The 63,550-nt window shown below is 45.2% G+C and overlaps 6 protein-coding genes and 1 pseudogene across 7 annotated transcripts; 4 read left to right on the top strand and 3 right to left on the bottom strand.

Moving 5' to 3' along the window:
* Positions 1–3,856: 3,856 nt before the first annotated feature.
* rps24 (ribosomal protein S24) lies at positions 3,857–7,255 on the bottom strand. 2 transcript variants are annotated; one of them, XM_076018457.1, is made up of 7 exons: positions 7,216–7,255; positions 6,718–6,821; positions 5,988–6,053; positions 5,703–5,912; positions 5,195–5,308; positions 4,420–4,440; positions 3,857–3,944 (listed from the first exon to the last, which is right to left on the bottom strand). In XM_076018457.1, the coding sequence occupies exons 1-6, from the start codon at positions 7,238–7,240 to the stop codon at positions 4,435–4,437; spliced, it is 525 nt and encodes a 174-aa protein (XP_075874572.1). In that variant the 5' UTR covers positions 7,241–7,255; the 3' UTR covers positions 3,857–3,944; positions 4,420–4,434. The 2 variants fall into 2 exon arrangements, with proteins under 2 accessions (XP_075874572.1, XP_075874573.1); XM_076018458.1 differs by lacking the exon at positions 4,420–4,440.
* A 231-nt stretch (positions 7,256–7,486) lies between these two features.
* eif4ebp2 (eukaryotic translation initiation factor 4E binding protein 2) lies at positions 7,487–11,398 on the bottom strand. Its single transcript, XM_076018460.1, has 3 exons — positions 11,064–11,398; positions 9,367–9,546; positions 7,487–9,284 (listed from the first exon to the last, which is right to left on the bottom strand). The coding sequence occupies exons 1-3, from the start codon at positions 11,191–11,193 to the stop codon at positions 9,253–9,255; spliced, it is 342 nt and encodes a 113-aa protein (XP_075874575.1). The 5' UTR covers positions 11,194–11,398; the 3' UTR covers positions 7,487–9,252.
* A 579-nt stretch (positions 11,399–11,977) lies between these two features.
* On the top strand, positions 11,978–16,953 carry ppa1b (inorganic pyrophosphatase 1b). The gene is made up of 11 exons (XM_076018453.1): positions 11,978–12,127; positions 13,623–13,687; positions 14,531–14,584; positions 14,678–14,797; positions 14,896–14,982; positions 15,123–15,249; positions 15,342–15,469; positions 15,713–15,798; positions 15,927–16,002; positions 16,097–16,136; positions 16,602–16,953. The coding sequence occupies exons 1-11, from the start codon at positions 12,067–12,069 to the stop codon at positions 16,625–16,627; spliced, it is 870 nt and encodes a 289-aa protein (XP_075874568.1). The 5' UTR covers positions 11,978–12,066; the 3' UTR covers positions 16,628–16,953.
* Positions 16,954–17,733: 780 nt separating this feature from the next.
* On the top strand, positions 17,734–22,129 carry sar1ab (secretion associated, Ras related GTPase 1Ab). The gene is made up of 7 exons (XM_076018456.1): positions 17,734–17,910; positions 19,270–19,340; positions 19,706–19,825; positions 19,912–19,977; positions 20,069–20,172; positions 20,279–20,410; positions 20,732–22,129. Exons 2-7 carry the CDS (start codon positions 19,283–19,285, stop codon positions 20,846–20,848), a joined length of 597 nt encoding a protein of 198 aa, XP_075874571.1. The 5' UTR covers positions 17,734–17,910; positions 19,270–19,282; the 3' UTR covers positions 20,849–22,129.
* Positions 22,130–22,400: 271 nt separating this feature from the next.
* Positions 22,401–25,242, top strand: LOC142883520 (NAD-dependent malic enzyme, mitochondrial pseudogene; annotated as a pseudogene).
* Positions 25,243–26,348: 1,106 nt separating this feature from the next.
* Positions 26,349–29,132, top strand: tysnd1 (trypsin like peroxisomal matrix peptidase 1). Its single transcript, XM_076018436.1, has 4 exons — positions 26,349–27,654; positions 28,011–28,141; positions 28,230–28,415; positions 28,583–29,132. The coding sequence occupies exons 1-4, from the start codon at positions 26,600–26,602 to the stop codon at positions 28,783–28,785; spliced, it is 1,575 nt and encodes a 524-aa protein (XP_075874551.1). The 5' UTR covers positions 26,349–26,599; the 3' UTR covers positions 28,786–29,132.
* Positions 29,133–32,039: 2,907 nt separating this feature from the next.
* On the bottom strand, positions 32,040–60,068 carry spock2 (SPARC (osteonectin), cwcv and kazal like domains proteoglycan 2). Its single transcript, XM_076018438.1, has 10 exons — positions 59,701–60,068; positions 47,407–47,452; positions 38,807–38,921; positions 38,369–38,474; positions 36,943–37,051; positions 36,258–36,395; positions 35,077–35,295; positions 34,272–34,334; positions 33,447–33,578; positions 32,040–32,933 (listed from the first exon to the last, which is right to left on the bottom strand). The coding sequence occupies exons 1-10, from the start codon at positions 59,890–59,892 to the stop codon at positions 32,788–32,790; spliced, it is 1,266 nt and encodes a 421-aa protein (XP_075874553.1). The 5' UTR covers positions 59,893–60,068; the 3' UTR covers positions 32,040–32,787.
* Between the last annotated feature and the right edge of the window lie 3,482 nt (positions 60,069–63,550).

A 63,550-nucleotide genomic window follows, 5' to 3' on the forward strand; every position in this document is an offset into this window, starting at 1 on the left:
TCGCCCCCCCGCCCACCACCAAGGCCGTTTCCATTCCTACTGTAAGCTTCTTCTTCTTCTTCTTCTTCTCCCTCCTCCTCCTCCTCCTCCTCCTCCTCTTCTTCTTCCCTCTTACTAAAACATTCAAAGCCAGACACAAAAATAAACCCGGTTCCTGCGGATGCAGGTGGGCTAACACGCTCTCGCGCACCTCAGCATGTGTCCTGAGAGCCTCCGATTGCGTGTCGTGAAAAAAAAAAAAAGAAAAAAAAAAAAGAATGTTACACGATTGGAAGTGACGAAAAATTCCACCGTCGTTTGGGGTTTTTTTCTTCTTTTTTTTGTTCACGCTCTTCATGAATTTTTAAAAATGGATTCATAAAAAAAAAAAAAAAAAGTGGTGGAGCGGCATCACCAGAGCAGTTTCCACGCTGGAGCTCTCCGTGGCCAGATGCAGCTTGCTGCAGTCCCTGCCAGCTTTCCCCGCCTCCCTCCCCGACACTTCCAGAGAGGAACATATGACAGAGAAGCACGTCGTGCGGCTGATGCAAAGGGGATAATTAGGATTCACGAAACACAGTTTGTCCTCAAAAAAGCAAATCACTTCCCCGGTGCTCGGGGAGCCGCCGAGGCGCGGATCATTTTATATATCAGCACCTAGCAACTGGCAGATTTAGTGAAGTTAGCGCGAGGCTGCCAAAGCCGATAGGACACCGCAGGACTGCGAAATGAGCTGTGATGCCTTCCCCCCGCTGAGGCCAACAAGAGAGACATACCTCATTAAGATGCATTGGCATCCTCGGATGCCCGGGCCTCACTTTACAGCGCCGAGCGAGTCGGCCCTCGCCAGCAGCAGGCGCGCCGTTGCGAGATGACGGCTGCAAAACAAACAAAGGCGAGCCGTTAATTACAAATGCATACAGAGAAATAGGAGATGAAACGCTGTAACGCAGTATCAGGAGCGGGGCGACGCTGCTGCAGATAACCAGACTGGGGGAGGGAGGTGGGGGAGCAATATTTTGAGGTGGAAAACAGCCGCTGATATCTGGCAGCAGCACCCTGAGTATTTATTTTTTTTTTTTCTGGAATTCTCTTCATTTTCTCGGTTTAGTGCTTAAATCTGTGCTCTCCGTGTGCTGAGAGCGCCCGGCCATGAAAACCCTCGCCTGTTGCGAGGGTGTAAACATGCGTTCGCTGTGAACCCGATTTCACAAAAACACCTTCCAGTGGTTAACGACGAGCAGAGGAATCTTTACGCTGTCTTGTCAGAGGTTAACTGACTGAGGGGATTTTGTGCAGCTACTGTGTAACAGCACAATAGCAAAATGCAATAGGAATTTGTACATTGTCTTTAACCAATCAAGAACCTCTGTAGAGGTTAGAAAAATCCATCTCTGATTTCTTTCTTAGGGACTGGAAAAGGTCCCTTTGTGATGTCACACAGGGACATACATCACTAATTCCTCTTGATTTTAGATTAGTAACAACTCCAACAACCAGGTGAGACCACCCTCTGCACACGCCCCTGACCCTTTAGTGGGGAACAAAAAGTGAGCTTTTTGGGTTTTGTTTTACAGGAGGCAGCAAACAGAGGGCTAAATATTTTGTTTTCTGTAATCCGGTTTTCGGAGACGGCAAGGCTCCACCACGTCAATCTGAGATGAAAAATAAAGATCTGGAAAAACGTTGACCTTTAACTGAAAGGAAAATGCGTTCAGCGGAACATGATTTCCACCCAGTGACTGAAGGCCGCGGGATGAGAGACAAGAGCGGGGCGAAGGAAGAAGAAACACTTGAAAAAAAAGGAGGAAGGGTATGAAGAGAGGGAGGGGACAGAGACGGAGCGGCGGAGGGACTCCTGGGATGGACCAACAGGGCTGCGGAGTGAGGAGCTTATTTCCCAACACCATCTGTTTCTACTCCCTGGGACCAACGCTCCACTTCTGCCAACCCTCCCGCAAACCACACGCATGCACACGCATGCACACACACACACACACTAACCAGAGCGATGTGGGGAAGCCCCGCCTCTTCCCCGTGTCCGTCTCAACATCCCTAACAGCAGTAGAAACAAACTTCTCCTGGCGTAAACACGACATTGGCAGCGTGAGATGCTGTCGAGACAAAAGTCCAAAAAGTGATGGTGGCATCAGGAGGTTGAATCAGCTCGGAGGGATCATTATTTTTGGATGAATGCTCCAAGTATGCAACAACGTGCACACCAGAATAATTGATCGCTGGTGCTTTTATGTCATGTTGCTTCTCCCTTTGCTTCACGCATTCTGCTTTTTAAATCTGTGATCAAAATTGGGATCACACAATCCTAAATTTGCAGGGGGGGGGGGGTTTCTGCCATGGAAAAGGCAACAAAGAGATGATTTATTATATGATGTCCACTGTTATATGTTGGTTTAGCAGTGTGGATGAAATACAGCTGTTTTATGACTTACTTACTATTAATATCATTTCCTCAAGTTCAGCGGGCCAGATTACAAAGTTTAATGGACCGCATATGGCCCCCGAGCCGTAGTTTGCCCACGCCTGGTCTATACTGTTTCTGTAGTCATGAGGGTATATCAGATATCTACAATACATAAGAGAAATACACAATAGTAAACGGCAGGAACCGCTAAAATGCTTTTCTGTACACAAGAAAACATTGAGCCTCGTAAGGTTCAAAATAACCTTAGTGCTGGTGGGAAACCTGAAGGAAGCCTGGGAGGGCAGGCCCGGTCCTGGGTGATGAAACACCAGCACCTTTTAAAAACAATGTGAAACACTGGCAGGCGGCATGCGAGAGGACGGGCCGCTCCTTGCCATTTGGTCACTTCATTTCCACAGTCGCAGGGTATTTCTATGCAAATGATCTTAAAAGGTCAGAGCTGTAAAAGGAAGGCTTCTATGCACAGGGAAGCCCACACACACTCACTGGGATACGTGCGTATGAGGAAAATTTCCTCATCACAGGGTCATCGATGGGAGAAACGGAGGTAAACAGATCCAACAGGTGAACGCCCCCGTGGTAAAAATGCAAAGGTCCCACATTACGCTATTACGTTGTTCAACAATACATGAACCTGGGGCCACTCAGTAAACTTCCCAGGAAATGAAAATTCATCCTCAACCATACTGCACAATGTTACACAAACCAGTCCCTTTTGTCTCAAAGGGGACAGCTTGATTTCCCTATAGCTGGTTAACAGCCCTATGCAGGTGTTGACTCTGCCCTCTGAGGCTGCCGCCGCACGATCAGCTTCATTTTTCTCGCTAACATATGGAAGGTCCAATGAGCCATTCTTCAAGGGAGAAACACTTTTCAATAAAGGGAGCCCTCGTGTGGCACTTTACGTTACTGCATGCGATCACTCCGCCGCTCTTTTTTTTTTTTTTTTTTTTTTTAACAGGGAAAATAATCTACCAGCATTTTCACAAACTTGGACTTCAAAACTCTGTATAGACATGCACTGGAGGAAAAAAATATTCGGATTCATCTTATAGAGTAGCATTTTCTGTAAACCCTTTGAATTGACACCGTCTGCTTTTCGACTCAATACGAGGTATGGAGTAATGCTACGGCAACTCCACAAGGTGTCACCGTTACGGCTTTAGGAAATGAAGACGGAAAGAATCGAGCCAATTTATCTGGAAGAAAATGTTAAACGTGACTAGAACTATGGACTCAGCGTTGTCATGATCACATGCCTTTCTGGAATTGAGATTAAACTACATTGCCTGAGTAACGAATCCTTGATTTAGACAGTAAAACAGAACAGCAACCAAGACTAAGAGTTGACCTTTAAAATGTTTTTCATCCATCATTCAAGAAACACGTTTCTATAACTGATGAATGTTCAGAACAAAACACTGGCACACAGACTTTTCCAATTTTTTTTTTCCAAAGTTTATTTGGCGACAATATACAAGAACATCTTGAGCACGAAGACCTCCCAGGCAGTCCAGGCTCACTGCAAAGAGAAAGCACAAAAATGAACACAAGAAATTGAATAAGTCAGTTATAAGTCATTCGCAAACAAGACAACTGAAGTCTCAACAGGCAACGACAGGATTAATTTAGACAACGATATTTTCAGGGGGATCACACCGTGGCAACCAACAAAGTTATTAAAAAAAATAATCAATTAACTCTCATAAGAAATCCACAGTTGTAGCTCTTACATTTCACACACTCAAGGGTCCACATGCTACACTTAACTCTACGACTAATGAACTATCCTAAGCTCTGCTTAAGCACAAGTGCCCTGTGGCAGAGTGACAAGGGGGAAGGGTAGTAAGAGGAGAGGAAACTAGTAGGAACGACTTTTAACCACGAGGACGGGTTGAATGGGGAGGAACTGCAGGAAAGCGTGACATGCACAGCGTAGCTTTATTGGCATTTGATGTGCAACACAACAGCACACCATGCCTGTTCCAGTTCTATACCTGCACACTGACACTTTATTTCTGTGCGAGAAATCCATGGGTGGCAAAATCAAGAACAAAACATGAACAAAAGATCGTTAACATGTTGAGAAATGAAATGTGAAAAGAAATGATGTCAAACTAATCTTTGGGTTGGTGGAGTTATGACAAATGAAGGAAAATCAAGTATATTGAAGGATTTTCTCTTTGGTCAAGTAAAGGTGGGAACAAACAATATTTATTTCGAAATACAAATCAATGTTCCTGGTTAGTGCTGGATTTTTTTTTTAAACTAGATTTGACTTAATTCAAGTTGCCAAAGAATCTGACAGCACCAGTTTGGGTCAAATCTTTGTCAAGTACTAAGTCACGTTAGATACATTTAGTGGGAAATGTATCAAGGTTTAAACTCTGAAGTGGGTGAGGGTTTAAAAAGGAGGAGTTAGCCTCTATCCATCACTCCTGGATTATCTGCACACTGCAGTTAGTCTATTTGCTCACAACATTTACCTTCTACAGGTCCAGAAGCGCATTTGATACGATTGGAAAAATGACAAAGGAAATCAAAACAGGGGTGAAACAAGCAATGTAATGAAGGAAGAAAAGGAATGATTACAAAATGAACTTAGACAGCACTAAATTCAGCGATGTCTTGTGTCTTTGCAATTTTTTTTTTTTCTTCATTATCCAATCCGATATCATCCTACCTCAAAAGACATTTTGACCAAGAAAACTTGACTATGAATGGTTTGGTGACAGCACGCTGTCACTAAATATGAAATAACGGTCACAATACCTTTTTGCCAGCAGCGCCCACACTGGCCTTCTTGGTTCCTCGTACTTTCTTCATTCTGTTCTTGCGTTCTTTGCGCTGTTTCCTAGAGGTCTTCTTCTTCTCATAGAGACCATGCTGCAGAACACAAGTTAAACACCAATGAATTTTTTTTTAATCCCACATTAACAGACAAAACCTTCACATTTAGGCCAGTGAATTGCAATTCAAATCACAACTCTCTAAAACAGTGAATCTATGATTTAAAAAAAACAACAAGATAACTGTAAGACTAGACAGATGTGTTGAGCCACATTCAACCTGCTCCCTTCATAAGAAACATAGTTAATCATTGCAAATAAGTAAAGTACCATAAACTAAACCAGTCATTTAACTACTTCATCTATCATGCATCATTCAATAATGCGCAAGCTTTAAGGTCCATAAAATATTAGCAACACAACTATGCACTTCAAAATCAATTAGCAGGTTTGGTTGGGGACGAACAGGCTCATGCAGCAGCAACACTCACTCTGGCCAGTCTGTGTTTGGGCTCGTTCTTCTTGGCATAGTCTAGGGAGTCGTACACCATGGCAAAGCCGGTTGTCTTGCCACCGCCAAACTGAGTTCTGAAGCCGAACACGAACACGACATCAGGGGTGGTCTTGTACATTTTTGCAAGCTTCTCCCTGATTTCGGTCTTGGGGACTGTCGCCTTGCCGGGATGCAGGACGTCGACGACCTACAAAGACAAAGTTTTGGTATGAGATTCTGATCAAAATCACAGAAACATTGTAATAGGTGGAAGGACTTTTACCATTTGCTTCCTCTGAAGCAGCCGGTTCGTCATAAACTTGCGGGTCCTGACTGTCACTGTGTCATTCTGAAAATTTTAGAGACAAACACGGTTATATCAAGAGGCTTGCAGAAATACGGATGTTAGTCAGAATACCACACTGACGTTTTCTATCACAGCCATACAGTAGTGCCCACGTTAGCTTGACGCATGCTTTCCTCGCCGAAAACTTAATGTTTCTCTGCCTTCAAGTTTTCTATAACAGCAACTGAACCACGTTATGGGAGGGTGTGTGTGTGAAAAGAAGCTTTTTGTCAGAAGTAAAATAGAACATTACTTTCTCTGATAAGGAGGGCCGCTATGCTACTTTACAAGAGCTACATGCTAACGTTAGCAGATGGAGGCTAGGACCGGGTTTTCGTGCGATTTTTAGTTTTAAACGAAAATTCTGTTAGGAAGCAAGGTCCAGACGTCTATGTAATGATGAAGAAATAATTCCAGCACGCAAAGGCTGCCAAGGAGGTTACATTGCATTTGGTTGGTGTATACAGTGCGGGAGAACTGCACTCGGGTTAGCAACATGATATGGTCGCTTAAGTTTGCTATTGTATATTTATATATTTGATCCATATTGACATTTTTGGCACATCTGGGGCATCAACGATCGCACACAAAGCGATAGAAGTGTCTAAATTAAAGGATGAACAGGATGATGGACGGATTTTATTTGTATTTTAGCCCCAACACTCACCATCTTGACGCCGGCCTCACTCAGGGACGTAGAAAAGGAGGAAGGACCGGTAGGCGCCCGGATTAATGCCTGCAGAAAATTCAGCGGGCAAGCACTTAGCGTGCCTGATTTAAAAACAAGGTTAAAATAATATACACTTAAGTATTTATTTATTTGCTAACACTCTTACTTCTTACCCATTTCAGAAAGCATTTAACAAATCGTTTTTAGAATTAGTTACATTGAAAATAGGCATAAAGTATATTTAGGGCAGACTGCGAAATGTTGTTATCTTCTTTTGATGAGTATTCATGTTTACAACTCGGGTACAACGTAAGAACAAATAACATTTCGGAAACACTTTAGAAGGTCTCAGCGCTTCGAGTCTCAATGGGGAAACATTAACAACAAAATAATACGAAGAAAAAACGCCGCACTGTCTCTTGAGTCCGCCAGGGGTCAGCTAATGCAACTTTTAAATATCTTTTACACTTTTAAATAGGGTTCAAAGCTGCTTACAAAACACGATGTTGTCTTGATCCATGAACAGCTTCTAATGTGAAAAAATCTTATGAAAAATGACTTAGCCACAGAATTAGCAAAAAACAAACAAACAAACGACATGCCATGACAGTTTTTTGTTACAGAACTTTATTGATCTTGCAGCAACAGTGTCCACTGGCATTTGACTTTCATGTAAAATAGTTATTCCAAAGTTCTCATAATTTTGTTTCAAATGTCACACAATGTTAAGCCCTCACTGTCAAACCAAGTCAATATGCAAAATAATTTTTGTGTAATATGAAGTTATGACACTGCAATATTCTATCCTCAAAGATGTGCAATGCAAACTGTACTGAAGCAACCCTTCCACCAGATGTGTTCTAATATGGCCAGAACTGTAAAGCCATGAGGAAAAAGTAAAATAAAATATTCTACACAATTTCAGCCCATTCAGTGGTTCCAATCATACAGACAGACAAACTCATGTTGTGAATAAATTTGGTACATCCTGGTATTTGTTATGCCAAGTAAGGAGCTGCTCTGCTAAGACAGATAACTTCTATTAAGTGGGACATGACTTTGAGTTCCTTCTGTGTCAATGCATTTGAATGTTTGTGGAAAAAAATAAACCGTACAAGTACAGAGTTACTTGTTCTGTGTTACAGTGAAAAAATAAACCTCTATTGGAAAGGACACATCAGCAATGTGGAACTGAGTGTCAGTTACTGCATTTGATGTCAAGTAAGGCATGGGCTGACATGATACATTAAAACAATAAAGTTTTGTAAATTATATTAAGGACACTGGGAGCAGATCTGTGAATGAATAGACACCATATCCATCAAGCCTTGTGCAGACAGTGTAGTCTGGTTCCTAGACACTGGACAAAAATTAAAGGCTTAACAGTATTCATTCCCAAAACAAAAAGCATCAATACTTAGAAACTGTTTTAAAAAATAAAATGTATATATATATAAAAAATCTGGATTTCAAGTTTCATCTTTTTCTATGTCATTGTATTTTACCCTGAAATTGCAAATTTGGAAATGAACCATGAATTTTAGAGACTGGGTATCTGGTCTTACAATAATTGTTGAATGTATTCCCGTACTACCCCTTCTTATTTCTGACAAATAAAAATCAAAAATCAAAAAAAAGAAATCACTGAACCATACTGAAAATTAATACAAATGGATAACTTGAGCCAAGAAGGAGGACAAAGCATCAATAATTTGTTCCACAGTCACAATAATGACATCCCATTGTCATTGAAAGCTTCTTTCCCATTGCCAGACTCACAGTTTCACATATTAGCAGGAAATACAATCATTTGAATTTAATAAAACTAAATATTTCAGAAGAGAGAGATTTCTTTTCTCTTTAAAATTTTTAAAAACTTAAACTGGCATCTGTGCTAGAAATGGAAACTAAAATCTTGGAATGACATGAAATTGTCACCAAATAGCCAAGGAAAAAGGAGAGTATCCCTTTACATATTATCACAAGAAGTGAAAATAACCAGCGCTTCAAGTCACTCAATCCTGAACTGAGAGAAAATTAAATAAAATGTTTAGCCGAAGAGCTTTGACACCAAAGACTGTGATAAATATCAAAGCCTTTGGCTGAATCTAAGGCCAAAATGACTGGTCAATGCCTGGGGTTGAATATGGCCAGTTGTATAATGTGCAATGTTAAGGATTCTGGCTCACATGAAACTTTCAGGCAAACGGAGAGGTTGACTAGCTGCTGTGGGTGAGTGACATTTTAGACCTGCACCCCGCTGTGCGGTCTTTCATTTGCACAGCGACGAGTAAACACGGGAATTGATGCAAAACAACCCTTTTGCTTCCAGGTTGGTAACACACTGTGGCTGTATTTATGATACACTGAATCCTCAAGGTTCATTCAAACACACACAGCACATCCAGCAGCAGGACAGAGAGCTAAAGAAGATGGCTGCCATGAGGGCTCACAACATTGGTTTCTACAAGCCAAGCCACTGGCACGTGTCGTGCCAGGTCATTTTGCTTCTGCTGGTGCGGTTCCAGTTTGTTAGATGTCCATTTCAAACTGAGCATCCTCACCTGGAAACAAAAAAGGAACAAGGGGAAACGGTGAAGAGGCTGTGCGAGGAGGGGATGCGCTCATTCTTCCACACTTCCTCACCTTTAGCGGGCTTGCCGTCGTGGTTCTTGACGTGGTTGTTGGCTTCGTTCTTCTGGTTCTCTCTCAGGACATTCTGGCTGGTCACTCCGGGGATGACAGGCAGGTGCGCTGGTGGCGTCTGGGCCAGGGGGGAATTGCGCTGGTCCAGCAGGAACTTGCGGTCATAGATGATCCGGGTTCCTGTGGCAGAGAAACACAGACGCACTCAGTTTATTTGTGTACATACCAGGAAATGTGATTCAGCTCAAATGTCTGGACTTCACCCAGCCATTGCAGATGGAGTCATTTCTGACTCAGCATCATACTTTTTACAGAATGTTATTGTGAAAATTTGTAGGTAATGTGACCTATCGCACACTGTTCACTGTGTTTATTGTGACAAATGTCTGGTGCTATACAAATAGACAGTAAAGGTTCCTATCTGATTATTTTGGGTCCTCACAAACCAGACAACATCTCGTACATTTGAATCCATTTCAATATTATACATCGTGGCAACAGAAGAAGCTCTAATTAGATCCTGCAACAAAGCATCAAATGAATAATAAGATCCATTGTATGATTTATTGCACTTCCTGACTTTAAAAATCATTCTATAAATTGTTTATTCCAACCTGAATGCTCTTCAAACACGATTATCTTGTCCTTTTGGCGTCTCCCTTCAGGGCGCGCCATTGCCAATTGAGTGCCTCCATCTATCAGTCTCTTTTGCATCCTCTTCTCCCGCACCAGCTGACTTCATATCCTCTTTCATTATGTCCATAAATCTCTTTGCTCTTCCTCTAGGCCTCCTGCTTGGCAGTTCCAACCTCAACATCCTTCTACTCTGTCCATGTGCTTTAACTCCCACATATCCTACATGCACTGTTCCCCTGACAGAACTCCTTCTTGATCCTGTCCATCCTGGTCAACCCCAAATAGAAGCTCAACATTCCATTGTTTGCCACCTCCAACTCTGTTTCATGCCTTTTCCTCAGCGCCAGCAGTTCCCAACACTGCGTTTTTCCACTTCTTGCTGATACTCTTATCACAAATCAAACCTCTAACACTTTCCTCCACTTGCTCTGCATTTTTCCACATTCTCTGTTGCGCTAGACTCTGACCCCGAGTACTTTAAATCCTCCACCTTCTTTATCTCTACTCCTTGCAACCTCTCTCTCTCACTCTGTCTCTCTCTCTTACACAAGTATTCAATCCTGCTGCGGCAGACCTTCATTCCTCTCCTTTCCTGGGCAAACCTCCACCTGCTCCATATCGTCATACGTCACAGACTCCAGCCTAACCTCATCTGTCAGCCTGCCCTTCACCAGGGCTGACAAGAAGGCGTTCGCCATGGTGATGCACGTGCTGACGAACGGCTATGGGGGGGCTTGATGTAAAAAAAAAAAATAAAAAAAAATGCATTTGCAAGAATCTCTGCGCTGCAAAGCAGCCAATCGGGCATCGGCGTGGGGGGGACAGTAGGCGGGGCTTTGTTTTGTTATTGTTTTGATCGAGATGACAAGGCAAGCCTAGGCCACAGCGACGCGAGCAGCTATCACGGTGGCTGCAGAATAGCAACAAAGGGAAGAAAAATTAAGAGAGAGAGAGAGAGAGAGAGAGAGAGAGAGAGAGAGAGAGAGAGAGAGAGAGGAACCGCGCCATCACATCGACCCTCATCCAAAAGAACCTGCCGTGTTGACAAGGCGACCACATACCTCCGGGAGTGGTAGAAAATAAAGTGCCTCCAGGGGTGGTGCAATAGTCATGAGGTAGCTGCGTTGTGTCGTTGATCAACACCCTCCTGGTCGGGATCGCCCTGCTCTCGCTCAGCTGACGACTGGACATGTTGGTATTTTTTGTGGGGAGGTTGGGAGGGCGACGATAGGATGACAAATATAACAGCTGCAAAAATAAGAAGGGCGTTCACTTCCTGACGGACGCTGGAATCCCGGGCCTTTCCCCCTACTCTTCTTTCTTGTCGTTCCTGTCGTCCTCCCAGCCGTCAGCAGCACCGTCCCCTCCCTCGACAAGGCAGGAAGCACGACGGCCAGCGGGCGGATGTGATGCCTGTGTGAGAGGGCGGGGTGGCGAGGGGTTCAGTGCCAGCCCACTTCGGAAAAAAAGAAAGAAAAAAAAAATCAATTAAATCGTGTCGAAGTGTCCCAAAATAACCTAAACGTCACAACAAGTGTTTTCCTTCTAAATACGCTACGATTACGATTCAACTATTTTTGTAATTAGGGATCGACATGTAAAGATCATTGAAGAGATTGAATTAAATGAACATGTGTCATCCATGCATCACTGTTTATGTGTTTATTTCAAGATTTTCTAAAGGAAATAAAGCTGCAGCCGAGTTTCATAGCTTTAGCCAATATCGTTGGGTTGACGTTGCATTCATGTTCTTCTTGTATGTCCCGTAAACAAACACGATAAATAATGATTAATGAAATACATGTTATATACATCGGATTTAGTTCTAAAATGGTAATTCAAAGCAGCAATTACCTACGTCACATTCAGTGTTATTATACACAGCCGTAGAAGTAGACGTTTTAGCAACCCTAAGTACTGTAAGCAACGTTTCCGACAGGCACTGAATGGAACCGCTGCGCATGCGCAATACACGCCTCGTCGACGCTCGCCACCAATCGAGACGTATCCCTCCGCCGCCATCCCTTATCCCGGAGTCAGGCAGACGCACAAACCAGCGCAGACATGAGCTTCGCAGTGGAACAGAGGGGCAACACCAACTCCCTGAGCTACCGGCTCTTTTTCAGTAAGTGGGAAAAACAACTCAATGGAAACACAATTTATATCTTCGTTTGCTGCCTTACAAGTCTGTACACGATTTTCTGAGGCTAACTGCCGCTTCCCACGTGTCACTTAATGTATCGTTATAGCCGCTGCCTATCAACAACCGCGTGTAGTTGCGTGAACAAAGTAGACGTTTCTCTAAAAAAAAAAGGTCTGTTGGTTTCGTCAGCCAGAATAGCAGGTGGAACGTTACGTCAAGCCAGTTGTGCCGGTTTATATCGAAACATCCAGGTCAAGCAAGGTGCGCTGTGCCATATCTGCATCTCGCCCTGCCGAAACGCACGCAAACTATTCTTGCATCATGCACTGTGTGGCGGCACTCGTTGTTGTTTTTTTTGTTTCGTTTTTTGTTTCGGAAATCCAACGCAAAGCTAGAACACGTCAGTGAACAGAAAGTAAAGCCTGCATCTGGGTGAGCAACGCCCTTTCTGCTGGGAATCACTCCCGAGCACCATACCAATAACAATGAGGCCTTTGACATGGAGAGGACAAGAGTGTAGCTTCAGTAAGCTGTTAATAAATGATCCACAGAACTACAGACGGATTATATGAAGGGTTATCTAGCTTTAAAAAAAAAAATAATAATAATCATAGTGGGTCGTGCCTTCGTCAGTTCTGCAGTGTAATGAACCAGAAATATTTGAAATAAACATAACTAGAGTATATCACAAAAACACACGTACATACAACTGAAGATGCCTTTTCTTGATAAAAGTGAACTGAGATGCTGCTCAGTTGGAATATTTCATAGTCAAAACAATTTGCTTAATCTACTTGATGAAGAGGACAGACCTGTTGCAAAATGAAGAGATTTGTACCTCACTTTGAAAGAGTGAACAATGAGTTTTACCAAGTTTTGTCGTGCGTCCTGACTTCAATGTTGCTAAATGATGTCATTGCTGAAATGATATATTTTGCATGTGAGCTCAATCTGGTACTTTTTATTTTTAAAACAACAACATTGCAGAACCATTGCTTGTGCGTATTTGCAATTGTAACATGTGACTGTAGCCTCGGGAACATCAGGATTTTAAGAAAAGAACAAACAAGAAATGCACCCCTCCACCAACATGAATGAACTTCACAGAGCTGATGGTGTTAATGGTAAAAGGAGCATAGGGGGAGTTTTGACCTGTGCTGCAGCTTTGGCAAACTTCCAAAGTCATGGAAAGTTGCCCTACATGTGATGCAGCAAATTAAACACACTGGACTGAGTGGGTCAAACCAAAAATGAAAAAAGCTATAAAAAAAAAAAGAAAGAAAAAAGTTAAACACTCAAACAGGACAACTGTCCTTTTCAACTAGACGGTGCGTATATGCTGTGATTATCACTTAACAGGTTATCTTCTGCGTGCGTTGGCTTTTTATGACTGGGTAAACAGATATGCATTGGCTTTCAGCCAAGAGCGGGGTCCGTCTGCCGCATTTATACAACATTGTTCTTCTCTGTCTTTCAGAAAATGCTGAGGGGAAGTACATCTCACCATTCCATGATATACCCATGTATGCAGATGAGGGCCAGGTAACTTCATTTTACTGAAATCAAAATGAGGGTGCCCCTATTTGAACCGCAGTGCATCATTTTGAGCAACTGTGTCGTATTCCCACCAGTTGATAGCGAGTTTCAGAAGTACTTCTGGAACAACAGAGCTGCACCACTTACATTGACACACTGTAGCCGGCTGGTCTGCCATAGGACTACATCGTCACATGAGCTCCTCCAGTGACATATTCTTTAGTGCATCTGCTTTTGGAGAAACACAGAGTTGAGTGTGTGGCTTATATATTTACCTGTAGCCATACTGGAGGTTTTGTTGCTGCCGCGCCGTGTGGCCGTAAAGCAAGGAGTGTTCTCGGATGGTGTTGGGCAGGCAACCAAAGTGGCACAGTACTGTATCAGGCCCAGCAAGACATGCTAAGTCGATGCCAAGATACCATTCTAACTATTCCAAATTCTTATAAAGGATTTTGAATGTATCTTTTAAAAGTAGGAAAAACTTAGTACAGGTATTAACTTGTATATTTGTAGTCATCTCGAGTCTATAATTTATGGACATTTTACAGTTGTGAATAAAGTTGATAAAAGTTCATAGTCTGACTCTGAAGGCTGTGGCCTTACCTCTCCATTTGCTAAAGGCTGTGTCAACACCCCCCCCACCCCCCTGTCTAGATAGTAGATGATCTACTGACTATCTCTCTGTAACAATTCCTCTATTGATAACTAAAAGCCTCAGAGTATCAGATTATTTAAGCATTGCCAGTTTTGTTTCAGTATGTCTGATTATGCAAGTGTGCATGTGCTGCTTTAGTTCAAAATAAAGATAATCATACAAATGAAATGTATATTTTATTTATTTCCCTACAGAACATCTTCCATATGGTTGTTGAGGTACCAAGATGGACAAATGCAAAGATGGAGGTACAAGTCCTCACTCATCTTAAACAACAATTTGGTGTAATACTCACAGCCTTTGCCGATCAGCTTTGATAAGTCAGTACAATTTCTTTTCAGATTGCCACTAAAGACCTCCTGAACCCCATTAAGCAAGATGTGAAGAAGGGCAAGTTGAGGTTCGTGGCAAACATTTTCCCGCATAAAGGCTACATTTGGAACTACGGAGCCATTCCTCAGGTTTGCATCTGTTAGAGTTGCACCTTCTCAGTGTTGAGTAACTACAGAGTGGTTCAACTCATTCATCTGCCGTGCTTCATTTTTTTTATGAATTTCAGACGTGGGAAGATCCTGCACACAAAGATGCAGACACTGGTTGCTGTGGTGACAACGACCCCGTCGATGTCTGTGAAATCGGCAGCAAGGTATGACGACAGCTGGTGGTTTCGCCGTGTCCTTCCTCTTGGCCAACTCGTTTACCATGATTATCAATGCCACCGTATGCTTCAAGAGAAAAAGGATATCGACTGCCCGAAATTGAACCTCAGACTGAATCTCCCGTCAGGTGTGCTCCCGCGGTGACGTGATCAGGGTCAAGGTGCTCGGCGTCCTGGCCATGATCGACGAGGGCGAGACTGATTGGAAAGTGATTGCAATCAATGTGGAGGACCCAGAAGCCAACGACTTCAACAGTAAGCACGTCTGGTACTTTTCTCCGGCCGTCCTGGTGGGCAGCGTCGTTCAACCTGTTCTTGTTTCCATGTTATTTTTTCTCTTTTCTTAGACATTGGCGACGTCCAGCGCCTGAAACCTGGTTATCTGGAGGCCACCGTTGACTGGTTCAGAAGGTACAAAGTGCCTGACGGAAAGCCAGAGAACCAGTTTGCTTTCGACGGGGAGTTCAAAGACAAGGTGTCCACCTAACACACCTTGTATTGCTACCATTTGTTCCGTGATGAATGATTGAATATTGGTCATGAGTCATTTTATGCCTGCTCAGAGGATATTTACAGTCAAAGAATGTGGCTGACACCCTTGTCAAACTTGGTGGAAAGTCCTACAAGGTTCACACGTCAGTCCTGTTAAAACAGAGCTACTGAGTAAATGTGGTGTCAGATAAGGAAAAAATATACTCACCGTTTTTTGTATTTCCAGGATTTTGCCATTCAAGTGATTAAGAGCACTCACAACCACTGGAAGGACCTCATTTCTCAAAAAGCCAAAGCCGGTGAACTGAGCTGGTAAAACGCTGCTCCTAATGTTTTGAAACTACAGCTAATATGGGGAATATGAACAATAAATTCAGAATAAAATTCATACATTGTACTGTTTCGGACATTAAGTACTTGCCTTTTATCATGCTATACAGCAGGAACACGAGCCTGTCGGACTGTGGTAGTCCTCTCTGCTGCTCGGAAGATGAGGCTAAAGCTGCTGTTGGTGATGTAAGTTTAATCTCTCCGAGAGTGCACTGTCTTTTAACAGAGCCTTATTCATTCTTGATTGTTTCCTCTAACTTATGTTGCGCTCCACTTTTAGACGTGTCCTTGCGGCAAGGAAGAACCCATTCCCTGCTCAGGTAGTGTTTCTGAAAAAGTTCTCTCCTTAAATTTAAAGGTCCCATATCATACAATATATATGTTTTGGTCGTTGTATTTCTTCATGAATTCTAGCAGAGTCGCCCTCCTCTGATGTTATCCATTGTGGCTCTAGTTAAAATTGATGCTTTGTTATACCTTTCACATATTTGGAAAAGGACAAAAACAGGGTGGCCATGAGATGCGGTATCACTGCCCTCGTTGACATCACAAAGGGGTTTATTTCCAGAACTGTTTGTTATAGCACACACTGTCTAAAAATTGTAGTAAGCATAAGAGGTACAGGAGGGAATTTTCTCTTATTTGGAGTATTTTGAGAGGACTGAGATATTTATTACTGTGGGGAAAAAAAGGAAAAAATGTTAACGTGAGTTGCATATTATGGGACCTTTATATCTCGAACTTAACTGGTGCAATACAATACTGACTTTTTTTTTTCTTTGCAGTTGATAAATGGTTCTACAAGAAATAATCCAGCCCAGACACGAGTTGGATTTTAATCTTGCAAGAGCATTCGATGACCGTTTTACTTTTGGAACCATTTGCCTGACAGAAAGGAATGTGAATGGTGGCTGTTGCCATGTAGACAACCGGGATATAAAACCTGGATATATACTGTATTAAAAGCAGGGGCAACATTACGAACAATCTCATTTGCTGGTCCGACCAACACTTTTCACTTATTTAACAAAGGAGATGTACCTTTGTACCTTTGGAGATGTACCTTCACGAACAAAATACGTGTCGTTGGATTTGACTCTCAGCTGCTTTAATAAAGCTTTTGGGGATTAAAGTGTAATTAAAGTGTCGTTTTCTTTTTCAGATTCCTATTGTTTTGTCTCACGTGTTTTTAAAGAATGAACGTTCAACGTGAGTTAAAATTCGATTTGAGCCTTTAACGTCTCGAGTTGCCACTGTTGACATGCTGCCACCTAGCGTTGGGCACAACGTTCTGGCGTTCACGTTCATTGTAGTCTTTCCATAGACAGGGATACGCAAAGGCGTCAAACATACCAAGCACATAGATAAAAACATCTAGAGCATTTAGTATTTTCTCTGCCTGCTTTCGCTACAAACTACACTTTTGACCACAGTTGTGGTCATTACGTCACAACAAACGTCCACCTTTCTGAGAAATGCATCTTAACTGGGATCGACGACATACAGTGTGTTGTGTCTGCCTATAATGTACCTGTAAAAGCGACTTAAATAATATAGATTCTGGTAGACAAGATTTGACTGCTGAAAGGGCCTGAGACCAAAGCCCAGAATTAATAGCTTTCATCCAAAATGAAAGTCTTGGGTTCAGTGTAATTAGGTTTGCAGATGTTATCGATGAAGGACGTCAAGTCAAATGGGAATCAGGTAGGTGTACGTAGCTCTTCTGGCGCACGCAAACTTGAATTCCATGCATTAAGTTGGGACTTAATGCTATGCTAACGGCATTTTAACAAAAATGTTTATCCGCCGCTATCATATATAGGTTTATTTTCTATAATTCTTTGGGGTTGTTTTCAACTTGATTAAAAACAGCAACAAAAAAAACCCCGCAGGATTGAGTCGTTTCAAATAATACAAATTATTATTATTTTTATATACCACAACTGTGCTAATACTGGAGCACTCTGACATAGCTAGCTGATGGCCATTTCAGCCAATCAGAAACGAGAGACGCGCCGCACTTCAGCGCGTCGTTCTGGTCCACAGACGAACACCAAAAACCGACGGACGTGAGGTGCATAGGCTCGCGAAAAGGTAATAGCAGCGTCACACATGCGGTTTTGTTGTTGTTGTTGTTGTCCTTCTTCACATAAGTTTCGACATTCTTCTGAACGCCAGGGGTTTCTGCCTGTTCGGACTCTGCCACAAAGTTACCGATTTAGTTCAGACCTCTGTGGACCTCCTGCGCCCATGTTGTTTACAGCTTATATCTTTGTTTAGCTGAGCCCAGGCATGGAGGAACACGCTGGAAGGCTGGGGCTTATTTGTTATTTTTGCATTTGAAGTAATGTTTTTAGACATTTCGAAAATGCCAAACGTCTTGTGGCAATTTATGACACATTGTCATAATTATTTGGGTTTATACATTACGTCATAACCGTTGTCTCACTTCGAATAATGTAAAAACAAAAAAAAAACAAAAAAACAAAAAACAGCAACGAAACAAATAACTTGGGTTTTGCTCAACTGGATTACTGTGAACTGTTCGGTAATTTCCTGAAGCACTGGTCAGTGAAGGCCACAGTGGGTGACAGGTGTGTGTGTGTGTGTGTGTGTGTGTGTGTGTGTGTGTGTGTGTGTGTGTGTGTGTGTGTGTGTGTGTGTGTGTTGGGGGCAGCACAGGGGGGGCTGCCTGCCAAGATCAAGTGTCCTTGCCACAAGCTGTCATAAAAATAGTCAGAGGAAGATCAGTGTGACACAGTGAGACCGCTCCAAGAGCGAGCAGCCATCCAAAAAGGAACCCATGCACCCACTGTGCACGCTCGTGTGTTACATGCTCTGGCCTCCTCTGCCTTTCATGCCCTGACGCCTGTGTGATTACACCGGGCTTACACATACCAGCAAAAGTAATCCCGGGTCAGGAATAATTACTGACAAAGAGCTTCAGTGCTGTGGTCTAGAATGGGATCATGCAAATATTGCAACAGTGCGAAAATCTTCACGTATCACAGTTGGTGTTTTCGCATCAAAAAAAGGCCCCATGTAAGGCAACATTTATGAAACGATATGTAACTCTAGTATGCAAGCGAACATCTCAGAAATGAGAAACGAGAGAGTGAAAATAAAACTCAGTTCTGATCTGTCAGTGAAGTCACTTGAGGCCTTGTTTTGGTCCCTCTCTTAAACACATCAGTTTTATCAGGAAGCATATTCGTAGCAGGCTGCAAACATAGAGTTAATCCCACTGTTGTCTAGAAATGTATAGACATTTTTGGATGGGTAATTGTGTAAGGTTGCTTCCTTAAAGCAGCTTTTTGGTCATAATATAATATCACAAAGGTCCGAGAGTAACTTGAACATGGACAACCGCATGCGACACCCAGTACGTGTACATTAGGATGTTTGGTTTAACGTGTCATTGCAATGAAATGACTTACGTTTGGTTTTCAACAGGCAGTCAAGAGAGATGTCATTTATATTTGACTGGATCTGCAAGAGCTTCAGCAGCGTCTTGCAACTATTAGGTAAAAAGAAATACACAGCTGTTGTTGTACAAACTCAGTTGCCCCTCGGGAATTAGGGTCAAAACTCTTAACATGATTTAGAAATGTACCCATGTTTCATTAAAAAGGAACAAAATGATGCTCAATTTTGAACTAAGCACAGTTTTCTGTTTTCCTCTTAAATTTTGAAACTTTAAATTTATCATGCTTACAAAAATATGCATTTACCAATTTTACATGTATTTCAATTCAACCCAGATTTTAACTTGTATGCACTTTTACATACTGTTTTGCAAAAGAGCGCATTAAAACCAATTTGTTTCCACTCTAGATTTATTTCTCAATATGGGATCAATTACATGTATGTGTTTGTTTATTTTTTTTAGGGTTATACAAGAAGACAGGGAAGCTGGTGTTCCTCGGGCTTGACAATGCTGGAAAAACGACACTCCTGCACATGCTCAGAGACGACAGGCTGGGACAGCATGTGCCAACACTACATCCAAGTATATCCCGCACTCGCACACAAGGTCAGATTAGACATCAGCCGTGTATTTCCTGCTTTCTGATGGATCCTTCCCTCCGTCCTCAGCATCGGAGGAGCTGACCATAGCTGGAATGACGTTCACGACATTTGACCTAGGGGGCCATACGCAAGGTGGAAAGATGAAAAATGTTGTATAATAATGCAATCCCAAATTCAACACGCGTCTTTAAGTAGAAAAATAAAACTGTTCATGTGCTCACAGCACGACGGATCTGGAAGAACTACCTCCCAGCCATTAACGGAATCGTCTACATGGTGGATTGCGCCGATCATGAGCGATTAGCTGAAGCTAAAGTTGAACTGGATGTGAGTCATTCTCATGGATTTCAACTTGATTACTTGGCCAAGTCGCCTAAAATGTTTCAATAATCACAACAATGAGGTGAACACATGTTGAACATACTGTCTGCAGGCCCTGTTAACGGATGAAACAATCTCAAATGTCCCGGTTCTCATCCTCGGGAATAAAATAGACCGTCCAGAGGCCATCAGTGAGGATGGACTCCGAGTAATATTTGGTCTTCATGGATATACAACCGGAAAGGTAAAGACAGCTAATTATGTGATCTTGTGTCTACAATTATTATTGCAAAGTTCAATTTCTGACTCTGCCTTGTGACCTGAGTCACACTTCAAACAATACAGAATAAGCTTTGCAGTTATCTCGAGGTAAAATATATTTACCTTTCAGCATAGAACTGATGGGCTGTCGAATAAGTTTAGCCAAAGTGGAGATTTTAATTTCAGAGTTAGACGTTCTACGCCTTATTTAGTATGAATTCTCGGCTTTTCTTTATAAATGTAAAGGAACTGTTTCAGATGGGCATCAGGTTCTTTACTTATGGCTCTGTCTGTTTCTTTCCAGGGTACTGTGCCACAGAAGGACTTAAATTTGAGGCCAATGGAAGTTTTTATGTGCAGCGTGCTGAAAAGACAAGGTTACGGAGATGGTTTCCGCTGGCTGTCGCAGTATATCGGCTAGTGCGCCATCTCTTATCACCCGTAACCAGATTCACAGTGCAGCCTGCACGTCGAGACTGTTCCACACAAAACTACCTGCTATGGAGATTTTATTGGAGAACTGCACTCAGAGAAAGTGTTCTATGTTAGCGTTTTGCAATCATCATCCCCTCGTGTAAACAAAGGTTAGTTTATGAATCTTTAGTTTGTATTTTTAGGACTGAGCATGTAAAAAAAATGTTTTTTTTTTACATTTATTTGAAGCCAATACAACAGTACTAGTATCCAGTAGTGTATACAGTTTACTGAATGTGCTGAAGCTTTAAAGAGGGTTGGGACGTGGGTTTACTGTTAGTAACCAATTTCAGCTTACAGCAAAGGTCAGCTTGGTGAACACTGTGCTTTGAGTTGATCACAAACATTAGCGAGAATACTCACAAAGGAAGTATTTTTGTATGCAATTTCTTTTACTCTGGTGCGGATCTAAAGTGCAGTCAAGTTCTACAGACAGCTAACCACTTTTTTGTAGATTGCTATAAGAATTGAGTGGCATATCAATGAATGTTTTAGTATAATCGCTGCTGCTGCTTCCAAAGACAGTCGGTTCTGGTGACTGCATTGTTCTTACATTAATGAAGGGTTTACTACTTAAAGCCAATTCGTGGAATGAGACCACATGTGCATTAATTTATATTTTAATATCGGAAGATTTCTTTTGAAAAAAAAACACAAACAAAACACTGTTACAACAATGTTGTTGGGTCAGCAGATCCAGACTCAAACTGGACCACAGTGACTGTGCCTTTGTTCGCTGTTGTAAAGTTACCTGAGTACTTTGTGATTAGTGACTGCTCTCTAGAATGCAGTGATACTATGAGAGCCCTCAGGTGGTGTGCAATATTATCCAATACATTATTTATATTCTCTTAATTTAATGTTGCAAATTGTTTAGCATTAGACGAGATATTGAGTGGTGACGGTATGCGTCTGTTACAAAAGCTCGGTCAAACAAGTTTGAATACAGGAAATATTTTGTCATTGTTCTGAATTTAAAGTGAAAACAATAAGAACCGGTATGACAGCATTACTACAAATTTTGCAATGTAATACTTATCTATGGTATTGCAGAGGTATGACATTTTGATTGATTACTGTACTGAATAAAAAAATGTTAACTGTTTTTTCTTGAAGTATTCATTTAAATGTTAAAACAGTCCATGTTGGAAGTAAACATCAAAGCAATTTTGGCTGTGTGGGAATTTGTCACAAGTGGATGTGTTGAATAAATTAACATGGAGATTAATGTTTGCAAGACTTGGTGCAATGACAAAGATGGATGGATGGCAGAGGTGGAATTTCCCCGACAGGAGTAACACACTGTGAAAACACCTGAAGCTTGCTTAACAAGAACTAGGACAAAATGCAAATTATTGGGGACAAGACATCAAAGTTCACCCACACAGACATTTCAGTGGAGAAAAACCTGTCTTCTCCAGAGCCATTTACTTGGGAAAATGCCATAATTCTTCAGCTGTGAAGCACAAGGGAGGAGCGGTGAGGCTGTTCTGGTGAACAGACACTCAGAAGAGCTCCAAAGATTTTGCATCGCACTAAAGCAAACACAAACACCGCCTCATTAAAATATTTACCTCCAGCACTTACGACAGGCACACTACTTGAAAAACAAGCAACTCGAGTTAAAATTCATTAGTGTGCACGTAGGCAGTGGAGTACAAAGCTATGTTTGAAGCTTGCACGCTAGCCTTAAAAGGAGACAAATGCCCTGAAGAACAAGAAGTGCAGCCGCAAGCAGCTGAAGAAAGGGGGTTGGTCTTAGCTTCCTGTCACCAGGGCTGCACCAAATATAGCCAAATATAGAGTGATGTAATGGAATCCTTTGATAAAGGAGCAAGATTAAAGAGAACACCTAATTGCTCCAAGCCTATTTTTTTTAAAAAGAATAATTATCTGTGGTTCACTTCCATTAGGCAACATGCCTGGAGTCCAAACCGCATTAAGCAACAATGTACTGAAAATTACAGCATTTTCTTTTCATTGAAGCTGATATTTCCCAAAACATCTCTGAGAACTGTTCATGCAGTCCAGACGCGACAATGATGTCCAGACTGAGGACGTCCTGGTCCCTGAGTCCATGTGTGCTTTCATGCAGATCAGCCCACACCAGAGTGAAGGGCAAGCCCCTCATGCTCAACCCCCGCACCAACAAAGGCATGGCCTTTTCACTGCATGAGCGGCAGATTTTAGGAATACATGGTCTGTTGCCACCCAAAGTTGAGACTCAGGAGACTCAGGCCATGCGTTTTCAGACCAACCTCAAGACGATGACGGATCCTCTGCAGAAATACATCTACCTGATGGGCATCCAGGAAAGAAATGAGAAGCTTTTCTACAAGGTCCTAATGGAAGATATAGAGGAACTCATGCCAATAGTTTATACCCCTACTGTCGGCCTGGCCTGTACTCGGTATGGACAAATCTTCAGAGGACCAAAGGGCTTATTCATATCCATTTGGGACAAAGGTAACATCCGCTCCATCCTAGACAACTGGCCTGAAACAAATGTTGCAGCAGTAGTTGTGACGGATGGAGAGCGTATTTTAGGACTAGGAGACCTAGGTGTTTATGGAATGGGCATTCCTGTGGGGAAACTCTGTTTGTACACCGCCTGTGCTGGGATTACACCCGAGACATGTCTACCTGTCCTGATCGACGTCGGCACGGACAATGAGACTCTCCTCAAAGATCCACTATACATGGGCCTGTACCAGAAGCGGGACCGTTCTCAAGCTTACGATGACCTGATTGACGAGTTCATGGAGGCCGTGGTTGAAAAATATGGGCAGAACACGCTGATTCAGTTTGAGGACTTTGGGAACCACAATGCATTCCGCTTTCTCAAAAGGTACAGGGAAAAGTTTTGCACCTTCAACGATGACATCCAAGGTACTGCGTCTGTTGCCTTAGCTGGCCTGTTATCAGCCCAGAGAGCCATTGGTAAACCCATCACTGAACACACAGTGCTTTTTCTCGGAGCAGGAGAGGCTGCCGTCGGCATCGCCAATTTGATTGTTGTGGCCATGATGGAGGCAGGGATAAGCAAAACTGAGGCAAGACAGAGAATTTGGATGTACGATGAACATGGATTATTAATAAAGGGCAGACAGGAGAAAACAGACGGAAACCAAGCGGCGTTTGTCCACGACAGTCCTGGTAATGTTCAGGACTTTTTAGATGCTGTCAACACCATTCGACCCACCACTATTATTGGGGTGGCAGGCGCAGGACGTTTGTTCACCCATGATGTTATCAAATCCATGGGAGCCCTGAATGAACGGCCAGTTATATTTGCCTTGAGCAACCCGACTGCGAAAGCAGAATGCACAGCAGAGGAGGCCTACATGCTCACTGATGGGAGATGTCTCTTTGCCAGCGGCAGTCCGTTCGGTCCAGTGACTCTGAGTGACGGCCGAGTCATCATGCCAGGGCAAGGGAACAATGCATACATCTTCCCAGGTGTGGCTTTGGCTGTGATCCTGAGTGGAGTGAGACACATCTGTGACACAGTGTTCTTAGAGGCTGCCAAGGCTCTTTCAGAGCAGCTGACAGATGAAGAGCTTGAGGAGGGCAGACTTTATCCTCCTCTGTGCAACATCAGGGAAGTTTCTGTCCAGATGGCTGTCAAAGTGGTGGAGTATGTGTATGCTAAAGGCATGGCCTGCCACTACCCCGAGCCTGTGGACAAGAACAGCTTTGTTCGAGCTTCTCTGTGGGACACCAACTATGACCCCTTCATGACAGATATCTACACCTGGCCAGGTGTCAGCCTCAGTCCCAAAATGTAACTAGTAGTGGAAGGGAATCAGACTGTGCACAATGCCACTCATTGTTTTAAAGCACCTTTGCATTACGGGCACATTGAGGTAAACATGTCCCCGTTTTGCCCCACATCACCTCACCGCATTCATATGAAATTTAAAGATTAGCTAAGAGCACATTAAAAATCACATTTAATAATGTTTTTTTTATTTTTATTTTACCTTTTTAATAATATTTGCCTAGAACATATACATGCAATGCAGCTGAAGGGCCACCTAGTGGTCCCACAAAGTATTGACTAAGAGTTTAAACGTTTTTTGTCAAGTGTAGAAAATGTCAACAGTTATTAATGTTGTTGTTGTTGTTGTTTTGTGTTTGAACTTGTTTTAGAGGTAATGTCCAAAATATCTAAAGAATATGATGAACGTGATCCAGAACATCAGGTTATTGGAAAAATAGGTTGTTGGGAAAAGTTTGGAAATTCCATAGCATGGAATGTAAAGGCCAAGAGAAGGGCAGAAGCTGGTCTTAGCACCTGGACAGTGTCTATTCTCAACTGCACATTAGGAGAATGGCAGGAAAGTCAGACAAAGATAAGAGGGTACTGACAAGGATCTTTTCTAGAGGAGCATCAACGGTGGAGTCATTACACTTTGAGTTCTAAGAGACATTACGTTTGGGACTGAGCTCCACAATAGATTTGGGAGCTTGTAAGGATTCTGGGTAAGAAAGCATTTAATGTTTTATTCTTTCTCTCATGGACTATAGGGTGGGGGACAGTGTTTACCCTTCAAAATAAATGCATACATTCTGAAAACAGATCATACATTTCTCATATCCACACCATTGGCCTAATTTTTAGGTAAAAATTTAAAAAAACAAAACAAAACAAAACCAGCCCACGTATCTAGTTAGGGTTAGGATTAGTGCAGTAGTTTAAAATAAAGGAAATTATGCTCAGGTTACTGCGTGCGTGATCGATCGACAGTAGTGGAGGTTGAATGAGTTGTAATATACAGAAACATGAACATGGATATTGTTTTCTGCAGTTAGACTACAATTAATTCCTATTTTAAACAGATAGACATTCTGAAGTATAAACCTTTAAAACAATAATCAAAACAGCGTGAGAACAGTATGAAATAATGGAATATTATCCAACAGCAGCGCCTGCCTCAAATTTGACCACACACACCTGATGATGACACCACCTGTTTCAAACAAAAACAATTAATTTATAATTACAGCAGCTCACATACACTGCATGTGCTATAGAAATATTCGTGTCACAAAGGGAAGGGCAATCTGCCGCGAAACAGAGATTATTGTAATGTGCATTTCTACAGATATTTCAAATTTTAACTTGATCTTTATCTCTTTCTTTTTTTTTTTTTCAATGAAACGTTTCAAACAACGAAATACACGACACTATAAATTATTAAGGAGTGTGGTACCTTTGTTTATAACGTATTGAGCTAACTAAAAAAAAAAAAAAATAAAAAAAATACCAACACTTTCATTTCAATATTACTTGTATGAGTTTGACAATATTACTTTGACGTGAACAAGCCGCGGCCCTTGGGTCCATGTAGGAGGTCTTGAGCGAAGCACGTTGCCACTTCCTGTTCACCAATTGGCTAAGAGCAGCGCGTGCTTACATCACGGCCAATCGAATCCGCCGGATCGAATCCTCCTCTTTTCGTTGACGAATGACGTCAAACCAGGAAGAACGGACTCGCTACAGTAAACAGTTACACCGTTTAAAGTTATATCCCGATTTTATTGCTTATATTGAACAATGTCTTGATTATTTATGCGTAACATGGAGATTTGCAGTGGACATAGCGCTCCACTTGCATGCATTTTGATGTTTTCGAAGGCCTAAAGTCACTAAACTTCGCCGGTGACATAAGGTTAAAGTGCACCAGCTAACGGCATGGAGCTGCGGGAGGTAGACAGGTGTTGCTGTGTGGTGTCGCTGTCGGAGGCCTTTTCCACGAAGACACCAGTCAGCTGCAGCGGAGTCGTCGTCCATCCTCAAACCGGGACGGTGATATGCAGCGGGCTCCCGTTCTCACGCTTCATCACCGACGCAGGGCCCCCACCGTCGGACAGCGGCTTCCTGTCACCCCGCAGCTTCAGTGAGCGACTAAACATCCGGGTCAGCCTGCCGGCCTGCAGCAGCTCAGCTCGGGGTAGCCTCAGAGCCCAATCAGCCCTGCACCGGGATGTTCCCGCAGAGTTGCTCCTGCTGGTGAACTGCCCAGAGTTCCAACAAGCTTTCCAGTCCGTGTTCCAAGAAGCTGACCAGTGGCGTTTTCACGCTGGCGAAGAGGACGAGGAGTTGGCCAGAGACGCTCAGTATCTCAGCTGGTTCGCCGTCCTCAGAACCAGCGTGGTGCTGGGAGATTCCTCTGACGTGAGAACCACACCCTGCCATAGCAGCGCATCCCTCCGGAAGGGTGCCCCGGTGGTGGCTTGCGGCTCCCCGTTTGGCTCCCTCTGCCTGGATCTCTTCATCGGCACCCTCAGCCGGGGCATCATCAGCAACCTGAGCGGAGAGGACAATGCCGTCATCCTCACAGACGCCAGGTGCCTACCCGGCACCGAGGGCGGAGGCCTGTTCCTCGTGAACAGCCCAAATGACGTGAGACTCATCGGGGTCATAGTGTCTCCCTTTGGATGGAAGGCCACCGAATGGATCGGCCTCTCTCTGGTCTGCTCCGTCCACTCGATCTTCAAAAACATCATCCGATGCAGGAAAGTTCAAGAGCCGATCTGGGACGAGTGGCTCTTTCCTGGGGACGACCGTCTCCAGATGTCCGCTACAGCGCTTCAGCCAGCTGCGGTCGAACACCCCATCGTCTGCTTAGTGGACAGTGGTCAGCTCTGGGGCTCCGGGGTCGTTGTCAGTCCCCAGTTAGTTATCACCTGCCGGCATGTTGTGAATGGACAGTCGAGAGTCACCTTGAAGTTCCATCACATGGACAGGTGGAGCATATTTATTGTTGTCTGAGGCTCTTAAAATACTGGCCAGCTCAGTGTTGGCCTTTTCTTCTGATTGGATATAAAAGCTTGGCATGTTTGTCTCATGTTTAAGCTTATGAAATTTGTGTATTTTCCTTGTGCAGAGTCCATTGAAACAAACTTGTTAAGTTCATTAGACAAATTGTGTGTCAATTACATTGAAGTAGACCAATCAGAATACATCCTAATCTCATTAGCAGCACTTTCTGTATTTCCTAACCTATGAGGCACCGAAGGCATCCAAATATCTCTCTCTGCAGGGCTTTTTGTGTTTGTGGCTGATATGGAATATCTTACGCTCGCTGATCTCTTCCACGCAGAGTCCTCAACATGGTGGCTGACGTTCTGTTTTCCACCAACGACTCGTCACCCTATGATTTGGCTGTGGTTCAGTTAAGAGAATCGTTTGCAGGGGCTTCGGTCCCTCAGATGGCAACGAGTTTTACCCCAGGTTTTGTGACATTTTTGGTTTTGCAAAGACCTTTAGAAGTTTCAGTATTCAATAAATTATTAAACAAAGACACTTCCCCTGAATGCAGGAGATCCTGTCGTTGTGGTGGGATTCGGCGGGATCGGTCGACACTGCGGTCCATCCCTGACCTGTGGCGTCCTCTCAAAAGCTATCAGCCTGGAAGACAAGCCGGTCATGCTTCAAACTACCTGTGCAGTACAAGCAGGGACCAGTGGGGGCGCCGTGGTGCACAGACACACCGGGAAGCTCCTTGGTAAGGGAATAAATAAAACCCATAGCACTTTATGCTTTTGATCAGCAGGGGGCACACGGACAACACTTTTTGATATACATGTATTTTTCACCTTCTGCATGATTGTTTTTCCAATTCTGACATATATATTTAAATGTATTTTATCTTATTTTTTATTTTTTTTGCAGGAATTGTGTCCAGCAATACAAAGGACGTCACCGCCAAAGTACTGTATCCACATCTCAACTACAGCATCCCAGTGAGCGTCTTCCGGGCAGCGTTGCAGCACTACGAGAAGACAAAGGACAGCAGTGTCTTCAGGGTGTTGGACACGACAGAGGAGAGAGTCAGAAGGGTTTGGAGGTTACAAGTCACTCAGAGCAAAATGTAACACAGCCACTGCAATGTAAAAAAAAAAAAGAAAGTGGGGGGAAAAAGACTGAACGGTCAAACCAGGACCGATGTAAACAACACTTCTTCATATTGTTTGTTTTATACACCAATCTAATATTTTTAAATGACACAACATGATATATTTATAGTTTAGCTTGTTACAAAAGCAGGCACAGACATGAAGGATGAAACGGAACGAAAGAAATCATAAATTTTTAAGGTTGAAAGTCATGCAGCATCTAAATCGAGCTGTCCCAGTGTCATGCAGTAAACAATGTGAAATATTTACAGCAGTGCAATGTGGAAATGAGCATGTTGTACTATACTGTAATAAGGGCAATAAAAGAGGAAATCTTTGTTGTATTTTTGCTTTCAATCTAAATAACTTCACATTTTAAAGACTGGAAGCTGAACAAAGCAAGCCGTGTTGCCCGTATTCACAATTTTCTAATTTCCTCACCTAAAGTATCAGAGTCCACGTGTGTGTGTGTGTGTGTGTGTGTGTGTGTGTGTGTGTGTGTGTGTGTGTGTGTGTGTGTGTGTGTGTGTGTGTTCGGAGGGGAAGGTTTTTAAATTTCACAGGAATCAAACGTCACGTCTGCCTTGGTCACATATGGTTCGCCTTCGCCCAGCAGGGGGAGGGGGACGGGGGGATGCATCACTGCTGGCTGACAGGTTGCGGAGAATGATTGGTCCCGTTGGGTCGCCGCAACACTTGCCGTCGGTATCAAGCATTCAGACATCTGTCGGCAAAATACATCCACTCACAGCAAGCACACTGAGGTTCCGACCCGCCGGGAGAGCGCCGTCGCCGCTTCGCCTCACTTCGGGAAAAGGTGAAAGTGAGGACTGTGGTTGCAGAAGATTGGCAACTTACTGTCAGAACCAACTCTCTTGTCCGGGCCTCCCAGGGACGTACCGTGCTGCGATGTCTCCCGCTGCTGTCAAATAGTTTGGAACTGAGAAGCTGGTTTGAGTGTTTCAGCGACGCTGAGGACTTGCTGATATGAAGGCCAGGGTCTGTTACTCACTATTGTTGGTCTCCCTAACCTGCATACCGCTACAGGGTGATGTACTTGACTTGATAGAAACAGCAAAGTCACACAAGATGGAGTGCACTACTCACATTTTGTTTCTTCCATCTGCTGCAAATCTTCATCGGAAAGAAAACTAAATGGTTTTTAACCAGTATAAGGTTGTTTTTTTTCTTCTTCTTTTAAATGTGTGACTGCTGCCTTCTTCAGTTTCTGGGTCTGAGGTTTTGCTGTGGCGCAGGTCTCACACCTGAGGCTCATATCCTTGATTGCAGGTCCCCTAGTTCTTCACTTCATCCATGCATCAAAAGCACGGTCATCTGGATGACTCACATTCCGTCATTCATTTTTATCATGATGCATGCTGAATAAAATAAATGAGAGTGATTCAACCCACCATCCTCTCTGAATACCTCTCACTTCACCTTGGACGGCGACCCTCGTCCTCACTCACCGGACATTCAGTTCTTCATTGAGCGCTTAAGAAAATAAAAGCACCACCTCCTGTTTTCTTAGACTCGAGGTGTGTGTGCGTCCTCCACCAGGGGGAGACAGAGTCACCCTTGGTCTACTGGCATCATGTTAACGATAATGGCTGTTATCTGTGATATCTGATATAGCCAAAGAGCGTTTTGATGCTGGCAGATTGTAGTCTTCAGTTCTTTGGATCGCAGCGTAGGAAAATACTGCATCTTCAGGCTAAATTGGGGTAAGGGGCGGGGCTAGACTCAAAATGCTGCCGGAGGTCTGGGCTCCCAGGCTTGTTTTCACCAGACTTGCAGATCTTTCAGATATGAACCCTTGAAGTCCTTTAATGTACAACCAATGTCCAAATTCGAGAGTCGACACAGTTCTGTTCTCAATTCTGTCGTACACATCAACCTCTCTATTAAACACAGACGAACGTCTCCAGTGTGCCGCTAAAATTCCTTCTCCTGCTCTGAATTGACTATCGGCTAAATTTGCCTTTAAAGATGGTTCATGTCGTGATGAATAATGCAGAGGGCTGTTCCTGTCTGGGTCTTTTCTGCCAGATAAAACTGTCTGTTTCTCCAAGAAATCTTTTTAACCATCCAGAAAGGGGATTTCAGTATTGTGTGATGTTGTGAGAGTGACGTTTGGGTTGAACCATTGATCTGATCACTGAAAATGTTAAAGTTCCCCTTTCCACAAAAAAAAAAGACACCAAAATATTATATATATTAATCTGTACCGTCTTTTCATAGGCTCAACAAAAATAATTATTCCAAACACAGTCATGGGTGTTTTCTGAGGAAGATTGGGCTCTTGTTATTTTAAATTGAATTCTTTGCACTGTTTCAGCACGTATGCGGAAGTGAAATTGGGAACTGTGACGGGGATTTGAGCTGCAGCTGTGAAGAAGGAAGCTGGAAGGAAGGAGCTGAGAGATCCAGCTGCGTGACGACAACATACACATTGAGAAAAAGAATTGCTTTTCTTTTGAATTGTCTGCATGGTACATTTGCTGTTTCCTTGAGCAAAGCCGACCAATCAGTCAAATCCTTCAGCGAAAGGGGGAAATAAAGGGGCATAGAGGAGTCTTCCTCTTCCTCCTCCTCCCCCACCTCCTCCTCGTCAACTGCAAACATTTCTTATTGAGCTAAACCTCAGCAATCACTGCATGTTTCAGTGCTGAAGTGAAAGCAAATTTTTACCTAGACCCCCTCGTCTTGTGCAAACCCAATACAAGACGTCAATACTGGCTTCAATAACACAGTTATTGAAAAACCCTCTCTCGGGAAAAAAAATATTCATTTCTCAGAGGAATGGCTGAAAATTTAAAAAATAAAATCTATGTCAATCACGGCAGAGAGTCTGTTCAGCTGCAGCGCAAGTGGATTGAAAAAAACAACAACAAACAACAAAACAACAACGCACACTGGGATGTACGGTGGCCAGCTGGTGCCACATAGAATAGTTTATTATCATAAGTTGTTTTTTTTTTTTTAATTAAACACAATAGTTGATCCACATTAAGATACGATGTACACTTTTCAACACAGCAGCGTGTTCTGCTCGTCTTCCCAGGCAAGGACGACATGACTAAGAGGTGACAATCTGCTTTCTGGTACATATGTTGTTTTTTTTTGTTATTTCTTTATTTTTATTTTTTCTTACGCAAGCTAAAGTGATGCGTGAGGAACACCCCCCTCCCATCCCCTCCTGATGCCTTTTTTTTAATTTATTTATTTATTTATTTTTATTTTTTTAACAATTCATGGATTCGACTGAGCACGACTGTCACACATGAGCCGAAGCACACGGCACGTAAACAGTGGCGGTGGTGCGGTTGCATTTCAACACTCGGCCGCTGCTGCCGCTCTTCCTGCCGATTCCTACCGTAAACCAGAGCCAGCGTTTTATCTACATTCCGCTTGCTCACACAGAAAAAAAAAAGAGGACGTACGCAAGAGCACGATGGACTATTGAAATGCAGCCGATCTCGTGAAATAAGCACCTGCGACCGCTTACGGTCTCCATTTACGTTTGGCAAAAAAAAAAAAAGAAAACGCTTGCATGTGTTTTTTCAAAGGACAAAACAACGAAAGAGGAACAAAGATTCACAAGGATGCGGGACAGAACTCTGCACTTTTAGACCCTTAGTTGTTGTTTTTTTTCATAACAGTGACATATTTGCCCTCCCCCCCCGGCCCATTTTTAAGAACATCATCCTGTAACGTTAAGCATTTCCACTGACGTACATGAACACCTTCCCATCCCCCCGACCCCACCCTCCCGAACCCAAGCCGCGCTATCCCCGCCATCAATATTTCACAAGCAAGCTTTGTTCTGAGTGCGAGAGCTTCACCGTGTCCATCTCTTTGTCGGATTTGTTTGTGTGTGTGTGTGGGTGTTTGCGTGTGCATGTGTAAGTGTGTGTGTGTGTGTGTGTGTTTGCACACCACGGAGGCGCTCCTGCAGCGGCTGAACGACACAGCGGTCCTCTACCAGATATATCCCCCGTCATCCACCTCTCCCGCCTCCCCCTCCTCCTCCTCAGCCTCCTCCACCGTCTCCTCGGCCTCCTTCTCCTCCTCGTCCTCCCAGCCGACCGCGCTGCCCAAATCCCCCGAGTACGCCACTTCATCATCTGCAGAGAGACACGACGGGGCAGAAAGATTTGACAATCAGGTCCCCAGCCGTCATCCAGCGAAGAATTAGAATCACCTTCCACGGCGACCAAAAAATAGAACATTAAAAAACATGCAGAAATCAATTCATAACTGCTGGCTGGAAGCTGAGGGAAAAAAAAGAGGGCATGCGTTTGACTTTGTCTGGATTTTTTTTTAATAGCTTATTTCTAAGCCTTGCCAGGGGAGCCATTCTTATCGGCCGCAGGTTCAGCCCAACCAGTCGCCATTTATCTTGAAAGACTTTTCTCACAGTGACAAGCGGGGGCCTTTGGAATGCAAATGACTCCGGACACATGAATGTGCCACTAGTCCCTGCAGTGAGTTATGCCGCAGTGGGCCTCCTCCTGCATAAAGGGAGCCTTGTGCGCCAATGCATGCGGGTTCACCGCTGGAGAGGCGGTGCGAGTTTTCAGGTCGAGCCGTTTCCGTCGTATTCACATTCAAAAAAACTCTGCTCAACCCCGACTTACCGCAGTCGGGCTTTCCACGGATCCTCGACCCGGCGACCTCGCCTCCGTTCTGGTCCACGCACCAACACTCCCCCCTGTCGCACTGCTGCTTCCTGTAGTAGCCGTCCTCGTCGCAGCTGGGGATGAATCGCCCTTGGATTTGCACGCACACACAAACACAACTTGGAGTCAGATATGAAGCCGCTCTATATTCTCTCGGCAGCTCGGCATGGAGGCCACGTTAAAGGTGCAGGTCGGCGGGAGAACGCTACACATGTAGCGCACATAGCAGGTCGTTTAATATTCCATGAATACAAACTCGATCAGGAGGAGGAGGAGGAGGAGGAGGGAGTTAAGTCAGCACATTGCAGCAGAGCAGGAAGGATGAAGACGGTTTTTCATTTTTGAAAACCAGCAAACATGAATAAAACATCGCTAATAGCGCAAATTATTTTGAGCCGTTTCCCTTTGACAAAAAGCAGCTTCAATTAGTGATGAAATTAAATGATTAAAAGGACACGTTAACAAGGTTACGCAGCCGAGACAGAAGTGTAATGCAAAGGAAGATCTGGCAGTCTGCCTCCACCCCAGACACTCCGCGTCCTTGGAGAGTCCTGACTAAAAAGCCCCCAGCCAGGTCGCTAAAAAAAATTGGCGCACGCATCACACACGTGCACGTACACGCGCGGCCCGTGGCGGCTGCTTCTGCTGTTTGCAGAAGTATCGGGTTCTAATCCTCGCCGCTAATCTGCGCCTCCTGCTTGTCATCTGCTGAAAGGAAAAACCTTTTAAGGAGCCGCGGGGACAGAACCATTAGTGGCGAAAGGCTCTGATGGGGACACCTACCAAACCTCCGCTTGCCACCGTCGAGTACCTGGATCCGCTCCAGTTCAGACAGACAGGGCGGCTCTTGAAGAGAGAAAAAAAACACATTTAGGTAGAAGAAAACAAATCTGAGCAAAATCTACAAAAAAAACGGGGTAAATAATTCTCTTCTATCTTTAAATTGGGAAATCCACCCACAATCATCAATTTTCAATAATTTCTGCACTCATGGTTGCAGGGGTCTGCTGGAGCCTCTCCCAGCTGTCATAGGGCAAAGGCAAGGCTCCACCCTGGACAAGTCGCCGGTTTATTGCAGGGCCATATGGAGACAACAACCATTCACACTCACATCGACGGTCAATTTAGAGTTTCCAGTTCACCTCACTGGCTGGTTTTTGCACTGTGGGAGGAAGCCGGAGAACCCGGAGGGAACCCACGCAGACACAGGGAGCACATGCAAACTCCACACAGGAAGGTCCCAGACTGGCAATCAAACCCACAACCTTTGTCCTGCAAGGCCGCAGCGCTAACCACTGCGCCGCCGTGTCCCCAATTTGGAAATCAGCCCATACATTTCTTTCACAGACACTGTGTGCTTGGCTTAGACCCAGTTTCTGCTTGGCTGGCTGTTCGACAGATTACTACTAAAAAAAACAAAAAAACAGGCTGTCAACAAGCAGCAGGGATGTTCTCGGCTCTTAACCGTGGCCGTTTCAACACACTGGGGAGCAGAAGCATGATTTGAAGATGACAAACGGCGTAGCGGCTGAACCCGAGGGCGACCCGCGGAGACTCAGAGTTAGAAAGAACAGGCCGGGATACTCACTCTCCCTCCAGAAGCAGAGGCACCACTCGGCCGTGGACACCCGGCCGTCCCGGTAGGAGTCGCAGGAGTTGAAGAAGGGCCGGATGCAAACCTCGTACTTGTCCAGGTTGATGGCGGCCAGCTCGGCCTGGTCCAGGTACAGGTCGCCGTTGGTGTCCAGCTTGGAGAACATCCAGCCTATGGAGTCCTTGCAGCTGGCCACCAGGCTCCTGTCCAGCACTGCAAACACAAAACGGGGGGACAAAACAATTGGCGGCGGCGTCCGAGCAGGCAGCTGCACAAACGCAACGAAACAAAAAAAAAAAAGCGGAGGCAATGTTTGCGGAACGACGCTTATTATCTTATTGTGTCGACGCCAAACATCTGCTCGTCTGCTCTGGCGCAAACTATAGGATCGGATCTGTGTGTGTTTTTCCTGAGCTGATTAGAAGAATTCAATAACCTTGAACTGCGCTGGACTGCTCAGATTTCACTGCTGTCACTAGCCAGTCTGTTTGTAATTTTTCCAGGGATCGTTCAATAAGCAATCCTCAGAAAGGTTTAGATGTGACGAAAGGGAGACGTTCCAAGATACTTCCAGAATAAAGAAAACACAGAGGACGAAGAAGAAGAAGAAGAAGAAGCTACCACGGGTTGGAAACAATCTCTGCTGCCAAAGAAATTAGTACAAATGTTCCCTTTGTCAGAATTTGACGGCGTTTTCACATTAAAAGAGGAGCAAACATGGCAAGGACAACGTGTTTTCAGTTAATGACTGTGCGGCTTTGGCAAGAGTTTTGTTTACCAACACAGCGCAAAGCGGCAATGCTTATATATGGACCAAAAGGATCCTGATTCATCCAATCAAAGTTATTTTTTCATCAGATGGTTACTTGAGAAAAACCCAATTAGGTTGGAAATTCAACACGATTTTCCAACTCTTGTGATGTCCTTATGGCGCTTATTTGCCACTCATTAGACGGCAACTGAGGGAAAAACCTGCAGCTGTTTTTATTTCTTCAATATTTATCAGTCGGCTGTGAAATCCTTCCAGGAGGAGGCGCTCAGAGCTGCGAGGCAGACGCAGCAGCAGCACAAATTACTGATCTTTCCTTCTTTGCCTGCTGGTTTTTCTACAGAACTGCTGTAAAAACAGCCGCTGCGTCTGAATGTTTCGAGACCCCTTCCACAAACCGACCGACCTGACGTGGTGGCGGCGCCCGCGGTCACTCTGGCCGCCTGCTTGCTGTTGTTGTTCTGCTTGGCGTTGGTCTGCAGCAGCTGGAACCAGTCCCTCAGACGCTCCCCCAGGTCCGCCAGGTCCTGGCCCGTGCAGCTTTCTTTTTATTTTCAAAAAAGGAAAACATCAGCGTTTTTTTGCATATCATTTGGAAGGTTCAAACGCTTCAAATGTACACAAACATGATTTTGCATAGATGTAAGATGGACATTGACAGAAATTGTGCCTGTTTCAGAGGTTATGCTTTCTTTTCTTTTCTTTTGTTGCCTTATGCTTGCTTTGATTGATTACTATAAGGAAAAAAAAGGGTAGGACATTGATCATTTTTTTTATGAACTTCCATCCTACACTCTTTCGAACGTGGAGTAGTTATGTATGTTGTTACAGAGTTGTCTTTTCATATTTGTTTTTTTTTTTTTGCCAAAGCATAGTTACATATTTTATCTATTTTATGTTTTTCTTTAAACCAGTTTGAATAAATAAAGGAAAATGAAATAAATGAAAGGAGCTTTGTAAGCTTTGTTTTGAGCCATAGCTGAAGAAAAACACAGTCCATAGGTGTTTCTCTCTCTCTCTCTCGCTCTCTCTCTCGCCCTCTCTTCCTCTCCCTCTCTCTCCATTGTGTGTTGGCGTGTGATCGATCTTACCCCGCTTGCTCTCCTTGGATGTGGTGGCGTCCGTTGGACAAGGACACAGGCCGGCACACTTGAGGGTGAGCTCCTTGCCGGTGAGACACGCCTGCTGCTCCAGCTTGCACTGCAACACAGCGGCGCTCATTAACACACACGCACAACACGCACGCACGCGTACACACAGGAACACAGGCGAAGACAACAGAAAGGAGGACACAATGCCGAAGCAAAAAATGACTTATTGCCGCATTACATATTAAATATTCATGAAGCGGGAGCCACTGCGTGCCGTTAGCGCGTATTTGGAGACTTCTCGATGTGGGAAGAAAAAAAATGCACTTCGCTCGCCGGTGTCTGCGCAGAAGGTCAGGGACGGCGATCCGAACGACGGGGGGGGGGGCATAAATCAATAAACGCCGGGAAATGTTGCAGCCACCGGGCCACCAGTCGGCCCTGCGGAGGCTGCAGCATCGCCGCTCTCTCGTCTCCGGGAGTCGCTTCACACCGAGCACTCACAGCCCCGGCTGCGGAAGCTGAATGTCATCATTTACCCCCCGTGATGTGCAAGCGAACATGCATCATATCACAACTGTGCATGTGTGTGTGTGTGCGTGTGTGTGTGTGTGTATAGAAACCAGCATCTGACTCATGCACAACATACAAAACCAAAGCGTCGGCTCAAATATGTAACCGACATTCTTAAATGCGCTATGATCCATACAAAGCGTTTTAATTTGGAGGTCACTGGATTGCAGAACAGCAAATGAGTCACACGTGGATTTGCATGAATTGAATTGTTGCCTTCTGATGGCGACCAAAAAGGATACAAACACAATATTGATGTGGTAATGCAAAAATGAAAGTAAAGCATTAAGTAGTAACACTTAAAGCCCATATATATTTACATTTATTTGTGCAGCTCTTTCGTTCGTATCTGAGGAATATGTCACTCTTAAGGTCTTTACACACTGGATGTATATTAAAAAAAAAGCACACCTAAATGAGACGCAAAGTTTTCAGATCAAAAGATTTTGCCGGGTGCCAAATATGTTTGTATACGACGTTGCTGCTGTGGGAGGGGGACGTACATCTGCTCCCACGCAGCGATTGTGGTCGGTTGATGCGTTTGTTGGCGGCAAGCAAGTTCAGAGGAATCAAAAATAAAAGCCTCTTTTTTTTAGAAGACGATACTCGAAAGCCTGAAAATGCTCACACCCTATCTACTATCTTCTGAAAAATATTATTTTAATGCCAATAATTAGCTCAACAAAAGCGTAAGAGCCGCTGTAGAACTGTACTTCCTGAAGGACACTGGGATTTATTTGGCATTTGAATTGAAATGCAAACTGTTGCAACTAAAAAAAAAATATATATATGTGTGTGTATACATTCATATGAAAACATTGGCATGAAAATAGAAAGGCGCATCAGACGACCTCACCTTTGAGGCGTAGTTGTGTCCGTCGGAGCCGCAGACGGGCCCGGTGGAGGAGATGGGACACGGCTGGCAGTTGCCATCAGGCGAGCGCAGGGCCGGCTGCTTCAGCCTGCAGGACGGAAGAGACGGGAGACGCTTCAGCCTCACACAGTCCCAGTCTTCCAGACAGAATATATTAGATTCTCATTAAAACAGCAGGGGAGCCGATTTAGTGTGGAAACAAGCAGCCTTCCACTCTCACTGCTGGGACCGAGCGCCGTGAACTCGCCACACGCCGCCGACTGCCAACTTGTTTTTGTTGACAACACGCGAGTTGTGTGTCACCAAGTGAGGGTTGTCCAATATGTGTGTGTGTGTGTATCTTTTTGGAGTTATTGCCCAGAGGCTAAGCCTACACACACATGCACAGACACACACACGCACACACACACGCGCACGCACCTGTGCTCCAGCTTCTTGCGGTTGATGCACACGGCCCTCTGGTAGCCCTGGGCGATACACACCTTGTGCCGGCTGCACTTAACCTTTTGGCAGGGGTCCTTGGTAGTGTCGACGTCTGGAGCGGGGGGAGGGAAGACCAAACAGAAAGCAAGATGAGCACCTGTCTGTCTTTCTGTACACGTCCATCTGTCTGACATCGTCTTGCACCTGCAGTGTCAAATCCCAAATGTCGCTTCCTCGGCAGAGGCTAACCCCCCTCGTCCAAGGTCTGCTAATATTCTATTCTATTCAATTCTGTTTGGTAATATGGATGGGACGGAGGTGCTTTTATCACATGGATGAAACCAAAAGCTGAGGCCTGATTCTATTCTATTCTATTCGTTTTGATTCAGTTCGATTCTATTCTATTTTACACACAGGGCTGAAAAAAAATGGGGGCCTGCTAATATTCTATTCTATTGTTTTCTATTTCGGTAAAGGGGATTAGGCAGAGACGCTTTTATCACCTCGGTGAACCAAAAGCTGAGCCTTTTTTCTATTCTATTCTATTGTATTCTATTCTATTCAAGCTGAGGTGCTGTGTAACAAGAGGTTTGCCAATGCTTTTTTTTTAAAAAAAAAAAATTCTATTCTTTTTTTTCCCCCTCTGTGTCTTTGAGACCGAGGTGCACCGCCTCCTCCCTCTCCCCCACATCCATCACACTCGGTGTGAACGGCCCCGGTGCCGGAGCCGGTGTCGGCCCCGTGCGCACACTCATACGTCACAGCTGTCTGGCCGTGGCCCTCCGGACGTCACTCCTCATTCTCCCCGGAGCCTTCAGCTCACCTCCGCTGCACCGTCGCAGCAGCTTTCACGGCGTGTTTTTCCTGCACGTCGCCGCAGACTTCAGGGGATTAGCGAGGTGAGGCGACAGAGATCTGATTGGAGCGGCAAATCCAAAACAATGCGCCCAGCGGCCACGGCTGAGCCGGCCACCGCCGACTGGCTGTCTGCCCTGACCGGCTGTCGAAAGGTGAGCGAGGCTGCGAGGCAGAAACGCAGTGTGCGAAATACAGGGGGGCCGCAGGGGGCTGGACCCCCCCCCCCCCCCCCCCGAATGAACCAATGAAAACCCCTGAAAGCCTCCAAGCAAAATTTAATGGGGATCAAACTTTTTTCAAAAAGCTGTGTGTGTGTGTGTGTGTGTGTGTGTGTGTGTGTGTGTGTGTACAAACTACCCCAAGGCACAACTGTATGACACACTCTGTCATTATGCATAAACTGCATTATATTCATTATATATCATATATTTCTTTCCAGGAAACATCAGAGTTCATTTTATTCAATTTCTATGTTTTTTTTCTATTTTTAATTTTATGTCGTACTTTTATCTCTTTTTATACAACAGCTTAGAACATTGCAAGGCTTTTTATTCACTATTCCCTTTTCAAACTGCTGTAAATGTGAATTTCTCCTGGAGATCAATAAAGTATCTATCTATCTATCTATCTATCTATCTAAAATATATATTTTTTAAATATATTATTCACAATTTTGTTTTTTTGGCCAAGAGGAGCTTGTGTGTGTGGAGTAGATTGGTATTGAGCGACAATCAGGAGGATGGGGGACCCCCCCCCCAGGAATATCGACAGGTATTTCACTGCACTGCATCAGCGTCCACACACGCACTGACTCCTCGTCCATTCACGATTGTCGACACCGACGCTTCATTCACCCACCGCTACCGTTTATTTATCTGCGTGCTTTATGTTCTGAAGAGGCTCCTTGGCCACCGTCGCCCACATGTACCACCTTTACTCTTATTTTCCGCCCTCCTCTCTCCGGTGTAAATCAGCGCCTTTTCACGGAAAAATTGATTCCTCGCGCATGAAATCGAATTTAACTGATTTTTTTTTTTAATTATTGAATTAGTCCTGCATTTATACGCTGCAGCTGGAACAACACTAGACTCTGAACTTCCTCTACAGTCTCCTATCGTGACATCTGTCCCTGAAGTCCAGCAGCCTCATGGGTTCAAAGACAAAGGCGACAAGAAGAAGATAAAATGGCAACCGCACACTCGACCCGGAACAACTCCTGCTCTTGTTTTTATAACTTAAAATCCTCGACGTTGGAACGACTGGAACCAGTCAGACATTTAACGGCATTACATCACTTATTGTAGAGTCGGACAATTCAGCCAACAAATCAATCACGCCACTTTGACTGTCTCCTGGACGGCGGTCCAATTATAGCGGCCGCCTCAATCTATAAAGCCACAGTTCACCCAATATTGAAGTGTCGCCAGTTTTTCTTTTGCTCTCTTTTCCAATTTTTTTTTCACAATCAATTGTCTAATTAGCATAACCCTACTGAAGTTTCTCACGGGGAGTGTCAGTCCACTAAGTGAAATGTTTTGCACTGCCACAGCTCACTAAAGGCCTATGGCAGCCAAGGAAAAACAGAAAGATGTCAGAAATGTGGCTTAATGCATGTGTTTTACTGTAGGACTCAACAGTCAAGTGTGACTTGAATGCCATCAATATGTTTTCAGCCCAGAATAAAATGCCCCCTAACTTTCTGGATATAGCTTCTGAGTTCAGAGTTCTCTCTGTATTCATACCGGAGCTGCTTGCAAGAAGCTATTTCTGTGCATAACAACTCCCTCGGAGGATATTTTGGATGAAAAAAAAAAAAAAAAAAAAAACCTGGTCAAGCAGGACTGCAGCATCTTCTGCGGACTTGGCCACTGTTTTGCTTCCATCCTACCGCCGCTGAGTAGGAATTCTTTGCTAACACGAAGCTGTACAATGTTCACAGCAATCAGGAAACGTAATCGAGGGGGCTTCAAATACATTTTGTTGTAACTTTGCTTTGGTTCATTTTCAATTGACATTAAAGTATGTGTGTTCTGCATAGCCCATGATATATTTGTTCTCCTAGGAGGTGGCTCACAGAATCACTCCATCCATCTACTCTTGCTCCAGCACCCCACTGTCAAATTTTAAAACCCCATTGTGTGTGTGTTTGTTCAACCCTGGTCTAGGCTGTTCAGAGGTGGTTCTAGTTGGATCTGGGGTGATTCTGGATTATTCTAGGAAGTTCTGGGTTGGTTCTATGTGGTTCTGGGTGGTTCCAGGTGGTTCTGCATGTTTCTCCATCCATCTGCTCCTGCTCCAGCTCCAGCCCTTCTGTCAAATTTTAGAACCCACTGTGGCCCACCAGTCAAAAAAGTTTGCCCACCCCTGGTCTAGTTACTTGAACACCAGCACGTCGCGTAGCCGGCTAAACGCTCGCAACACCTTCAAACACAAAGGAAGACGAGGGGATTAATGTCCTGACGGGGGGGAAACGACGCAGCAAGTCGGCTAAACGTTCCACATTACATCTGAGGCCGGTTTACCCATCGCGTAAGCGTCACAAGCACAAAGGGAAGGCGCACAAACAGCGAGCAGATAATCCTGCCTCCTAATAGCAAAAACATTTGTAAATAAATCTTGTCGGCGGCGGCGGAGAGAGGCAACAGCGCTGGCACGTCTCCGTGTTGTGAGTACAGAAGCATAAGGTGGCTGCCTGAGCCTCATGTTAACTTAACAGGCTTCCGCAGATTAAAGCGGAGCCTGCAATGATGACGTTTCCATGGCAACAGGCTCTCCGCGGTACCGGGAATCATCTATGGGTTGAGTGCGATTTGCAGCTCAATCTGGTGCGTCTGAGAATTCTACTGCCTCCCCGTTTCCCGCTCGTGCTCTCCACCGTGACTCAACGCCGATCTCAACCGTGATTCTTTTTCTCTTTTTTTTTCTCTAACCCCCGCCCTCACATCCTTTTTTGATTTTTGCTCTGCAACCCCCCCCCCCCCCTCCAACCTTCGAGCGCCCACCTTGTTCCATTTCACCGCTCGCTGCTCCTCCACTGCCAGACTGGAGCCTGCGGCGGCAAGCCTCACCTAATTAAGGCATCCTGTGCTTCAGTCTAATCCAATCTAGATTTGCTGGCGGTTTATCCCTACAGATTGAGGATAACAGGAAGAGGGGCTCAGGCCACATCCTCATCATCAGGCCTCTTATCTGCCCTCTTACACACTCATCCTCGAAAATCGCCTCCTATCAAAGCCATCTTGTTTTCTAGGGGGCAGCGGAGGCCAACATGTCCGTCGTATGTTTGTAATCCCCAGTCGAGTCGGCGGAAACACTGGATTGCTATTTTTTTTTTTGGGGGGGGGGGGGAAGACAGCAAAGATGAAACTTATTTTCTTATTTACTTAGAAAAAAAAAGGCAAGATAAACCGTTAAAACCAAACAGAGTAAAAGCAATAAGCTGGGACGTTTTTCTCTGTGATGGATTGGTGGAAACTGTTTATCCAGCTGAGCAACAGTGAAAGAACATTAGCATTTATTGATTCTTCTTCTTCTTGGCTCTGTGTTCAACCGTTTTCAGTACCATTTTATGTTAAAGTCGACCATCACACCAGACTAAAAAGGGGTTTTACTTAAGCTACACTGACAACTTGCTGACATTTGTTTACACAGTAAAGCCGGCTAGTCGCCAGCAGTTTTTCAAGCATGTGTCCAAGTCTGTACATGGAAGCTCGATCAAGACCATGCAAACTCCTCGGAGAGAGGGAGAGAGAGAGAGCGAGGAGGCCCTGACCCAAGTGCTCCACGAACCAAAGCAGTCTGATTGAGGGTTCTGATAAGAAAATCACTTTAGCTCCTTTAACAGCAACGCTCGACCAAACATAACAGGATTTCAACAGCCGTAATTGAAAATTGGATGGAGTTTGGAGAGGATGCAGGGAGGAAACTTCCAGGACGCCTCCTCCAAGAGTTTACTTTGGATCCTCCTGCTGGAGTTTCTCCACCACCTTCAGTGCCTTGTTTGCGCCACTCGGAATTTGATTGAAAAGCGGCCCCGGGTGCATCAGAGCCAGGGAGTTTTTAAGAGGAGGTCACGGCGGACCGATTTGTGGAGTGTGAAGAGGACGAGGGGAGTGTAGCAGTCCCTCCAGGGGGGGGGGGCGCGAGGAACTGCACTGGGCCCACACGCACAAAGAGTCTCCGGCGGGCTGAAAACGTCTGGGCTGGTGAATGAGGGGACGTAAAAAGTGAAGGAGAGGTCAAGAGTGTTATTCCAGGGACAGAGGCCCTTATCTCTGAAACGCTGTGTGTGTGTGTGTGTGTGTGTTGTGTGTGTGTGTGTGTGTGTGTGTGTGTGTGTGTGTGTGTGTGTATGCGCGTGCGCGTGCGCGTGCCAGACATTGATTTGAGGACGTCGATATGCCATTAGGCTGCTCTGGGTCCCTGAGATAACAATGAAAAAAATCACGGTACATTTGAAAACGTTTGCGCGAACAAACGACAGAATCAGGTGGGGGGTTTTTTCTTTTGCCCAAAATTCCCAGCAGGTTCCCGGAGTGTTTGGCCGCTCTTAAAGAGTGAGCCAATCCGATCGGCGGCCCAACTGATGACTCGAGAGTAAAATCGCCTGCGAGCAGTGTCGTTGGGATTACTCCATCCAAGCAATCCAACTACTGATTACTGATTACTCCTTTAAAAAGTAATCTAATGCTTATTCAACTGCTTTGTTTCATAAGTAATCGATTACTAATTACTTTAGTTTTAAAAAAAACATAAAGTAACAGTTGAGAACATCTTGTTTCCTGCACATAATGCACAACAAACTATTCTTTCATTTGGACGAGATGAACTCAAACTAATGTTTGTATTTCCTTTTGCTGCCGCCATTGCTTGTTTTGGTGCGTCGTCGCTTATCATTGACGCTGCGTAAGACACTTTTAGCTTGCAAAATATTTCAGAAAAGTAATGGAATCTTAACTCGATGAAGTAATTATGATATAATTATCATTTTTGCCAGGAGTATTCCGGTTAAATTACTCCGTTGCTGAAAAAGTAGTTCAATTACAGTAGTGGACTCCTTCGTAATAGATTACTCGCCAACACTGACTGCGAGTCACTGTGACCTCTCCCTTGTCGAGCGCCGCCTCCGTCGCCTGAATGCAGATTTCCCGCCTCCAGTGTGTGCTGGCGACAATTACTGGCTCGGCGTTGCCACCGCTGACACTTCAAAAGACCCGTCTTCCTCCCCTACTCCCTCTACTTCTGCTCCCTCTCCTGGTCGTCGTCGTCGTCGTCGTCTTCCCGCTGCTCGCGCAGCCACACGGCCGTCCGACTGGCTGGCTGGCTGGCTGGCTGGCTGGCTGGCTGCCTGACTGAGAAACGAGGCCTCGCAGGCTCATTAGGAGTGAAGACATCACGCTGATCCAGCCACGTCTCGGAGGGACAAATCTCCTTTTTGCTCCCGCGCTTCATTAGGCAACTCATAAAGGGAGGCAGATCAATAGAGGGAGATAGCGCACTTACGCCACGCACGGGGGGATGGGAGGAGGAAAAAGAGAGATAAAGGTCCTTTTTACGCCGAGCGGAATGAAAGTCGCCCGACGCCACCAGTCACCTGAAAGAGACGCTCGCGCTTGTGCGGAGACGAGGCTCGTGCCGCCGATGTGGATTGGAATGCGTTCCAGTACGCCGCTTGGTGATTGCGCGGGGGGCAATTTTTACATTCGGCGTTTCCAAATGAATCAAACCGCTTTTGTGCTGCAGCCCTAAAAAGATGTAAACATCATAATTTTTTTTTAAAAAAAAGCAGCGGCAAAGTGTAAGAGAAGGCAGGGCGGCGGAGGAGGATGAAAGATTAGATTGGGTTGCGTGTTGTAAACATTGAATTAGTATAAAAAAAAAATAGAAATATGTGAGGGAATACAGCAATACGTGTTTAATTGGAAACACTGACGTTGATGTCTGAATCGGGGGCAGGGAGGGGCGTCACTCACGTCCAGAGCTGCTATTACTCTTTCTGAATCCAACGAAGGACGGCAGTATATCGATCGTCCTCGTCTTCAAGGGTCACTCTTTGACTGACGGACGGCAGATGTGAGATTCTCCCTCTCCTTGCCCCCCCCCCCTCCCCAACCTCCACCCCCTCCAGTGTCACAGTCCGCTCACTCCTTTTCTCCCATATTTATTATTTTCCTACCCATTACATGGGCCTTTTAGCCCGATGAACGTGTCACATTAGAGCGTTACACAGCTCATTACGGTGCCAGTGTCTCCTGTTTCCTTTGCATGTGACTCCGGCAGACTAATGGCCTCCTCCTCCTATTCATCCGGGCGAACAAACGGCCTCCTCCACACAGAACAAAGACATCCTCTCACTTTCTTATTTATTTTTATTTTTTTAAATTAATTCTTATTTTCCATCCTGCCGTGCGCTCCGGAAAAAGCCAAGTGGGCTCCTCCCTCTTCCCCACCCCCTACCCCGCCGAGGGAGCAAACGGATTTTAGAATTAGCGCGAACGGTGTTAATGTCGCTTGCTTGACACCGAATTAAAGGGTCTCGGCTCCACTTCCTGTCTCGCCCTCCGCGCTGCCTTTGACTTCTCGCGCAGGGCGCCCGCTGGAAGCCACAATTAGCCCGTCATTACGTCCTGGGAAATTGCACTAATGGACTCTGCCCTTCAGCCGACTTCATTTGAGCTGCAAATCAAGCGACAGCCGCCGAGGACACGACGCCGTCGTGACTTCATTTTTTTTTTTTTTTTTTTTTTTTTTTTTGCCGCGACTCAATTATGGCGGCGGTCGGGCGGGCGGGTGGCTCTAGCCATGGATGCAGGACAGACAGTCTCCAGCTGGAGCGGGAAAGCAAGCAACAGTGATGAAGGCTTGAAGTCTGGCCAGTGTCTGATGTGTCCTCTGGGAAAAGCGCATTAGATCCACTCAGACTGATAAAACAGGGGGACTCACATCTCTCAGCATTTATTTTTGCAATTTTTTTTGCAATTTCTTTTTTTTCTTTTTTTGCAGTAGCAGCAACACTAAAAAGTGAGGAAGGCAAAGCGGCCGAACCGACAATACCAACCACTGAGCCTCAGCAAACACTGTCTGATATCATAAACCCCAGTCTGCAGTGCAGTTCACTCACAGGTCAGAGATTATGTCTCCACGCTGCATTAAAGGATAATAACATATAGATTTAATTACATTAGCATTTAGCTATCACACTGATCACAGTGTGAACTTCTGTGAGCCCGGCGGTTGCAGTTCTGCAGTCTCTCTGGGCTAGATATGTGCATTTGACTGATTATTACTGCCTGATTTTAATGTAATTAAGAAGTTGCATCAAGCGCATTGCGCAACGTCCACCTGTTTTTTGTGCTTCCATGAAGTGGGCTGTTATATGCAGGTGACGACCAGAACAGCAGCAGTAAACAGAACAGTAGATGAGACGCAGTCAACTTGAAAGTGAAATCATTCCGAACTCTGAAATCTGGCTTTGAGAAGTCAACGGAATTATGCAACGTTCTGGTAAATGAAATATAATTGATGATTTGCTGCAGGTGAATATTTGGGCCAAATATAAGGAAGATTTGAAGGAGCAACCCAAAATCTAAAAACCCAACATTTGCTCTGATTGCAACAACAGGTATAATAGAAATGCAGTACCTGTCCAGTGCTTTTTATCGAGATTTTACAACACTACGCTATTAACAAGCTGTAGGAATACAGCTTCGACCGACACTGTTAATTACGGAGAGACTTACTGTCGCTGGATCCTTGATTTTCATCCCAGGTGCGGACGTAGTCGTCCTGCGGAGAGAGAGAGTAAGGGAGAGAGAGGGAGAGAGAGAGAGAGAAAGAGAGAGGAGAGAGCGAGCGACTCTTTCAGCAGCTGCATGGGATGATGAGGCACATAAATCAGCCGTCCACGCCGTTGCATGCGTACAGTGCATCATGTTGAAGCCCAGTCCCTTATCTACGCGCGCTAATTATCGTGCCCAGATTAGTCGTGCAGCATGATAATAATGAGGCAAGTGTGACACACCACAGACAGATGGGATTGTGTTATGCCTGTAAATCTTTGTGCAAATGAGCCCAGCCAGCGCTGATCCACCCAGTGCGTGCGAGACATATGGCGTCGGAGTGAGTTTTTGTCTTCTTTTTTTTTATTTTATTTTTTTTCATTTTTGTTCTTTTTGATTGTAATAAGAACACAAATGGCTGTAATTAGTGAGATTTGGTCGGGTGAGAAGATGAAGAAAATAAGGAGGTAAAGACACAGTACGAGACTGGAGAACGGGGCATGGAACTCGGACAAAGACAAGTGGAGGGAACTGACCTCTACCTCCTGGAGAAGCGAGAGCAAAAAGGAGAGAAAAGAGCCAATATTAGTGGAGAAAAATGTCATTAGATACAGGGGGAATAATCAGCTGTTTTCCATGACATTCAAAGATCCTCCGAAAAGACTCATCGTCAAAAGGAATACTTGCACACAGCATGAATCTGGTTACGACTCAGCTAGCTATTGAGTTCTTAAAAACATCGAAAATCTTAGCAACGATCACGGATGAAGTTTACGCGTCGGCGAAATCAAAAAACCCTGACGTGACAGAGGAGATGAGGAGCGTTTTCAGACGACGTGAGCAATATTCAAGATATTTACAGTCGCCCACCGCCTCGCTGCTTCGTGATGACTTACTCATCACCATAAACATTTACTACACGGAACATGTGTGCGCCGGATGGCCTCCTGTAAGATGATAAATCCCAACAGCAAGTGTAAAAAAAAATAAATAAATCTTTGACCCTCACAGTTTTATGACAGAGAGATAAATATTTCCATTTATATTTCCAGGGACTCGACTGGAGCGGAGATATTCGCCGCCGTCTCAAACTCCATTTCTCTGCCGCACTGCCACTAAACGCACCAGTTTCCTCCCGAGGCTCCCCGATGCTTCTTTAACCCTCGTCCTCGTCGCCGTGATAGACTCGCGCATAAGCAGGTGAAGACCTCGGAGAATTTACGAGCGGGACATTAATCTGCTCCGCCTTTCCGCGTCCTTCTTCATCGACGCTGCAGCTCCTGCATTATTTAGCAGCCCTCTTTTTTTTCTTTTTTTTTCTCGCGCGCGTTTGTGCTCCTGCCAGCGTGGATGAAGAACGAGTCCTGCCGTACTGACAGGGACTGCAAATCAATGATTTACAAAAAGAAGAAGAAGAAGAAGACGAAGAAAAAGCAACGGAAATTGTATTTTGGGAACAGGGGGAATGTAAATTCTCCTGACAGCACGATAAAAGTGAGCGCTAGACGCAGTGCAAGTTTTGCGCATCGCTTCCAAAATCCAAGTATTTGAAACAAAATATTTTTTCAAATCAAATGCAAGATTAGTGGAGACGAGGTGAGGGTTGCGAACGACATGAGCTACCCTGCGACATCAGAACCCTCTCAAAGCAGGGCAGAAATCAGCATGAAGCGTGGGGGATTGACGCGTCACAGTTTCTCGTATGTGTGGGCGAAAAAAGGTCGCGACCCCGCACAGCGTGCAAGCTAGCGCAGCCGCGCTCGGGCTTGTCGGGGAAATGGTGGGACCGTCTAAAAATAGCGCGGAGGGGAATCGATTGTTGAAGGCAGTCGTTTTGGATTTGAATAACAACCAGTGGGGGTGGGAGGAGGTAAAAAAAAAACAAAAAAAACAGGAAGTGGTCCAATCCGACAGTGAGTGACAGGTGTTGCCGGGCAGAATGTCAGCTGTCAGGTGGGCTCTGCGTTCTCTCGCAGGTACGGCGGGGCAGCTCGCTTCTTGCGTGCAGGCTCGTGCTTCACCTTTTCCCCTCATCCAATGTTAATGTCAACCTTCTGTTCGTACATCAAACCGCTCGGCGCCCGGCACCGAGGGGAGGCGTAGTTTATGCAACAAACTACACACCTCCGGTTTCCGCGTCTTTTTCATACGGCACCCGGACGAAGGACACCTCGAGTGCTGGCGAGGGGATCCAATTAAGAGCGAGCTTCCTCTCTCTGTTTTACACTGATGATAAAGTAAAACACGTTCCAGGCTGAACGCGCGGCTCCCTACGAGTCAAAGCCAGCCGTCCGTGGGGACGGAAGATCGGGTTGAAACCACTCGCCGGTTTAAGGGCCGTCACTGAGCTGGAAGTGACCCGATTCTGACTCACTTCCATCCCTCTCAAGTGGCACGGATCAGAACTGCGGCATCACTGTGTGAGGAAGGAGGAAGAGGAGGATAAAAGAGCACGAGGTCCTCCGCCACCGTGGTCCCCGAGACACTTCATTAGGTTACCGCAAACTGCTTGTTAAAGCAAATGGCTAATCGGCCAATGACACGGCAGCAGCTCAACGCACGCGGTCCTGGAGACGTCTTGCCGAAGTTCAAAGCCGACGGCGGAATGGTACGCGGCCCGGCAGTTGAGTCGCTGGCCTCTCTCTCCTCTCCTCTTCACATGCAAATGATTCCGTTCTCTTCTGTTCCTCTCTTCCCTTCTCTTCTCTTCTCGTTCCCTGCACACAGCAGTGCACGACGGACACGCTCACGCCGTCTGGCGCGGTTCCTGACATTTTCCGGGAACATTGCAATCAGTCGGCTCTGCAGCTTCGCCGTGCGCTTGGTCGGTGTTGCACACGAATCTGTGGCGCCTGGAACAAATCAGACTGACAAACAACCACAACATCAACCCCCCCCCCCACCACCCCCCACAGTGCGGATTATTACAGATTCTGCCCTAAAAGTGCTTCAGAGAGCTTTAACTTGTCCGTCAGTGCCATCCAGCTGATCCACAGCTGGGTGCGAACCATTGTGTGTCGATGGCCCATATCCTAGTCTGGATTTACGGTCAGATTGTTTCCAGCAGTGCAGGTCATTTCAAGTGTGAGTACAGTTGAAGTTGGCGCAAATGCAGATATGAGACCTGAGTCACTATGAAAGCAAACAAAAGTAGAGAGTCTGTAGAAATAGGCAACGGGCAACACATTGGGACGGGGCCATTGAGACCTGCAGTTTAAATCAAATTAGAGTGTGACAGAGAAAATAAATCTGAAAGTATGATCTTTCCTTGATTCATCCGGCCAACCCAACCCGCTTTCTGGAGCGCTCGCTAACGTCACGTGCAGCACAGTTAAAGGAGCATGAACGTGGCTGAGTGTCAGTCTCAGGAATGTCCTATCTAAATCTTTTCTATTCTCTTCACCGTCGCTGGCAGAACTAAGAAACGAGAGACGGTGGAAGGAAACGTTCAGAGACGCGGCGCTGGGTTTCAGTCGATTCCTCTCGAAGGACGGAAATCCCTGCTAGCCGTTTGGCCGACAAATTCAAATGAAGAGAACGGCTGAAAGACAAGAAAAAAGAAACGCGCGTTCGTCTTTTGCGCAAAAAAAAAAGGTCTGTTTAAATAAAATCAGACGCGGATTTTCATCGTCTTCAGGTTGCGTTTGGAAGCTCGGCTGTTCATGTCACCCCCCCTTCCCCCACCCCTCCCCGAGGAGTCACAGCAAGACTTCTTTGTTTCCGTGCGAGCGACGGCGACACACCGTCAGCTTCCTGTCATTGTTATCTGGAACATCCCGAACTGCTCGCCGATTCCTGCAAATCCCCGCGTACTCGCAGGGCCGCTGAGAGCTGATGCCGAAGGAGAGCCGAGCGCAGAGCAGACGAAGAGCTCTGAGCGCGGCGTGGGCTCGAAGACTAAAAGAGTCGCATTTTTTTTCACCGAACACGTCAACTGATTTCAAGGTCTGTGCACGACAGGTGGACGGGAAAAGAAGTGACCGGGCTTCGTTTAGCAGGGAGACGCATTCCCCCCGCAAAGATTCTTTTCCGCCACCCTTCAATAAGCTGCTGGGACTAATTGTGAGCCAAAGCAAAACGGCACCGTGTGGGAGTGTTTCACCGTGCACTCTCTTATGCACGTACATGTTTCACGCATTGCAAAAGAGGCCTGAATCAAGGCTGCGACTCACCGTGTTCTCCAGACCCAGTTATTTCTTCTGCCGACCGCGTCGCCAATCTTTTAAGTACGGGAGAAATGTTGTCCTTTCAAACCTGCACCACCTTTTAACGTCGTTTCCTTTCAGTGGTTCGGTGCGAAGGCCAAACGGAGGATGAGGATGAGGATGAGAACTGAATGGCTTTGTCCACCTGATCCGACCCCTGATCCTGTGAGGTTGAAGGTACTTGGTGGTTTGATCTGTTCACATGATAAGCTGCTGAACTGATCTACCAGTTGGTTTAAAACGTCTTCGAACTTTTACCTCACGTCGCTTTGTCTTCCCTCGAAGAAACTCAGCCCGAGGAGTTCACTGAGTGCATCTACTGTATCTATACGGAATATACAAAAGGAATACTTGATAGTATTAAGGCGTCTTTCACTGATGAGTCACCAGTCGTCACCTACAGTATGTGGGCGTTTTAAAATGCACGCTCCAACGATCAAGCGTTGCGCTACACATGGGCTTTGCTAGCTGAGTCACTGATTTATGGCCTAATAGAAGAGCATCAGATGTTTATTCACTCCTGAATACGAATTTCCTGCGCGTACTAGAGATCGGCGGCGCTTTGAGATTTGCTGAGCGACCAACCCCTCGCAACCCGAAATGTGTTCAAAAAAACCCGCTAATTTTAAATCCTGACAAGTGGAAGAACTAACGGAAGTCAAACGGTTTTACCTTTTCTTTTAATCCCGCCAGTTGAAACTGTGCCGTTTTAAGGGAGCCGCGCTGTTCGTCACTGCTTCACAACCATAATTATAATAATAATTATTAAAAAAATCTATTGACAAAAAATGAAGGAAATTTCCACGGTTCAAAACGAGACCATGGGTATAATCTGTCAAAATCAAGTAATAATAAATTACCTGCAGAAATCTTGCAGAGGTTTAGGGAAGAAAAAAAAAGGTCCTGAACTCGTTGGCAGACATCATGTGGTCTCCGCGGTTACCAGAACAAACCAGCAGAAGCGTTGAGGACTTAATTTTTTTTTTTTTTTTAAATTCACACATTAGCACGCACTCACAGCACCACATTTATCAATTAATTGATCTTTTGGAGCTGGAGAATTGTTTTAGTTTTTTTCCTTTTTTTTTTTTTCTTATTAATTATTGATTAAAGTCAAATTGGATTAGATTTATTTGCAAGGCAAAACTGTGGCTGATCTACAACCTCCGCAGATGAAACAGACGGTTCTACTCGCTGAGGACGAGTTTGCGTTTCCCCCTGAGGGAGTGTGAAGCAACCTGCTGCCTAAATTGCAGTTTGTGTGTCCATATGTGAGTTTATATATTTTAATTATAGGTGTCTTTTTTTTTGTTGCCCTGCATCACTTTAGCTTTTCTGCATACAGTATATCAATATATCAATATTACAGTTTTTTTTCACGGTGAAACTGCGTATTTGCATGTGAGCTAAAAAATAAAGTTAGATGTGACATGCATCCCAATGCGGACTGTGTGCGACGACAACAGATTCACCTGGCTGCAAACTGGGAAAAGCAATTACAGCTGCGAGCGCCGGCTCTCGGCTGCGACTCGGTGATAGGATGAATAATTTACATATTCCGTGCGCCGCTTCCGTTTGCGGACAGATTTCAATCTGGAAAGAAATACAGTACCTTGACAAGCGAACAGATGCGTATCTGCGTTGCACTGCCGTGCCCTACTGGTTTACACGTGGGTAATCTCTCCCTTATTGGCGAGAGCAGAGAGCAGGTTTTTTTATTTACGTCCACGACGACGAACCTTCTGACGATCGAGCGCTGCAGCTGTCGAGCTTGGTATGCAGCGCGAGGCCTCGCATCGGGAGACAAGAGGAGGTGAGGGACGACAGGTGAGGCGAGCTACACGTGGCTGAATATTACATTTCCACAGTAGAAGGATAAATTGTTGTGGATAAATTAATCAGGCAACTGCTCGAGCCAGATCAGTGAATGTGATAGAAACGTCTTGATTCATTGCCTGCTTTTCAACGTACACTCTCGAACACAGATAGAGCTCATGGAAACAAACACAACACACAAAAATCACTCGCCAAAAAAGCCTGTGTGCACCCGGGTCCGCACTGACAATCTATAAATAAAGTCAGACCTGGTGCCTTTTTTACGGCCCTGCAGGGAATAAGAAGCAGTCTGCAACTCACGAGTGAATCTGGTACAAAACAGCGAGAACCTTCACAGTTCACTGAAAACACTGCGCTCAAGTGAAAAACAACACGGGCCACAATGGAAAATCAATGCAATTGCCTGATAGGGGTGACTGGAGGGATACCAATCAGAGGGTGATTTCAGACAGTGAGTTTCTGAAGCAGCAGCAGCAGCAGCAGCAGCAGCAGCAGCAGCAGCAGCAGCAGCTAAAACGTGGATCATGTGGTGGAAAGGGCTGTTTGCTTTTCATAGCCGACAGGTCCAGGCACCACGCTAGCGCTAACTTCGCTTCTTGTTATTCTGATGACTGCTGCCAGGAATAGAAGGTAGAAATACTATGCTAAAGTCTGTCTGACCGACACGGCGCTGGTCATCGAAACGATTTTGTACCACGTGGAGTCACTGAGGTAAAGATTCCATGTTACAGTGATTTTCAGGTTCAGGTTTTCGATAGATAACGCTAGCCCGTACAGGCTCGGCTCCCACCGTTAGCCTATGTGCTTGATCCTAGTGTAGCTATCCAGGCTGTGAATGCCACTGCAGGCATACGCACGCTTCCTCAACATATGGAGAAATCTTGCTAATGATGCCTGGAGTTACTTCTGACCTCGTCTCTCAGCTCCAGACGCAGTGGCTTTCCATCTGTGCACGTCCCTGCGCTTGCCATCGCATCCAGTTTCCAACCGCCGCGTTCGAGCCCTTTATTTCCAATGCAAATTCTCTCAAATTTTCAACGGCCGCGTCACAGCGACACCTGCGCTGTGGCTGCCGTGGCTGTCGCACAGCATTGTTGCTAGTACGGCATGGCTTAACCTCTGACAAATAATGATTGTGCGGACATTGTGCTCAAATTTGATTGCCTACCTAGCTCATGCATTACCAAATCACATGAGCTGTACGGCAGTGGAGCTCTGCTAACTTTAGCAAGCCTAGTTAGTTGGCGGTAAACTGAAAAACATTATGATTAATCTATTTTAGAATTAATCTGCCTTTTCTTTTTCAAACAAGACCTTCAAATCTGGAAAAATGCATCAACAGCCCATCTGTTTTCAGCAAACGCCCCGTTGCAGAGACCCCTGCTGGGAGCGCCCTGTTGATATTGTTTCTCTGTGGAATCCAATTTTACCGCAGCTACATACAGCACGCCAAGCAAGACTCCCAACGATGAGGCGCCAATGCACCCAGCAGCTTCACAACCGACCGCCTCACAATGGACCCCTTTTCCGCGCTGCTTACGCGAGACCCCCTGCTGGACCAATCAGTCAGGTCTCCTTGCAGCGCCGGTGACGATTGAGGATTGGCGTAAACAAGCGATGAGAGGAGATTTGTGAGTGCTTTGTCGTGTTAATCAGCACTCATCAAACTCTTCCTGTCCAATCAGATTTTGCGTTCTAAAATAACGCTGTTGGATGTCAACTGGAGGCTCTATGCAAGGAGCTCAGGCGGAGCTCAGGCGGAGCTCAGGCGGAGCTCAGGCGAAGCTCAGGCGAAGCTCAGGCTACCAGGCGGGCCTTTTTTTAATTTATTTTTTGCTTTGTTGTTTTTGTTTTCATCTGCAAAAAAAAAGAACTACCAGACAAACTCCCGCTGAGCCAAAACAGAAGCAGGTCACTCCGGGAAGTCGCACACGTGAAATACAATCGCTAGCGGAAGAACGCTGTCGCTTCTACACAATACTGGGTCAGTATTTTTTTTGCCCGCTGCATTAAGATGGACTTATTCACCTTTTTTTGCGTAACTGCACGTGATGAACTATTTCAAATGTATTACTTCCCCTTAATACAAAAAAAGAACTCCTGGGAGTCTCTGCTGTGCCCTTCAGCCGCGCGGCTACTGCGCTGCAGCTGTTGCCGTGCGAGCAGAACATGATAAAAGACTGTTTCTTTATTCCCCTCCCACCCCACCACCCTCCACTCACTCAATTACAGCCCACCTAGGCCTCTGGTCGGCAGCCAAGACTTCCTCCGGTAAACCAATGGCGTCTCCGAGCCCGGACTCCCCCCACCCCCACCCCCCAGCCCTCACGGAGCCGTTAAGGAGCAGCCAAGGCTAGCTTGCCCGTTGTGTTTGCCAGCGGAGATCTGCAACATGACGGGGAGAGAAGTCGTTGCCAGAGCACACAATGAATGACCAGATAGACTAATGGCTTTCTGATAAGGCGCTATCATCACTCTCGGCGTTAATGCATTGCGCTTGGTTGGGGGTGGGGGGGTGGAGGTCTATTCTCACATCAGACGGGCACCGAGCGAGTCCGACCGACCGAATGACTGCAGATGATAATTTACTTTTCATCCAGATTGTCTTTAATGGAGCAATTGGCTGCGGACTTTAGCTTGCGGCGTTATCCACAATTATGTTTAATGCACTTCCAAATGAAGCGATGAGACGGAGCCGCTTGTCAAAGGGAAATTCACCCCGTTGTGTTTGAAAAGAAGTGAAATGAAAGGCTGGGTTGAAGGCACTTTAAGGACGCAGTTAAGTGCATATCAAATGTTCTTGGCAGATGGGGTTTCTTTTGCGAACTTTTAAGAACAAAGGCATAATAAAGACAGTTGGAAACAGAACTGAGACTGGCCGGTGCCAACGGCCTTTCTGTTTCTGGTGGGATTGGAGGAACTAGATGATCCCCATGAGACCTCGGTGGTGGACGGCGATGACAAGCAAACAGCCTCAGCATTTAGTTCATGGACAGGGACGAAGCGCTTGACCATTTTCAGCGGCTTTAAGATTTCTAGGGCGGTGTCGCTTTAATGAGGCAGACTGGTTGGAAAAAATGGGTTCGCTGTCAGTTGGGCGAGATCAGGTCAGCCGTGCACCAACCCCCAGAACTCCACGAAGAACCGACGGTACTTTTTAAATCATGAAATATTCCTAGTTTGCCAGGTTATCGGTGGACTCGCTGTGCAGGTTTAAATCCTCATCCGCTTAGGGTAGAGTGACATTATTTGAGGGAACTGTCTGTTCTTTTCTCTGAACGGGAATCGAAGAACTGCAATTTCAGGCTAAAACCTGTTTTGTTTCCTTTAACCTTACACACACTAGATCCTGCCAATCCTGCTGGGATCAGCCAACAGCTGCAGCTGCATTCTGGCGACTTCTCAGTCACAGCTTCTCTCAGTCCTCTCCGCGTAGAACCGCTAGAGCTAAAAATGAGCAGCAGCGTCCGCTGGCAGCGGCTCCGGGGTGGCAGACGTTTTGCACCGCGGTCAAATTAATGCGACGGATGTCTCACAAGAATCGGCCCAAAAAATGATTTATTTCTTTTTTAAAAGTAGCAGTACTGAGTGTCCCCGCAACCTTTCCTATTCCCATGCTCCCTCCTTCACTTTTATCACCCAGATTTGCCGCATTAGTGGAATGAAATGCTGAGCGCACCTGTCAGATTAAAGGATTGAAGGTTTCCCATTCTATTATTTGTTGACTGTAACTGTTAAATCTAATCTCCCCCCGGTGCGCGCCGGAGAAATAAATTGAATTGGAGTGGCGCGGCTATTTTTACAGAGCGCCGTTATCCAAGAGTTCTGCTGGTGTATTTGTCAGGAAGAAAAGTTAAAAATGGAAAAAAAAAATAGAGAAAGAAATATTTGCCTCCTGCATTCTATGCAATGTGTGTTTGCGTGCGTCTGTCTGTGTGTTTGTGTTTGGGTTGCGGGGGGGTGGGGTGGGGTGGGGTGGGAGGGCGGAGCAGAGGTGGGGGAGGAGACGATGAAAGAAAAGCTCTTGTCTCTGTTGTTGCGCCGCTTTGATTACTCCTCTCCGCCGCTGGATTAATATTCAACGATCAGCTCTCGCAGGACTGCGAGTCAACGCCAATTTGCGTTATCTGATACCTTTAAGTGTGTCACCGCCGCTTTACGCATCCTGCAAAAAACCCCCGAAGAATAAAACTCCCTCTCGTCTTCGTCTCCCTTTCTTTTCTGTTCCCTTACCTCATCCCCAAGAAAACCATGACGAAGAAGCAGCGATTGTAATCCTTTCATTAGCTAATCAATATTTAGCAGCCGAGCTCGGGCTGAAGGTTGAACACAGCTCCCCCCCGCCGCCGCCACCCAGAGATTACAGATCGGATGGGATCTTAAAATAGGACGCTCACACGGTCGGTGCACCCTGAAGCAGGCTCGGTGATGGAGTCATCAGACCCCCTCGGAGATCCATTTCAGCACCTCTGCAACCAGGAGCCGGCTGTTGCCACAGCAGCGGGGTGGAAATCACTCATCATTTTTTTTCCTCCCCCTCACCCCCAACAAGCAATTCCCCGGCGACGTTGGCAGCAACGCCTCTCTGATGTTCCACCCCGTCATCGCCGCTGCTCCGCGGCGCCGGGGGAGTGCCCGTGGCCCCTGAGCGGCATTCGCGGGCACCACGCTCACACATTAACGCGGAGACACCTCTGGGAATAAGGATGGTGGTGATGAAAGAGATACGGCGTGGAACTGGAGGGCCCGTTTCTGTTGCACAACGGCTTTGATGTTAAAATGAGGAAAGGGGGTGGGAAAAAAAGAACAAGAGGAAGCAGCACAAGTGGAGTCTTTATACTTGATGGCAGCCCCCTTTAGCGATGAGCCCACTTTCCCTGAACAGTTTAGGGATGCTGCGTGCATTCACTGCCAGTGTGTGTGTGTGTGTGTGTGTGTGTGTGTGTGTGTGTGTGTGTGTGACTCTTGGATTTACTTTTGAAACCTTTTTTTTTTTTTTCTATTGTTGTGTTTGTGGTTGTTTTTGGGACAGCCAAAGTTGGATTGCTGAAAGAGAACAACATCCAGTGCGATCTAATCCCGCAATAACACAATTTCATTTCCTCCCCCCCCCGCAAAAAAAGGAGCTTCTGCGGAAGCAATCAGAGAAATCCAACACCGTCGGGGAGCTCAACCTCCAAATGCTCAACCTCTTGAAATGTGCCGCTGCTCCGATGGTCGAGGTGAAGACGGAGGCTCGCGTTTCAGGACCCATTAATGATACCTGTCGAAGTGGCGGTCGGCGCAGGAGGCCCGGAGCAGCCTGGATCAATTAAAACCCAATTAACAGAAGTAATATGGAGCCTAATCCGAGCGCGCCATTGTACAAAATCCTATCGGGGATCATTAGTAACCATCTCACAGAGCCCCGAGGCAAAAGAGTCTCGGTGCGTTTATAGACAGGGCAATATATCAGCGCGCACCGCCTGCAGGCTTTAATCAGTCCACGCGGCCCCTGCGTGCTCGGTGTCGGTGAGCGTGCGCGTCCATCAGTCGCAGGCCCTCGGCTCTAATTATGCTTAAATGTCCAGTTTGTAGAATCTCTCAGGGGCGTCTAAAAACACATCTGAGCCCCGCAATAAGGTCAGAATGGGGTGCGTGTACGTGTGTGTGTGTGTGTGTGTGCGCGCGCGCATGTGCACCAGCAGGACTAAATCACATTTTTGTTGTTATTGTCCCGTATTTCTTAAGCAGGACAATAAAGTTTGGCAATTACAGATTTTGGTCAACGGTGTCTGGAACAAAGCTCGGCTCCTTATTGGGTCTCTTCGTTTGAATACAATTTGAATGTTGGAAATTCATTTAGCGCAACACACACACACCATATGATTGTAAACTAGAAAAATTGAGGTAGAGCAGAGAAAATATGAGTTGAAACACATTGTTACCGTGTGAAACGTAAACATTTTTTTTTATGTAACTAGTTCCAAGTCTTCATCTTTTCAAGCTGTGGTTCTGTCTGCTTTATTGTCAAAACAAAACAACAACAAAACACGTGATCTAATTCCTCAAGTTTTTTTTTTCTCTCTCTCTCTCCCGTTTCTTTGTTTGTTTGACGGGTTTTTCAACGCTGCGTGTCATAACAACTATCTGACTCTTTGGCCGGCTGCTCCACCGCATCGTGCAACCGCATCACCGACTCTCGCCTTTCGGACGGACGGACGGACGGACTCACGTCTCTGAAGCGGTTCCAGTGCTTGATCTTGCGGCTGTACTGTGAAATGGTGGACAGCCACTGCTCGTCTTCCATGAAATTCCCCGTTTTGTCCGCCTCCTTGGCGCTCTTCGCGGGCACCGTCTGACAGGTGGAGCCCGCCAGCATCAGCAGCGGGACGACGAGGCGCGCCATATCCGTCATGTCCACCATGGTTTGCGGGTGACTAGATCGCTCTCCCCCCCCGCACGAAAAAACAAACAAACACAGACGCACGCGCGCGCGCACACACACACTCAGCGGCGGTTCGCAGCGGCAGCGGGGACTTCCAGCTCGGGATGCTGCTGCTGAGGCTGATCGGAACTGGAGGCTGATGATGAGCCCGAACAGGACTGGGAGAGAGGGAGAGAGGAAGGGAGGGGGGGAGTCATGTCGTGACGTCACCGCGCTCGTTCTCTCCCTCTCTCTCTCTCTCTCTCTCTCTCCTTCTTTAGCTTGGTGTTGTTTACATGCTCAAGTCACGTGACAACCCACCTGGACGCGTTCAGGTGGGTTCTTTTCGTCCTCCGAGAAAGATGCAAGGTTTTCAACTCTAAAATCGACTTCTTCTTTTTTTCAAAATATATAATATATAATATATTTGATACGTCAATTATATTGTGGTGCCCACTGGTTAGGTATGTGGCTAATCATCACAGCTTTTGCTCATATCTATTGAGAAGGATGGGACAAATGAATGAATGTATTTATAAATCATGTATTTGGTGATTCCGTGTTAAATAAAAACAATACCAATTCCCAAAATACCAATTGCTAATATATCAACTCCCAAAATGCCCCTTTCAAAGAAAAAGAAAAAGACAAAAGAGTATGAATTAGGAGTTTAAATTTTCCTCTCACAAGGACCCAACAATGCAATTTGCTAAACAACGGTTTTCAAGCACTAAGAGTGAGGAAACTTCCTAACGCAATATGTTTTTTCCTTTTTAAAATCCTCTTAAACTTGAACATATTCTCACTTTGCTTCAATGACTGAGTTAAAAGTGCAGAATGATGACCATCATCTTGTGAATATCATCTTGCAATCACAGTATTATTATTATTTTTTTTTGCGCACAAGATGATTTCATCGCGGGCACAGACTCCCCATGAATAGTTAGTCTCTCATCAACTGTTACTAATGCCAACTTAAACAGCTGTCCCTTTTTCGCCACCGCTTCTCCTGCACTCGGGGTTACAAGGTTGCAGAACCGAATCCCAGCTGTCTTATAGGGTGAAGGTGAGGTTACGCCCTGCACTTGTCACCAGTTTATTTTAGGGCCACCCGGAGAGACAAATGGCCCTGCATCTACACCTACTGCCAGTTTAGAGTTGCCAGCCAGGCTACCTGCAGAGAACCCACACGGGTTGAGGGAACCTATAAACTCCACACAAGACCGGGAATTAAAGCAGTGACCTTCTTGCTTTCATGCGACAGCGCCAACAGCTACACTATCCTGTCGGCCCGTAGCGTGTTACATAAGGAGAAATTGTTTTGTTTTTTTATACCTGAAGCTCAATAAATACGATGATGCCAACAACACCATTATAAAACACCCATATTTGTGAGATATGATATAACACATTGCTGTTTACAGTGGCACAGTGGTTTACAGTGTATATACAGAAACTACTTGTTGGCTGCCAGGAGCCACAAGGTCGGGCCGTGCGGGAAAAACGGCTGACAGTCGCTGGTGTCAGCTGCCAAACGACTCAGTGCCACAAAACTGAAAGTGCTGTAATACAACATAAAACATGATGAGCTGAGGTTTTTGTTTTGTTTTTTATTTTATGCTGTGTTGTAGTGCAGCATGCAAGTCTGTTGGACAGAGAGAAGGATCTTTCTTCTTTAAACAAATCTTGCGTTTTTGTAATCCTCTTGCGTACACAAGATTCATTTATTCATTTATTTATCTAATTTAGAAATTCTGAGTCTACAGAATGATTTTCTTTTTCATTTCATGGTGAAGCCATTTAAAATAAATGGGATTTTTTTTCCACACACAAAATAACATGATGGTCACTGCGGCCAAACAATTGGCTCTGTTTGTTCAATTTTTCAATTTATTCAAATGCCCGAGGAAGCCTTGAGGCGTCTGCTGCACACGGCATCTATATTCAGCACTACTTTGAATGCAGGCCCCATCGCTGTGTGCTGATTAGCTCCAAGTTTATCGCACCGGCACAACATTAATTGTCCTGACTGTAAAATGAAACAGCTGAGCAGATGTTACCTTTATGACTCTGATGCTGTTTGCGATTATCTAAAAAAGAAGAGCGATGATTATTCGGAGCAAGACCCAACTAAAAAAATGTGACTCGTCGTCAGTCAGTTAGTCAGTCAGTTATTTTGCCCTTGGTCTCTGCTCTGCCGGGTTGAGATGGCTGGCAGATAATAGCTGTTCCTCCCCATGCATCACTGGAATGCAGAGTGTTTTTGTGTGCACTGTGTCACGCTGCACAGTATCTGACTGGATCCCCTGAGACGCACTTGAGTGGCAGTTTGTAATCGACATGCTGGATTAACTGATGCCATCTTTATATCATCCTGCGCACGGTGTCATTTAGACTGCCTTATTAAATGCGAGAGACAGAGCCTTGAGTAATCCCCCAGCTGCGTGCAGTCAAGTTTGCGAGCCATGATGGAGAACGAGGAAGTTACGTAAACTTTACAGCAATGTACTCAATGATGTGGTACAAATCTGTTTTCAAAAAACAGACAAGTTTGAAATATACAGGTGTATACAATGCTTTGAAGTTTCATGCTAACGTGATTGGGGGTGAAAAAACACATTAATTGGAATGTTTCTCAAATCAATTGTATCTATTTCACCTGATAAGATGCCCAAGAAAATGATTAGGAAAGAGGAAACAAAACCTGATGGAAAAAAACCTTTGTTTATCACATTCAAAGCACAACCTCGAGTCAAACTAAGACATGCTAGTTGTTGGGCTGACTTTGTGTATCATTAAGGCAAAGTTCTGAGGACAACTCCAGCACTGCTGCGCAGTGATGAAACCGACAGGTTGACGCTGAAATACAGTCACAGGGCTGGAATACAGAGATTCAGAGCACTGAAGGCTAATCATGTTCAGCCCATTTAATAAAGCCAGCTGAAGTAAATGTAGCCAATTAATCAGAGAGTGAAATGGAGTCGTAAAGCTGCAGGCACGACTGGGCGCTTTCCCAGTCCTGGAAAGATTGGAGACTGGAGTGACTGCTACACCGAGGCATGTGGAGATCAGACTGACCCACTCCCTCCTTTCATTATCTACTATATCAAAATGGAAGATGGTGTGTTGTAATTGCACTGGAAGGGGTTAAAAAAAAAAAGGAGATAAAAATCAACTATGTTTTAAAGTTTCCCAAGCAACAAACATTTTAACAACCAGCATGAACTACACCATAGGAATGTTAATATTTTCCTTGGAGTAAAAATAACTTTAAGGTTGTCCTGACCTTAATTCGTTGTATAATATCATTAAATTTATTTGTCTGTCTCAAAGGACCAGTGTGGAACATTGAACGGAATATGTTCCCATAAAACGGGATAAAAAATTACACTTGCATGTTTTAGTATTTAGATAATCTTTGTGTTTTATTGGAGGGGTCGGGATGAGAGGGTGAAAATCTAAAAACAATTGATTTTCCAATTATTGAGGTGGCTTCCCTTAAAAGGAATATCTCCCACAAGTACAACAATGCCTGGTCTGGATCCTATAAATAGTTGCCAGATGCAGGTCTTCCACAACTGACATAGCTGACATGTTCATAATCACTCCTACAGATTTTTTAGTAGAGGTGTTTTACCTTTGGACAATGAGTGTTTGT

Source organism: Nelusetta ayraudi, unplaced genomic scaffold (genome assembly GCF_046127955.1).
Source record: "Nelusetta ayraudi isolate G7.1 ecotype Tasmania unplaced genomic scaffold, CSIRO-AGI_Nayr_v1 ptg000008l, whole genome shotgun sequence".
Taxonomy (NCBI): Eukaryota; Metazoa; Chordata; class Actinopteri; order Tetraodontiformes; family Monacanthidae; genus Nelusetta; species Nelusetta ayraudi.

Coding starts and splice junctions, on each gene's coding strand:
- rps24 (XM_076018457.1), bottom strand. CDS start 7,240: ATGGATCAAGACAACATCGTGTTTT. Junction 6,822..7,215: donor TCAAGACAACATCGTGTTTT/GTAAGCAGCTTT, acceptor TTTTTAAATCAG/GCACGCTAAGTGCTTGCCCG. Junction 5,913..5,987: donor TGCTTCAGAGGAAGCAAATG/GTAAAAGTCCTT, acceptor TTGTCTTTGTAG/GTCGTCGACGTCCTGCATCC.
- eif4ebp2 (XM_076018460.1), bottom strand. CDS start 11,193: ATGTCCAGTCGTCAGCTGAGCGAGAGCAGGGCGATCCCGACCAGGAGG. Junction 9,547..11,063: donor ATTTTCTACCACTCCCGGAG/GTATGTGGTCGC, acceptor TCTCTGCCACAG/GAACCCGGATCATCTATGAC. Junction 9,285..9,366: donor CGACGGCAAGCCCGCTAAAG/GTGAGGAAGTGT, acceptor TTTTGTTTCCAG/GTGAGGATGCTCAGTTTGAA.
- ppa1b (XM_076018453.1), top strand. CDS start 12,067: ATGAGCTTCGCAGTGGAACAGAGGGGCAACACCAACTCCCTGAGCTAC. Junction 12,128..13,622: donor GAGCTACCGGCTCTTTTTCA/GTAAGTGGGAAA, acceptor TCTGTCTTTCAG/AAAATGCTGAGGGGAAGTAC. Junction 14,585..14,677: donor GGACAAATGCAAAGATGGAG/GTACAAGTCCTC, acceptor ATTTCTTTTCAG/ATTGCCACTAAAGACCTCCT.
- sar1ab (XM_076018456.1), top strand. CDS start 19,283: ATGTCATTTATATTTGACTGGATCTGCAAGAGCTTCAGCAGCGTCTTG. Junction 19,341..19,705: donor CAGCGTCTTGCAACTATTAG/GTAAAAAGAAAT, acceptor TATTTTTTTTAG/GGTTATACAAGAAGACAGGG. Junction 20,411..20,731: donor ATGGATATACAACCGGAAAG/GTAAAGACAGCT, acceptor GTTTCTTTCCAG/GGTACTGTGCCACAGAAGGA.
- tysnd1 (XM_076018436.1), top strand. CDS start 26,600: ATGGAGCTGCGGGAGGTAGACAGGTGTTGCTGTGTGGTGTCGCTGTCG. Junction 28,142..28,229: donor GGCAACGAGTTTTACCCCAG/GTTTTGTGACAT, acceptor CCCTGAATGCAG/GAGATCCTGTCGTTGTGGTG. Junction 28,416..28,582: donor ACACACCGGGAAGCTCCTTG/GTAAGGGAATAA, acceptor TTTTTTTTGCAG/GAATTGTGTCCAGCAATACA.
- spock2 (XM_076018438.1), bottom strand. CDS start 59,892: ATGGTGGACATGACGGATATGGCGCGCCTCGTCGTCCCGCTGCTGATG. Junction 38,475..38,806: donor CGCAAGAAGCTGGAGCACAG/GTGCGTGCGCGT, acceptor TCCGTCCTGCAG/GCTGAAGCAGCCGGCCCTGC. Junction 32,934..33,446: donor CCGTGGAAAGCCCGACTGCG/GTAAGTCGGGGT, acceptor GTCTCTCTGCAG/ATGATGAAGTGGCGTACTCG.